This window comes from Asterias rubens, chromosome 18 (genome assembly GCF_902459465.1).
Source record: "Asterias rubens chromosome 18, eAstRub1.3, whole genome shotgun sequence".
Classification (NCBI taxonomy): domain Eukaryota; kingdom Metazoa; phylum Echinodermata; class Asteroidea; order Forcipulatida; family Asteriidae; genus Asterias; species Asterias rubens.
In genome coordinates, this window is record NC_047079.1 from 5,787,105 (window position 1) to 5,850,519 (window position 63,415).

The 63,415-nt window shown below is 39.2% G+C and overlaps 3 protein-coding genes across 5 annotated transcripts; 2 read left to right on the forward strand and 1 right to left on the reverse strand.

The window, feature by feature from the left end:
* Positions 1-588: 588 nt before the first annotated feature.
* Positions 589-30,741, forward strand: LOC117302264 (metabotropic glutamate receptor 2-like). The gene is made up of 6 exons (XM_033786121.1): positions 589-1,454; positions 16,942-17,248; positions 24,850-25,038; positions 26,152-26,351; positions 27,292-27,442; positions 28,393-30,741. Exons 1-6 carry the CDS (start codon positions 786-788, stop codon positions 29,685-29,687), a joined length of 2,811 nt encoding a protein of 936 aa, XP_033642012.1. The 5' UTR covers positions 589-785; the 3' UTR covers positions 29,688-30,741.
* A 1,700-nt stretch (positions 30,742-32,441) lies between these two features.
* On the reverse strand, positions 32,442-38,374 carry LOC117302265 (integrin-linked kinase-associated serine/threonine phosphatase 2C-like). Its single transcript, XM_033786122.1, has 8 exons — positions 38,343-38,374; positions 37,357-37,495; positions 36,989-37,106; positions 36,126-36,326; positions 35,575-35,662; positions 34,509-34,630; positions 33,628-33,829; positions 32,442-33,109 (listed from the first exon to the last, which is right to left on the reverse strand). Exons 2-8 carry the CDS (start codon positions 37,445-37,447, stop codon positions 32,966-32,968), a joined length of 966 nt encoding a protein of 321 aa, XP_033642013.1. The 5' UTR covers positions 37,448-37,495; positions 38,343-38,374; the 3' UTR covers positions 32,442-32,965.
* Positions 38,375-40,007: 1,633 nt separating this feature from the next.
* Positions 40,008-58,233, forward strand: LOC117302228 (vesicle-associated membrane protein 2-like). 3 transcript variants are annotated; one of them, XM_033786065.1, is made up of 7 exons: positions 40,020-40,088; positions 47,252-47,284; positions 48,721-48,781; positions 49,575-49,653; positions 51,185-51,316; positions 53,097-53,114; positions 56,931-58,233. In XM_033786065.1, coding segments are annotated over exons 1-6 (324 nt in total). In that variant the 5' UTR covers positions 40,020-40,086; the 3' UTR covers position 53,114; positions 56,931-58,233. The 3 variants fall into 3 exon arrangements, with proteins under 3 accessions (XP_033641957.1, XP_033641955.1, XP_033641956.1); XM_033786064.1 differs by lacking the exon at positions 53,097-53,114 and having other exon boundaries at positions 40,019-40,088; XM_033786066.1 differs by lacking the exons at positions 47,252-47,284; positions 53,097-53,114 and having other exon boundaries at positions 40,008-40,088.
* The last annotated feature ends 5,182 nt before the right edge of the window (positions 58,234-63,415 follow it).

The window sequence follows — 63,415 nt, forward strand, 5'->3', positions numbered from 1 at the left end:
ACTGCAACAGTCATATAATTTGTTTTTCACCGATGTATTCTCAGTATTTTTCCCAAGCTCTGTGACATGTGGGGAAAAAAGGCAAAATTATTTTGTAATGAGTGTCACTTTAAACTAGATAAAGCTCGAGAACTTTAAGTGTTTTGGGTAATGTTACAACACATTACCACCTTTTAACATCAATACAAAATGACTTATTAAATGCTCTTCCCAAAAAGCAAGCATGTCTGTCAATTCAATTACGTCACACGCGCGCGCGCAACATTGTTTTGTTTGTGTCTCCTTCTGGCACCCAAATTGGATTCAGCTAAAAACCGATTGTAAATCAATCATCGGGTTTAGTCTACATACAGTGAACATTCCACTTGAATGTGCTTGAGAGACTCGTGCTCGTTGTTTTTCAATCTATTCCTTGCTTTGGTAGTGTTTTTTCTAGTACATTCAACTGGTTCATCAGAGGCTGGTCACGCAGCATGCCGAGTCTTCCGATTTTAACCCCAGGCAGCTAGCACGTGATGGGAAAACACCATTCATAAAGATGTCGCGGAGACTGGTAGCTCGTAGAAAACGAGTCAATGACCAGACTGCTTTATCGCTAAGGGACGAGTACGTCGCGTAATTCATTGCTGGCGCACACGGAGTGAGTACGGCACATCGTTTGATGCGACGTTGTGGACGTCCAGCTTGGGCTGCCACATGTGTGCATGCAGATAGAGTTCGCGTTTTGACGTACTTTTAACTAGACACACGGATATACGACTTGTGTTGTGTCTCCTGATGACTGGATGTTCGCCGCATCTTCCAAACCACGACAGTGCCTGGTCATGAGCGTTGTTGCAGCAACTTGGGGATTACAAACATTGCATGTACATGTAGTAGCAATGCCTTCGCTATTGAATGTTGAAAGTTTGTGGCGTTCGTCGACCGGTGTGTTTAGTTACTTCATCATGGGTGCGGTCGTGACGTCAGTCATGATGACCACGCCCTTGTTGGCAGGTGCTCAGACCAGCTGGTCGTCACAATCGCCCTACCCAAGCCCGTCGGAGTTTGACGAGGGGCCAGTTGAAGTTTTGACAGCATTCGAACCGGGGGACGTACTTCTCGGTGGGTTGTTCATGGTACACCAAGCGGCCAACGGGGATACCTGCGGGGCCCTGGCGAGCCAGATGGGTATCCAAGCCCTGGAGACGATGCTTTACACGGTCGACCTCATTAATAACTCTACCTTCTTGCCTGGATTTAAGCTCGGTGTCCGGGCTCTGGACGACTGCAACCAGGAGTCATTGTCCCTGGAGCAGTCTCTGCAGTTCGTACAACGCCCTGTTTGTGAGAATGATTCCGAGCAGGGCCCAAGGGAAGGGGAGGAGGGAAGTGTTGTGGGCGTGGTCGGCTCCGCCTCTAGCCCTAATTCCATCACGGTGGCTAACTTATTGAAACTCTTCAAGATTCCGCAGGTAAGTTTACAGCTCAGATTCGGAATACCAAGGAACCAAATTCATTATTCTAAAATTGAAAGGTTAAATCGGTAACCCATTTTCAAAAGGCCAAGCCTTGTAGAACTCTGAGACTTCTGTGTATTTCATGTTTCGTGGTTTCCTAAAAACGTCTTTTAGCCTTCAATGTTCTTAAAATAACAATCACCAAAGGGAGAGAAAGAAATAATCCATATTGTGTCAAAAATTAATACCTCAGGGTGTTTAATAAACCACAACTTTATTTAATTTTTTTGTGGCACAAATTTTCTTATTTTAACACCCTTTGGTGTGAATTTTCATTCATTTTTCTTTCTTCATCTATGTGACACTATGGTGTCAATTTGACCACCCTAGTCTTTGCAATGTAGAAGTTCCCCGTGCTCCGCGCTAATTGTTTGTGCCTTGTGAAATTGGGTAATTTCGCTGTGAGCCATTTTGTTCTAAACGGGGGTCTGTTATACCATTTGGTGCTGCGATTTGGGGGGAAAACAATTATCCCAACGAATTTGAATCTGAGAAATGTTACTGACATTAACGTTTCTAAAGACTGTGTAATCCAATTGCAGATTATTCTTCCTGCTTTGACTTTAACCACACCAGGTTTTCGGCAATGATTATCTCAAAATTATAGTTGTATTTAGCTACAACTGTATTAGGATAGAAACATGGGCAAAGTGAGTAGACAATAGGTATGTGTGCTGTAACGGGGAACTTGAGTGTGACGCCTTTGGAAAATGTGCTGTTGCACATTTTCTTGTTCTTTTGCACATTTTATAGTTCTATTGCGCGTTTTCAAGTTCTTCTGCGCTTTTTCTGCAGTTGTTTAACATTATTGGTGTTGTTGCACATTTTTCTGGTTCTATCGCACATTTTCGAGTTCTTCTGCGCATTTTCTGGTGTTGTTGCGCATTTTTCTGGTGCTTTTGCACAAGCTCTGCACTCATTGATATCTAAAGGCGTAGCCCAGTTTCATACCAATTACCGCCCTCCCCCAACAATAGTTATAAAAGGCATACGTCTGACAAGCCGCGTTCTGTTTATCTTTAATTAAACCATCTGAGATGGGAAAACTGCCAATCTCTAAAAACATTAAGATGACAGAATCAATTTAGTCTTCCTGTCATCATTAAACCTACTACTCAAGATTATACGTTTTTAATTTGATGTCTTAAGCAAACATGGCGACCGCTGATGTACATGACTAAAACCTGTGTCTAATTTCATAGAGCTGCTTAGCGGCCGATTTTATGCTTACTTTGGGAATTTTAATATTATAGCGCTGCGAACCGTACAATATACCAGAGATCAATGCTTGCACCTTAGCAAGTTCTGCTACAGTAAGCACGAAAGTTTGTTTACCATTAAGCAGCGCTTTGAAATTGGGCCTAATGTATATTATTTTTATTTTTTTACCCGCTCTGGTGCGTAATTGGACATCGCGATGAAAATGCTTCGCTAATAATTCACCACGCTCTGATCATGCCGTTATTGATTCCAACGTGGGTCATTTCCCGCGCTTTTCCGCTGACGGATCAAAAAATTGTGTTCGCTTTTGACCGTGTCTCGGCGGACAGACATCTCCTTTTTATCGAGGTCACGTGCCCCCCCCCCCTCTCCTCCTCCCCGTTTTAGGAACCGAGCGAATTTAGTTTTAAAGGCACCAGACACGATTGGTAATTACTGAAAATGTTTTTTATATGGTAACGAGCAATGGGGAGCTGTTGGTAGTATAACACATTTTGAGAAACGGCTCCCTCTGAAGTGACGTAGTTAAAATAACGTAGTTAACTCAGCTAGATAATACAAACTTCTGACCGGTAGCTCCTTAGGGCAATTTTGCCAATAAGCCTGGGTTTTTCTTCATTATTCTCTTGCAACTTCGGTGACCAATTGAGCCCAAAATTATCAGGTTTGTTATTTGCATATTGTTATAGGATAAGTTAAGAGAGAATACTGGTCCATGACAATTACCAAAGATGTCCAGTACCTTTAAAGAGAGCCAGTCACGGTTGAAATAATTTTTTATCAAATAGTTCCGGTAGATATCAGAAAAGGCCAATCCACGACTCCGAATTATAATAACACAAACTTACCCTGCATTCACAGACAGGCGTGGCTTAGACGAAAGAAGCAACACTCCCAAAAGGTGAGCACACACCTTAAAGAGGCTCTCTGGCCTTGTGTATCTGGCGACTAGCATAAACAAATAAAACCTTCACCTCAATTAAAACAGCAATTTGTATCTTGTTTGTCAGTATTTTCTTATGTTATGTTATAGCTGACGTCATAGTGACGCATGAGAGGATGCGTTCACATTAAACTACTCTTGTGGATTGTATTTAACTCTCCACAACAACCTTCGGTTGAACGCTCTGAGATTATTCCCCAGGTTCCCTCATTTCACCAGGTCTTGTATTTACACAAACAAAAAAATATAGTTCTCTGCCCTGTTTTCGAGGTGTTATGGACGCTCCGTATCATTGACGTAGTTTGATCATGTTTTCCAACGGAAATCTGGTTGTTTGTCAGTGAGGATGGCGTAAGAAAAACCCCGGAAAGCAAACAACACTTGATAACTCCCGCCATTTTGCACCCGGGACACATTTTGAATAAAGTAAATAACGAGCACGTTTTGAAGTGTACCTGATGCCCTTGCTGCGTTTCAATACAATTGTAGGCAAAACCATAGGCCCTTTTCGAATCCACGGCTTTGGCTTTGGGATTCGGATTCAGGTTCCGTTCTCTCGTCTGAAGCCCTGAGCACGTACGTAAAGCACGCGCAATTTTCAAAACAACCGCGGGGCCAAGCTACCCCAAGCTATTGTTTCGAAAATGACTAATAATAGAGCATTATAGAATAGAGCGGGGCGCAACTTACAGAAGGAGGGAGTTTGCAGAATAGAATGTCCTTATTTAGTACACGATCACACTGCAAAAGCTGAGGTGCTAAAATAGACACACCAATGGTGTTGGTCACCATTGGTCATTATGTAGATTAGGGTTTTCAATAAGCACTAATTTCTGCAAAAACAATTACATTGGTGTTATTTTAACACCCTGTAAGATGTTAATTTTGATTCTTCGGTATCTATTCGAAACGACGGCTTCGGCTTTTAATTCGGCTCAGACTAGCTTGGCCCCGCCGGTTGATTTGACAATTTGCGCGTGCATTGCGTATACGCACTCAGGGATTCAGACGAGAGAACGGAGCCTCAAGCCGAATGCAAAGCAGAAGCCGTGGTTTTGAAAAGGGTCTATATAAGTGACAACATATCTGGTGTCAATTATTGTCACCCAAGTTTTTGCAGGACGGGGCCTTATTGATATTATTGATTTATTAAATTTAAATACATTATAGTTGTTGAAACGCACAGCTGCAGCTAGCTGGTGACGGTGTAAACAAGTATTACGCAACTTAAACAAAATCTTCTTAAAATCACCAATCATGGATTGTTTACATAATTAAGACAATTGCAAGTTGTCTTAGCTTGGCTTGGCAAACCACCCCGGTCGGTATTTTAATGTTGCAAATTGCGAAATTACTTTTTGCAATACACTATGCCTTTGGGATTTGAGGCATTGCATGGTGATGTATCAATTATTTGGTTTTGCTGTAACACCATAATGATGTGTGTCTTTACATATAGATTTTGTTCTTTAGAGGACTGTCTTGCTTTATAATCTACTACCGCGGAGTACACTTTAGGAATTCGGTGGACTTTATAGGCGTAACGCAAAGGTAACTTTTAGGCTACATAACGGGTTCCAAATGGGACTACATTAAAGACCAAGCTCCATGATGTACGCCTAAGGGAGCTTGTTTGTTAATTTCGATTGCCAGTTCCATTTTCAGTTATTTGGAGATAACAGCGAATGCCATCATGTAAGCGAAGATTCCGATCTAGTTCAAACTTTGTTTTCATTGATAACCGCAGCTGGGCCGAGGAAGAGAAAAAAGCGCGGGAGAAAAAAAAAACGCGGGAGAACCCGTGGCGTTCTGGATCAGTTGCAGCGGATGCCCTCTGTGGCTTGCTGTGATAAGCTTGGTTTAACTTGGAGTATTTTAGTGAATGGGCACCAGGCCCTTTGAGTACAGATTGACTATGGTATGGAGGCTGGTTAATTTTGATTTTGTCGGTGACCTCTCTTGCCCCAGAAAACGGAATGTCGACTGTTATATTTCGTCCAAGATTAAAGTTATGTCGTGTCAATTCATGACCAGTTCTATTGATTGGTGAGTTTAAAGGCACTGGACACCTTTGGTAATTGTCAAAGACCAGTCTGCTCACTTGGTGTATCTCAACATATGCATAAAATAGCAAACCTGTGAAAATCTGGACTCAATTGGTCATCGAATTTGCCAGAGAATAATGAAAAGAAAAAACACCCTTTTGTATTACTTGGTGTGCTTTGAGATGCATAATACAAGGCTCCAGCTGAGGTATTTTAATATTTGAGGGAGAAATTATACCTCTTTCTCAAAACTAAGTTACTTTAGAGAGGGAGCCGTTTCTCACAATGTGTATTAATATCAACAGCTCTTCGTTGGTCGTTGCCAAGTAATTATGCTAACAACTATTTTGAGCACTCCAAACGTAGTGCCTTTTAATAATTGAATTAATGTAGGCTATTCTTTCGTCAAGACTTAGCTGTAAGAATACAGCTTTATCTAAAATATTTATGGGAACTTTAAACCCGATTAAGGTTAAGTTCAGCTAAATGATATTTTTTAGGATAATGGCAGCGCGTCTTTAAATCCATTGGACCCTTTCGGTACAGACAACAAAAGTTCACAGATTTACAAATAACTTACAGGGTTTACAGAAGGTAGTGGTGAAAGACTTCTCTTGAAACATTATTTCATCAAATGCTTTACTTTTTGATAAAACAGTAAAACAATATCAATTCTCGACATCGACAATTACGGATTTATTTTAAACACCATGTCATGACACGGCGAAACGTGCGGATACAAGGGTGGGTTTCCCGTTATTTTCTACCGACTCCGATGACCGATTGAGCCTAAATTTTCACAGGTTTGTTATTTTATATATAAGTTGTGATACACGAAGTGTGGGCCATGGACAATACTGTTTACCGAAAGGGTCCAATGGCTTTAACTCAGGAATGTTATACGCGGCAAGGCTTATGTCGTGGCAGAGCGGTTAACAGCACCGGACTCGACTTTTCATTTTGTTTCTGATCAGCAGAATGTGGGTTCGAGTCCCGGCCTTGACAATTGTGTCTTTAAGGACGACACTTAAACATTATTGCTTCGTCCTTCTTCACAGGTAAATCCGTGCTTATTGTGTCTTTAAGGACGACACTTCAACATTATTGCTTCGTCCTTCTTCGAAGGTAAATCCCGTGCTTAAAAAGCAGGTAGACTTATCGCTGAGAGAAGGGTTTGGCACCGTTCTTCTCTGGCATGATGCAAAGGAAAACTGTGCTACAACACCTTGGAAACCCATACATAAATTGGTCTCATTCTTTAACCCCCAAAAAAGAAAATGTTTCTGTTTGTTCAAGCGCCTTCAGTACCTAACGGGCACGCGCTATTAATAAGACTATGAAAACAAGGACATCTCTGTTGCTCTGTCTTTCTTGAAATTCAACAAGGTACACCCTTGAGACTTAAAAATGACCGTACAGAAGTCTTATAACGGAAGCTATCAAGAGGGAAGTGGGTGTATTTATGCCTTAGAAATTTATCTCAAGGGATTTTTGGTGAATAATGTGCCTATAGATGATTCACAAAAAGCCCCGACTCGGTTGAAGTACTGACAGCTGAGCAGATGGATAGTTCAAAAGACATCGTTCATTTGTGAACAATTCATAAATTAAACATTTTTTCTTGCGTGCAACTTTATTTATTTATGCATCGATAATGCAACCTTTTCATTTCTAGGGCAGTGTCTTGCCAACTAGACCACCGAGATTGCCCGGTAGCTATATATAAAGGCAGTTCGCATTCCATTTAATTTGCATCGAGGTTTAAGTGCGTTGTCTTTCCATGCACATTAACGACAAATTACCCGAAGCATCTATTGCAGTAATAACGTCCCAACCATGCATGGTGCATTCACGAACTTCTATTACGCTAGTTCTCAATCTAACATGAAAGAAGAACAAGGAAACAAATAGGGGAGCTGTAAATCCATGGGAATCTATAACCATGACAACGAGCTTTCATTAGAAGATGAGCTTGCATCCTCGCCTTTATTTATACTCTAGCAGTTCTTACTGATGGAGTCGTATGTTGCGAAAAGGGTGTCATTTCGACAGGCTTTCTGGGAGGGATTACGGCTGTGTGCCCCCGCAATCTACCCAGAAGAAGCGGCTTAAAGACACTGGACACTAAATCTCTTTAAAGACTGGACACTATTGGTAATTGTCAAAGACCAGTCTTCTCACTTGCTGTATCTCAACATATGCATAAAATAACAAACCTGTGAAAATTTGAGCTCAATTGATCCTCGAAGTTGCGAGATATTAGTGAAAGAAAAAAACACCCTTGTCGCACGAAGTTGTGTGCTTTCAGATGCTTGATTTCGAGACCTCAAAATAATTTTAAATCTGAGGTCTCGAAATCAAATTCGTGGAAAATTACTTCTTTCTCGAAAAGTATTCCACTTCAGAGAGAGCCGTTTCTCGCAATGTTTTATACTATCAACCTCTCCCCATTATTCGTTACCAAGTAAGGTTTTACGCTAATAATTATTTTGAGTAATTACAATAGTGTCCACTAATTAACATAAAGTGTCCTGATGAATTTAAGCAATCAGTACATATTCGCACTATGGTCCTCTACTCCTGATCCCCACCCTCACCGATCACTAGATGTCACCCTCTTTTCATCAGTGATCAATTCCTCTTTCAATCGATGGGAAGAAACGGTGCGGCAGAACCAAAGAAATGAGGTTAGATTTATGCGAGTCACGTTTTTAGTGTTCTGTGAAGTCGGTCGCTGGGAATACTTGGCTTCTGACGACTTGCTGCGTAGTGTCCGTAAGGCTCCCTCAATCATCAAGGGCGATTTGCTCGCGACAATATTCAACATCGTCTCGGTTTGTTTTTTGGTCTTTGGTTGGTGTTACATAATTTTATAGTAGCATCATTATTGTGTACACTTGAGGGAGTGTGTATTTGATAGTTATCCTCCTGAAAACTTCCGCGCTGGGGAACTTGACAAGGAGGTCAGGAGAGCGTCGTCTATTTCGGTTTTTTTTTCTAGGCCTAAGTACTGTGAACGTAATTGCTTTGGAAGACTTGGTGGGATTTGGAATGGTAACTGGTACATCATGCAACTATCAAACCAGCTATTGGTCAAATGACAAATGTCTGATATTTAGAACGGATAGTAGAACGGGAAAGAATTAAACCAAAAAAAAGGGACAGTGGAAGGTACATGAGAAACATACAAAAACAGTTTTAAGAGCCCAAGGTAAACAAAAGTGTCCATGACTCATTAGCCTGTCATTATACAAACTCACGGGAATAATGTTATGTTAACTCAGTTGTGTTTGGACATAAAAACTGCAACGACGACTTAAGCCTGCTGCCTCTAGCTGCACTACCCAGCTGCGCTGCGTTCCTTAATGAAGCAAACGTTCGTGACCTTTGCCCTAAGGTCATGACCTAAGAGTTGGCCTCTTCCCGGGATGGCTCGATGAATTAAAGGCGCTGGGCACTATTGGTAATTACTCAAAATAATTGTTAGCATAAAAACTGACTTGGTAACGAGCAATGGAGAGCTGTTGATAGTAATTTCTCACGACAATATTTGAATTGAATACGAGACCTCTGCATCTGAAAGCACACAACTTGTGCGATTAGGGTGTTTTTCTTCCTCGCTCGCAGCTTCGACGACCAAAAAGCTTTTAAAGGTTTTTGTTTTTTTGTTTTTTTGAGAGAGAGGTTCAAAATGGCCGCCACATGATTGTGTGTGTGGATGACTCTTGCGCAATGTGAACATAGAACAAGCTTTAGGAATGAATGAAAAACGTGTTAGTGAATTAAAATATCTTCTTCAGTTCACAAAATAATTATTATCACACTCACTGTGTATTAACTAATATTTATAACAGGATTTTTTTCTTCGAATTTTCAAAATGGCCGCCGTGTGTTTGATGACGTCACATTGTTTTGCACACTGCTCATAGGTCCAACCCGCTACCCAGTAAAATCGATCAGTGATCAGGACGTCCGGTTTTCTACTCATCGGATGTAATCAGTCAAAGAGGGTTTGAGCTTCTGTTGGGAGGTGGGAACTGGAAAGCTTTTACCGCTCACTGCAGAAAGCCATACAGAAATAAATAATTGGTTTGGGTTCTTGTCTGAACAACAAAACCAACTAGCTGTTCCTTTTTTATTTTAAAGAAAATAAAGATAGCTGTTGCAACCTGCTTACATCAACCAAAGGTAGTTCTTGAGAAAGAGGTAATTTCTCGCTCAAATAATTTAGATATCAGCTGATGCATTTGTATGCATCTGAAAGCACACAGTACCGCAACAAGGGTGTTTTTCATATTTTCTTGCAAATTCGATGACCAATGATACCAAATGCTCACAGACTTGTTATTTTGTGCATATATTATGTTGGGATACACCAAGTGAGAATACTGGTGTCCAGTGCCTTTAAGGCACATACAGCTATAATCAAAGTAGTGGTACACACGAAGATGAAATAGGTATTGCATTGCAAAACCCACACAGGACCAATTATTGCTATGTTCAAAGAAATCCCATTGAAATAGGCTGGGGGACTGAAGATGATAAATCCCAAGTGACATAACAATTAGATCCAGTCGATTGGAAAAGACGGCCGGAATAAATTGTGTCATCCTGACTTGAAGATGAATTGGGTTTTCGCTCTTTATTTGGTTGTGGCTCTTTTCGTTTCTCTCTCGGAAGGAGTTAGAAGTTGACAATTATAATCATTTCTATATCCAAAGAAAAACAAAAACCATTATTGGAATGATATACTATGAGAGGTTTTTAATCATAGCCTGCGCGGTTTTTTTTTTGTGGCAATTTACTGCAAGATTTATGAATCTACGAATTGGGTTTGGGTCTTTATTTGGTTGTGGATCTGTTCCCTTCTCTGTGGTTTTATGGAGTTGGAAGTTGACAATTAAAACAGTTTTTAACTGATGAAGTAATATTTTCATTCTTAGAATTATATTTTTGTTTATGTGAGTTTAAGATAATATAATAGCCTGCGTGTGTTTTTGACAAATTACTGTAAGATTCATGATGAGGACATTCTTGCGGTTTTGAAGCCCGGTTTTAAGCTTCCACATTTCTCGTTCTGATGTAGACGAATTGGGTCAGGTTTTTTACTTGTGGCTCTGTTCCCTTCTCTGTGGTTTAATGGAGTTGGAAGTTGACAATTATAAAAGATTTTAACTGAAAAAATGTTTTCATTCTAAAAATTAATTTTTTTTAATGTGAGTTTTAAATCATAACCTGCGCGTGTTTTTGACAAACTACTAAAAGATTTATGACTCTCCAATTACATGTATTGTGGTTTAGGAAGCCCAGTTTCAAGCCTCCACGTTTTTCTTGCTCTGCTGTAGGAAGGATATGAATGTCACAGACGAATTTGGTTTTTATTCTTTATTTGCTTTTGGCTCTTTTCTTTTTTTCTGTGGTTTTTATTGAGTTGGAATTTGACAATCATAAACATTTTAATCTGAGAAGTTTGTTTTCCTTCTTGGAATGATTTTATGTGGGGTTTCAATGGGAGACTTTCAGGACGCTTGGTGGCAGCAGACTTACCAGGTAAAATCCATTGTTCTCGGTAATATGCGCAAGCTCAGAACTACGTAAACAATGAAAATTTACCTGGTAAGTCTGCTGCCACGTAGCGCCTCAAAGTCTCCCATTCGACTATGAGCATTCCTTTTCAAACGAAATTTAATGAAGCAGGTGTTAAATTTGATGTTTTTTGTTGTCGAAATTAGCCGGAAAACCATATAGCTTGTCCTTTCTCTGTGGTTTATCTGAGTTTCAAAAGAGCAATAATGTCCCCTCTATCTAAACCGTCCAAATTGAATTCCGAACGAGCCCTATGTTCCGATCAATCAACCCGGAACGAACGAACGATACCCGGAGCACACTTGACGGTTTACCCATCTCTCTTGTAGTTGTGTTTTGTGTTACGCGTTTGGTAGTCCCCAATTTATACCCGGTTGAAATCAATAAATAATGGTCGTTAAAACACTCCAGTGCTATAGCGAGTTCCAAACTAATAATACTAAGGAAATTACATGGGGTTGCAGAACGGAAATAATTTGTCATGAAAAGGCAGGCACCAGACTTCGTGGTTTTGTCATTTTGTTTGTTTCCATACAGAACGATGACGAGGGCCCTATACACAGTTTAAGATAATAATAAAAAAATGCCGGAAAAAATGTTCACGGACTCGCTAAAGGAATTTACTCGAAGCCTCCAGACTCTGGAAACGGAAAAATCAGTTTCCTATTTTTTATATCTGGCTATATACTATCGAGATTATTTTCCTGCCAAAAATTGCCCGAGTTAAATACGGCAGAGCGTTTTCCTGAAGGAAATAGCACGAGACTCACGATAGTATATAAGTCCTCCAGATTTTGGAAATGGACAAATAAGTTTTCTATATTTATGTCTGGCTGTAACTTGTCGTGATAATTTTCGCGCCAGAAAACTTGTTAGAGTTTACGACAAAGTGTTCTGATCACGGAGATCAAAAATAATCCCCAAGCAGTGACGAGAAACAGTCTGTAATTCTAGATGAAGCACGTATACCAATTATCGCGACCTCGATTGAAACTGGATCTGTTTCAAAGACTTCTGCTTTGAAGTTAACAACACTGGGGTGCCGCAGGGATCACTTCTTGGTCCTCTGTCAAGCAGTTGTTTTATGTCACATTTATAAGCACGTCAATGGTTACATTTAAAAGTCAAAGTTCTACGACTCGGAATGTGTTTTACATGTGTGCGATTCTTTTTCTGGAAAGTAAAATTAAGCCAGCTGTAATATTATGCGAAAATGTAACAAGAATGAACAACAAAAAATCCGCGAATATGGCTCGATCTCCGCTTCCGGTTGCTTCATGAAAACAATTAACTATTTAGTGCCCAATTGACGTTCATGTTCAACAAATTGCAATGGTCAAACACATTCCGGAGTGATATAGCAAATGGGATTTCTGAAAATAATAATACTCGTCAAAACTGTGAACTTTTGATTGAATGTAAATCTACCAAATTACTTATTATAAGACACATATTATTGTATTTTTGACAACATTAACTAGCCTAGCCAGAACATGATACGAGTACTACAGTCTTCCCAAAACGGCAATTTGAAGAGAAACCAATATATTCATTAATCATCCTTTCTTGGACATAGATTCTTATCCGTAAAACAAACTACAGTACAAACACGAAAGGCTTGCAACTGAGTTGTTTAGCCGCATCGGACGATCAATCACCAATTTGCATATTACTCGAGCATCAGAGTGCGTCATCATGTATTCCCAGAAGATGCTGAAAAGAGCTGCAAAACAAAACACAGATAGAGAAGTACTTAAAGATGATAACACAATAACAACATATTTACTTAGCTCCTCCTTGCCCGTGTGGCTGCTGTCTGGGGGGTGGAATAGTACCGGTGTCTTTGGAGGAAAGCCACCACAAGCCTGAGGCAAATTAAAGATACAGTCGTCTTGTTTGTGAGTGATGTTTAAAGCTTTACACTAGGTGTGAATGCTACAAATTAACTACAGGTCATGTATTACATCTCTTGTAATACAGAAGAGCCAACACTCCCACAAAACAAGCTTTAATACATAGTTGAATCTGTATGTTTACTTTCCCAGCCGTGACACTTGTGCCTTGAGCAAAACACTCATAACCATTGATTCGTCCTACGGATGGGACGTAAAAAAGTTGGTCCCATGTGTTGCGTAACGAATTCAAAAGAACCTATAGTGCACTTATCAAAAAGAAAAATGGTTCGCCCCGGTGTTCCTGTCTGTGGTTGCATAATGTGCCGTAGCACCTTGTAAACCCTTATAAGGTGCTACATAATTGGGTCTCAGAATTCACAACTTTCAATAACCTCTCGTTCTGTATAAATGTATATACCAAGAGCCTTGAGTACCTTGTTGGTAGATACGTATGCTATAAGACTTCGATTGTCTTGTATGTTGTAGAGGTTTGTCACAAAACGTATTGTCCACATTTAACAAATATTTTCTGCTTTTGGTTTTTCTGTAAAAAAATTCTCTGTTTTGGGGGTTTTCTTCATTCTAAATACGAAATATCATCACTAACCTCAGAAACCAAATATATCCACAGGGAAAATTGTGTTATGGAATAAATTGTTATCAAATTAGGCAGGTGTTTTGCAGAGTTTATGTTATCATTTTGCAAAGAAGTGAAAGTACAAAGCGCTTTTACGTGCGCACAAACGCTTATTAATTAATTACATTTTGAAGGCTAATAATATCAATTGAAGCCGGAAATTCCTACCTCCAGTAATTCCCAAAAGAAGAACAGATTCGACTTACTTTAATTTTAAGAGATGAACAAAACAACCCAAATTAGCTTCACTAATGTCTCTTGCGTCCCGTGATCGGCTTAAGAGCCACAAAAAACATAAAACACTCATGGCAAGGTGAGATCCTTGCTCCATCGCAATAACAAGTTTTTGCATAACTAGGGGGGGGGGCACATGGACACCTTCCCCTTCCCCCAAACAGGCGTCCTGCCCCAGGGTGCCCTATTTATTGAGATTTAAAATTACAAGACATAAATTTGTTTATACGTAAGAGGTCTTGCACTTTGTTAAGACTTGGGTTTTATTCATTGCTTTCCTAAACCTAGATAATTTGTTTAGTTAGAGGCATTTCCTCAGCGTGTAATTTGTGTATTTTGTTTAATGTTTAGTTAAATGGTATATTTTAATGTTTAGTCAGGACTGAAGCCCTTTTAAAGGCATCTGAAAGCCAGATATGTGTGCAGCAAGGGTGTTTTTTTTTTCTCATTATTCTCGTACAACTTCGATGACCAATTGAGTTCACAGTTTTTGTTCATATTGTTTTCATATTTTGTTGATGTTGGGATACACCAAGTGAGAGTTACTGGTCTTTGACAATTACCAAAGGTGCCGTCGATTTTACAAAAACTCTTCCTAAACTTAGGATTAGTCTTAGAACTTAGGATGAGTTCAGTTTCGCATCCAAAGACGTTTAGGACGCATTGAACCCATCCTAATGTTTTCCTATAGGATTACTCATAGCGTTTCGTGCAGTGCCTTTAAAGCCTAATGTTTTCGATCCGTTCAGACCTCATGTTTATTGACGCGGTCTCTCCCGTAATATCCATTCTACGCGATGTAAGGAATAAAGGCGTTCAAGATATCCACAAAATCGTGTTGTGAATTCCTGAGTTGTCAACCTGTGTGTGTGTCACCGCTGAACAAGCACAGCGTTCACAGGTGATACAACAACGCATAGTGAATCTTGTGGTGTTTTCATCCTGAGCGGATTTAGGGGAATGAGGCGATCGGAATATGGATGAGACGAAAACATAAAACGAAAAGCATCTGCGTCACTGGGACTCCCAAAGCACCGACCAAAAGGGACTTCAAGGCTGGCAGTGCTCGTCACGTTTCCTGTGTCCAGTATTAACTAAAGAAGCGGTGAAGCGTATAAAAGGAACCAGACTACTTCGCCCTCGCCCTCAATTTCGGTTCCTTAGTTTCGGCCCTTTTTGAAACCGTACGGTCTTTAACTTTGTGTTGCATACACTCTGTGGACATCCTCCAACACTGTTAAAATTACTGCGGACGTTAAGTCCACATAGTGTTTCAATTGCCCATTGTGTGTGAGACCTCTCGACTCATTTGTTTTCAGGTCTACACACTGCAAAACCTGTGCAGTAAAAACTTACACCATTGGGAACACCAATATGTAATTGTTCCAGAAAAAAATGTTTTTATTAACACCCGTGTTGTATTTTTATTTTTTTATTTTTTGAGCGGGGGGGGGGGAGGGGGGGAGTTATTTACATGTTACATGTGACAATATCCTTGGTGTCAACTTTAATACCCGTAATAAGTAACTCAAGTCTGTATCCCTAATACAAACTTATTATAGGTTGTTCATCAGACAAAATTTGACCCGAGTCCACAGGTTAAAATTAGCGGGAAAGGTGTGCGGGTATCCAACCTGCATCGATAGCCTCTGTTTCAGTCGCTCCCCGGGAATTATTGACCTCCCTTAAGGCTTGATTAGAAAAATCCTATTTTAATAAACGCAGGTTTCTGAAGGCCTATATAAACTGACAAGTGATTGATTCAGTCAGTGGAGGTCAATGTCCTTAGAAGTAGAAACCTCATCCATTCCAGATCGAGCCCACACAATTTTGCTTCCCCCCCCCCCCCTTACCCTGAAGATTATACAAATATACCTCTGTCCATATTGGACGTCGTCTATAGAGTCATCTTGATTCTAAAGTGTCTATAGATTCCCAATATAAATCTTTGAAGATCACTCAGAGTTCAGAGCTCTTCTCGCGCTATCTCTCTCTCTCTCTCTTTCTGACTTGTACCTATCCCTGGATGAATTTAGACCGTCTTCGTTGGAATGGATATCAAGTTTACTATTACAACAACAAAATCTTCCACGCAGGTTTTAGCCTTAATGACATGCGATTATTGAACACCAGACCTTGTGATAATTACATCATTATGTCAGTCCGTTACAAAACAGTGCGAATTTCCTCCATTTTGCCACCCAGTATTGCGATTTGCACTGTACAGTGTTTCGTAGGAAAGGTGAAGGTATTTTTATTATAAAATTGTCACCCCCCCCCCCCCCAAAAAAAAAAAAAAAAAAAAATATGTTTTCACTACAAAATAATGACTTGACGTTTTGAAGCGTTTTACTGTTTTCGTAATAGCATTTTGTCCAAATACCATAACAATGTATATTTACAATCACAACACACGCTGCCGGGGGTTGTCTGGTTCCGACGAACAGTCAAAACAAGAATGTTTGTTCTTAAAATACATCCCACTACGCAGAAACAAGCCAAGCTTCACGTGTGTAATTTGAAACGACACAAATTGCGCCACAGATGTACATACCTCACGACGGGCAAACTTAAAGGTATAACACTGTTCACTGGACAAATTCGGTACTTGTCGAAGAGCAGCATTCTCGCTTGGTATCTCAACATTGAGTAGCAAATCTGTGAAAATGTTGGCCTAATTGGAAATAATATAAGAATAAACACCCTTAGTTAACTCCCAAAATGATGGAAATGGTAGACGTGCATTCAGACCTTCTTAGAATCTGAGGAGGTGCGTTCCGCGTTGTGCAAGGGTCTTGATCAATCCAAGAACAAGAACATAGTTCAGTATAGGCCTAAAGCTGTTACTATTAATGCTCACTGTTTTACTTTTTTATACCAGATAAGTTACTGGTCAACCAGCCCAGACCTGAGCAACACCGACCGCTTCCCGTACTTTTACCGGGCCGTACCGTCCGACCAGTATCAGGCTCAAGCCATGATAGACATCGTGCTGCATTTCAACTGGAGTTACGTCTCGATCGTCTATGAGAACTCCAACTATGGGGTTCAGGGGATCGAGGAAGTGAAGAAGCTGGCTATGGCGAATGACGTGTGTGTGGCGGTGAAAGAGATGATACCACGCGATGGGAACGAGTCAGTCTATGATCGGATTATCATGAACTTGCAGAAGGCAACAGATGCAAAGGGTAATGATTTTTGGATAACTGAAACGGCTCTTAATATAAATGCTTTATTGTACCTAAGTTGCATTTTTGTAACTGTATTGTGTGGTGTTCATGCACCTTTTTGTTGTTAGTAAGGCTTGAATGATTTCTATTTTGCTTATTTTTACTTTCAATGTGTACTTTTTCTTAATTTTTGTCTGTAATTTTCTTGAATGTGGCATTTTTACTGTTATGCGCCTTCGAAAAGGCTGGTCCTAGCGATAGCGCAATATTAACCCAATAAACTATTAAGTTATTATTAAGTTTTCTCGAAACCATGGATCAAGTTATACGGGTTCTTTGACTGTCCGTTTGCACACAGTAATTGACGTGTTCAGTGAGACCCGAGTCTGAAACCTCCCACTGTGGCTGTTTAGGTTAATGTACTTATAAGTTGCCAGCTTTTCGTAAATGCTTGCCTTCGTTGACAGTCTTATTCGGCAAATGATCAGGGGTTTTGTAGCGGCCTTGTGAATGATGTCATGCCGCCGCCATCTTGGATGTAAAACCACAATGCAACAATTGAAAACGCGTATACGCGTGGCGCACAACATGGACCAATGAGCAACAACCATTTTTTTTGGTAACATTCAGGGTCCGTGAGGGTCCAGCAGTTATATTATGACAGTACGTATTAGTACGGTGATATAACGCAATAATACGGTGATATTAAAACCAATAGCATCAATCAATCAATGAATCATCAGGGACATATTTTCTGGAGCGCCATAGTTATAGCTGCCTATTCGGAGGCACTTAGCGAAGTGAAGACAAATTTGAAACAAACGAGTTCACAGAATATCTTGTGGAGTCCAACGAGTGCAAATGACTATTATGTAGAGCGCTATAGACGGCGATATCGCAATAACTGTGACATCGTAAGGGATTTGAGGCATTGCATGGTGAGGTATTAATATATATTTGGCTTGCGGTAACAAAATGTGTATCTTGCTATAGGTAGATTGTGTTCTTTTGATACAACTTTATATTGTATACTTACTGCGGGAACATTTGTCTCTTAAATTCCGAAAACTTTGACATCGCAATCTCAGGGACGAAACGCGATCAGAACCACGATGTCCCTGTGTGTAAATTTAACCATTGGTGACTTATGAATGTTTTAATATTAATGTGTGTTAGGCCAATAAGTACGTGGTTCATTTTCAGACAACATTTTTCCATACCATATATATCATGGAAGAAACATCTTGTCGATTCCTGAATGTTTAATGGTTCATCAATGGTTATTTATTTACAGCAGCAGACCTATGAATAAACAAAGTTCAATGTGGAAAAGTGTGTAAATAGTTGATGATGACATTAACTTCGCAAGCGATACATTAGGACTAAAAGTGTTCTGCATATTTTATAACCGATCGGTATTAAACGTATATGTTTTTTAAATGGCCCCGATCTCATAAAAGACTGTCAAGATCTGAGTACACAGTGCTAACACACAGTCATCGTCGTAAGGGTAAAACACAATTTAATATTCTTTATCCTTGATGCAAATTGAATATCTACTAAGACTGTCATGATGAATAGACCCTTATATTGACCGCATTCGTTGATGACACGTGCATGCTTCGACGGCTATCATTGGCTGAGAGTGCCCACGGTGCGTACATGCGTGCAGCTTTCCATAACTTATCATCAAAGATGGCGTTCACTGACGTCATGAGCAATCCATCTTAAACGTTTGACCGCCATAATACGGCCCTAGTGGATGGCTATTTTAGGCGCTAGCCTGACCTCCAGAGCTATCATCACTGGCGGTGGTCATCGAACCCCCTCTGATTAAATCAAATGATCTAAATCTCTACTTAGCATTTTGGCGGTCATTTTTTGCGCGGGAGAGTCCGGACCAATTTGCTCTCTTGTTGTTGATGAAATTTACATGACCGCTCCATCGGGAACACTCTTGAACATCTGCGTAACGGGCGGAATGTATCTTTTTCTGTCAGGCGTAGATACGCCTACGTCGGTAGACTTGACTCAAGTCGTAATCCCGTGAGAGTCCTTTTATTTCAGTGCCATCGCCTAACATTACGACGGCGGATATAGGGAACTCTCGCACTATCAAGAACGGGACTTGAAGCAAGTCTTACGTCGGCCTCTGCCTGAACTCACGCACAAAGCTAGACAGCAAGAAGAACATAACTAAAGAATGCATGGATGCAAATAACTATTCCTCTCACCAACATGTCATTCACTGCGGGTGATGAATGGTACACCTACCTACGCCGCCTGCTGCCCGGCTGGGAAACAATTCCTTTCTTTCCGGTACAGATTTATTTCCGACTCCTGAACACGCTCTGGAAATTACTAAAATTGATTTTCAATGAGGTTTTTTTTCCTCATCGGCATGTTCTACTATCCGTTGTTTGGAGAAAAAAAAACTGTTCAATGTCTGGATTCGAGTTGAAAGAATCGTACAGTTCTAAGAAAAAATGCTGGGCGGGAGGGAGTATCTCAATTTTGTCTCCACAAGGTCAATAAAAATGTAAAAGGAGGGAGAAATTGGACCTTCTGCTATAATAAAAGTCAAATACATATTATATTGAGTGAATGTCTACAAGGCAGGTGTTGATCCGGGTGGATCCAGGGTATCCAGGGGGTGGATCCTGGGGATCCTGATCTCTCCCTGATGTTCCCCTCTTATTTTGTAGACTTTCAATTTGTGCCGTCACAAAGCCCTAGATCTCGCCACAGACCTAGAATCCCGTTGGCCCACTTGCGTCGTGTCCATAATCATGTCGACAATTCAGTTTTTCCTGTGTTCTGTTTTGGGTTTCTTTTTACCTCACGTAAACCTGCCGTCGACTTCACCAAACTTTTCCTAACTTAGGATTGATCTTAGGTAGGACGAGTTAAATTCTGTATCCGAAGACGTTAGGACGCATTTAACCCATCCTAAATTATAGAACGAGTTCCTTGTCCTAACTGGAGATAGTGTTAATCGAAGCGATTCGTGAAATCGGCTGCTTTCTCTGCGTCTTAATTCCGAGATACCAACAAAGTGGAAAGAGTCAAGCATCCAAGGACTTTAATGGTATCTTGGTGGTTTTGCAAACTGAGCACGTACTTGTTTTCTACTTTGTATGCGATAAGAAAAGTGGCGCAAGTCCTATACTTCCTAGAATCGTGGAGTTCTTGTTGACCTATTTTTGTTTAAATGAAAAACACAGGAACCTTCTGGAAAATTAACGATTGTTTACGAGATGTCACGTTTACGTGCGAGGAATTCATAAACTCTTAATTAACTACTGTTTGGAGCGTCCTTTTGTTTAGTATTTTAATAATGATCTGGTGTGTCATTTTTTTCTCAGTAACTTACCTTCTAGGTTGGGTCGATACCAATCGATGGTTATGAAAACTAAGAAGAGATAATGAATTTTGGGGTAGAAGTTTTCAAAGCCATGTCAGTTGGCCGTGAGTAACCAAGGTTAACTTGAGTATAGGTGCACACCATCGCAAATATCAAAGACCCTGGATACCTTTGGTAATTGTCAAAGACCTGTTTTCTCACTCGGCGTATCTCAACATACGCACACAATAACAAACCTGTGAAAATTTGAACTTAATTGGTCGTTGAAGTTGCGAGATACTAATGGAAGAAAATAAATACCCTTGTCACACTAAGTTGTGTGCTTTCAGATGCTAGGTTTCGTGACCTCAAAATCTAATTCTGAAGTCTCGAAATCAGATATTTTAGTGGAAAATTACTTCTGTGTCGACAACTACGTTACTTCAGAGGGAGCCGTTGCTCACAATGTTTTATAATATCAACAGCTCTCCATTGCTCGTTACCAAGTATGTTTTTATGCTAATAATTATTTTGAGTAATTACAAAAGTGTCCAGTGCCTTTAAACGGCGGGAAGTGTTTTTATATACGGAATGGACTAGCCAATTTTTAAGAATGTCATTTTAGGGTGAATGGCCGTCCTCAAAATACCAGCCACCGAAACGATTTACCTTTTGAGTTACAGCTCCACAATGACGCCACAGAGATTGCACCTGGCCTTCTATAAAACAGAGTTTAGTGTGTCTGAATTTCGAGCTATCTTTAGTGCATTTTTCTTGTTGACAGCAAACAGCACTACTCTAATGCACGTGTAACATAATACAACCCAATTTTTTTTTACGATTTAATGGCGCGTCACGTCCAAATCTGGGGCACGATTATATAATTATCTGTCGATGTTCCGGCCACGCTCCGGTGGTATCTTAAAACTCAACTGTATGGATTTCAGATATTACAAACCCGCCCGAAGCGTCACAGGGGGCTATCAACGTGCACCTTTATGGCATTAACACGACAGCATTAAAGTTTTATTATTCTCTCCATGCATGAGATTTGTCTGTATTCCTTTGTGAAAATGACTAATTTTCTGACGATCAATCGATATTACGTATGGGCTCGAATGAATTCGTTTAACCAACCGAAAAGATAGCTTTATGCGAAGAGGTGTGTGCACCGGTACGTTAATCAGAGATCGCAGCTTCAATTCCCGCTCTAGACAATATTCTTTGGTTCAACTCAAACAAAGTAAGGATAATAATGTTATTCGCATTGTATAAAGGCACTGAAATTTAGTTTCATTGGTGCATTAAGAATGATAAACTACTATCGTAGACTGAGTCCAAGGCTCGATTTCACAAAGCAGTAATATAATAAGACTAATGGTTTGTATTATAACATCACACTATGCTTCTAAACTATTTGATTGATATCCAGTACGATCAATCTGAGCTCTATCATGCCACGAGCCTACATCCCCCCCCAAAAAAAAAAATAAATAAATAAATAAATAAATAAATAAATAATAATAATAACATTGAAGTTAAAAGGCACAAGAGTCCGTCCCACCGATGTTTACTATAGAACTGATAATGGCTTTAAGGTATCACAACATTGATAGCCTAGAAAGATACCACGTACGAACACATCTGCCTTTTGAATGATTTGTTCTCAACAATCCTCTTACAATGTCGATCAATGTGTCTAGACAAGTTGAGGAGTTGTTTGTGTGATGTTATGTAGACTTGACTCAACCCAATCATGTGCCATCACCAGAAAACTTGTTTTGTGATACTCTGGACCACATTTTGACGGCGAGCGAGCACTGCTATCTACGGCTTGTTTGCTGTGGTTGGCGCGATATGCTTACAATAGGGACCTCTCTCACACACGAGAACGGGACTTGAATCAAGTCTAGATGTTATGAGGAGCATCAACCAATCAACACGGTACCAATCTTGGGTTAGAATATTAATTTCAGGCATGTGACTTAAAGCAGAAGAATTGCTGATTCCCTCTTTGTTTTTCTCTTTCCTTTTCAGTGCCAAACAATTACTTTGGTGTTAAAGTTTAACACCGTATGATGTTACATTTTGATTATCTCATGGTTAATATTTATACGTGAGAACACCCATGTGTCATTTCAACACCCCTGTGTTTGCAGTGTGTATAGTGTGCTATAGCTTGTACTTTTGGGGGCTGTATGTAATGAAAGCGGGAAAGACACGCATATCTCACCAAACAAAATAATGAGCTATTATGTCACCACGTCTGATTTGGGTTTGGTGACTAAAGTGACATCAGTCTATAATCTTTGAAGATCTGGTTGACATCAAGTGTTCCGCTTCAATCACAAAGAGCGAATAGATACCGGGGTTCGACCCGCAAAAATGGCAACTTGTCACAACAAAATGAGCTATTTTGCTCACTGCAGCACCCGGAAATCGCGCTCTTCCGAAAAGCTTTTAGGCTTGTTGTTTTCGTAATGTCCCGGCCCCTCTTTTTCGTTTATAGGTCATTCAAGAACAAATCATTTAATTTAACACCTGGCTCATTCAATTTCGGTAAATGAATGCGTCGTCGCATCAGCATTCCACAGTCAAAAGGAATAATTCAATTTCAACATGTTATAGCATTCATAATAAGATAATTCAACTTCAATGCTGGGACCAATTTCATAGCGCTGCTAAGCACAAAGATTTGATTAGCATGAAATTTCTTCCTTGATAAAATCAGGATTACCAACCATATTTCCATTTGTTGCATGTTGCTTGTTACTTGTATTCATCTGTTGTTCGTGTATCCTCAAAACCACGTGGAAATTTGGTTGGTAATTCTGTTTTTATCGAGGACAAACATTTCATGCTATGAAATTGGCCCAGGTCACAAACTTTCGTAAAAGCCAGCAGCGCAAGAGACAGACAACAGATTCTCCAAATTGTAAAAAGGTTGTTATAGTAGAAACTCATCGGAAGAATGCTGAAAATGTGATATTAAATTTTCATTATAAAAAGGACTCAAACAAACATCATGACTCACGAAATAATCTGTGCACGACATAGCCTTGCTCAAGGCAGTCGCATTTATTCGCTCCGAAAAGACGCCGCTGTAAACCCACCCGTATACCCTGTGCGTGGTGCGTGCGATCACACCGCATGACCCACCCGTATACACACTGTCACATCGTACGACTACTGTGCACACAAGCCATCCGCACTCGTACTACTAACCGCATGCGGAGGCCGTCCGGCCGACAGCCTTGTCGGGTCTGTAATATCCGGGTTTAATGTGTTGTATTGAAAAAAATGGGGGGGGGGGCTCTCGGATATGCTAGTATGCAGTTCATGAATATGTATATCTTTCGTCTGACCAATCAGACAACACAGGATGTGAGGCAAATGAATTATTCATTTTGACGTCCAATCACGCACTTCCCTTATCACGACCTTTGAACCCAATGGTGGTGTGTGATGTAAACATGTCTCGTCTTTCGCGGGTATTATGGTAATGAGCTGACCGTGGGAACTCTTTGCTTATTATAGTAATAAGGTCAGTGGCTTCAACACAGACCCTACAAGGCTGTCGGCCTGACGGCCTCCGCATACGGATAGTGTACGCACAGTGAATATTACGCACAGTGAATATGGGTTTTTTTATACAGCGGCGGTCTTTTTTCGGAGTGAATAATTCGACTGCCTTGAGCAAGGCTATGCACGAAAATGAAATCGAATGCATTTAGGCCTAGCCAAAAGCCATAAACTTTTTGACCGAATTGGGGAACAATGCATGAATATAAAATTGACATTAATATTTGCCGACATTGACCAGGAAATCCTCTGTTACTAAACAACTTTATTAGTTTGTCAAAACAAAATTTATTTCCAGAGATTGCCTGACCAGCTGCAACCGAATTTGCCTTAGCCACGCCCCTTTGACTCTTCGTAATTTGAAGGGGAGGCCTAAAATGCTTCAAAATTTACTGACTTGGATATAAAACCAACATGAACACTCATCCCCGATGCAAATTTTCCATCTATTGGAATCGTTACCCGCTGCTAAAATACAGGATTGTAACTGCCTCTAGCTACCGGGCAATCTTGGTAGTCTAGTTGGTAAAAGACATCTGCTCTAGAATTGCACAGGTCGTGGGTTCGAATCCTACCCGAGTGCCTGTGATTTTGTTCACAGAGAGTTCGGGTCTTGAGAATACAAAGCCAACACACATCGGTGTACATGGGTGAAACCAAAATGAATGTGTTATTCATTCTTGACTTTCCACAGCGGTCATCCTATGGGTCTTAGACGTGACAGCAGCCCAGTTATTCCGAGCAGCAAAACGAGCCAACATGGTCAACTCGTTCATCTGGATTGGTAGCGATTCGTGGAGCGGGAGACAACTGTCTACGAATGGCAACGAAGATGTGATTGAGGGCGCTATAACCATACAGCCAATGTCTACTCAAATCCCAGGTAAGAAAACACAGACAAATTAATCTTAGTTATAGCAAAGCTCTTCTTATTGTGAAAGAAAAATATCCTCCACGATGCAACTTGTATAACTTGGGGAGTGCTCTTAGTCTTATTATTTTAAGAAGTGTTTTAAGAAGTAGGGCTGGGATGTACTTGTTCTACAGAGAAAGAAACACTGAGCCATCCTGACAGTTCTTCTCTATATATACTTCTAGAGCCTTGGTTTTGAAGTATTCTATCTATTAATATACCTATCTTCCAACATGTGGCGCAATTTTGACTGTTCCAGTCTTGGCTCACTGTTTTGAGCCAGACTGGCTCATTTTGAGCCAATCTTTTGAGCCAATCTTTTAAGCCAATCTTTTGAGCCATTTTTGTGAACATAGAGGAGTCGGCATTGTTTTGAGCCGTTTTTCCCCCCAGTGATTTCAGCTCTGGGACGGTGGACTCGCCCGGTTCGAACTCCACCTCAGACTGCTCAGACAGTAGCCTAGTTTTTGCATGGGGATTGGGTTGGTTTTTCAGTCCCTACTTGATTTGGTGTTTTTCTCCCACATCTAAAACAGAACATTGCTTCTCAATTCATCCTGGTATTGGCACTAATTGTGCTGTTGAAGAGTTTTAATCACTTTCACCTGTTCACATGGTTTAAAATCTTAATCTTAAAGGTACTGGACACTTTATTGGTAATTACTCAAAATAATTGTTAGCATAACAACTTACTTGGTAACAAGCAATGGAGAGCTGTTATTAGTATAAAACATTGTGAGACACGGCTCCCTCTGAAGACTAAAAACTAATTTTCCATGATTTTGATTTTGAGACCTCAAAATCTAATTCCAAACCAAGCATCTGAAAAGCACACAACTTCGTGTGAGAAGGGTGTTTTCTCTTCCATTATTATCTCGCAACTTCGACGACCAATTGCGCTCAAATTTTCCCAGCCTTGTTATTTTATGCATATGTTGAGATACACCAAGTGAGAAGACTGGTCTTTGACAATTAGTGTCCAGTCTCTTCAAAGAATTTCAGATCAAATCCTGACCAAAAACCCTTTGAAGATCTTTAAGTCTTAATATTCTTCAAAATATTCCTCCCACTCTTTTGCAATAGCTTTTGATGACTACTTCACAAGCCTGAATCCCCAGACAAACACCCGCAACCCCTGGTTCAAGGAGTTCTGGGAGAAACACTTCAAGTGCATGCTGCCGAGTAACATCAGCTCAGGGAGGCACAGCGACTCTGTTCTGCCTTCAAGATGTGCAGAAGACCTGAAACTTGGAAGAGACAACAACTACAAGCAAGAAGGGCAGGTAGGATTAGATTTCAGCCTCCTTGAAGACACTGAACACTATTGGTAATTGTCAAAGACCAGTCTTCTCACTTGGTGTATCTCAACATATGCATAAAATAACAAACCAGTGAAAATTTGAGCTCAATTGATCGTCAAAGTTTTGAGATAATAATGAATGAAAAAACACCCTTATCACACAAAGTTGTGTGCCTTCGGATGCTTGATTTCGAGACCTCAAAATCTAATTCTGAGGTCTAAAAATCAAATTCGTGGAAAATTACTTCTTTCTCGAAAACTACTCCACTTCAGAGGGAGCCGTTCCTAACGGTGTTTTATACTATCAACAGCTCTCCATTACTCGTTACCAAGAAAGGTTTTATGCTAATAAATATTTTGAGTAATTACCAATAGTGTCCAGTACCTTTAAAGACACCCTAGTACCCTGATCGCACTGCCTTTAACCCCTACTGCAAAGAGAATCCCCAAGCCACAGGTGGCAGCCAAAAGCAGCTCAAAGCAACTGGACCATATTTCACAGAGCATGCCAAAAGTCCCCCAAAATAGTTACGCACAAACAATTGTTTTACTTTCCAGAAAAAGTTTGCCAGCCAAAAAAGTTTGCCTGTCTGTGACTGGTTTCCTGCTCATTTATTCCTCAGCAGAAATCGTTCAGGAGACATTTTTTTGTTTAAGCAGCTCAATTTGGGGACACAGGTCAGGGTTCAAGTATTGTTTGGTCAGCTTAATCATCATCACCATCATAGCCACCCTCCCGAGGCAGCCCAGAGACGACTTTCCAACCACTCTTAGTCTCCATAAGTCTCTGCTGCTTGCTGGATGTCCTGCTGCTGCCACATGTCAGCCTCTTTGCAGAAGTGCTTGATATCTTCGAGCCACCTTTTTGCAGTCTACCTCTGGGTCTGCTATTCATTAACTGTTGTTCATACTTTGCTCTGCAGATCCAGTTTGTAGCGGATTCCGTCTTGGCGTTTGCACACGCTCTAAGAGACATGCATCGAGCTTACTGTCGGACGGACGGTCTCTGCGACAGGATGCGTCCAATCAAAGGGCAGGAGCTTAAGGAATTCCTCCAGAATGTTTCTTTTGAAGGTGAGACAAGCATAGGGCAGGGTGGCGCTGGGCACTTTTAGGGAACACCTAAGGCATAGCAATTGCTGTGGGTGCCATGGGCTATACTATATTCATGTTGTTGTAACTTCTTTTTGTTTTTTTCCAGTTGTATTATTATTACCAGGTAATAAACCACGAGGGAAACTGACCTGGTACATTGGAGGGGGATTTGAACCAAGAACCTCTGGCACGTTTCTGAAGGTTGTTGGTTCAAATCCCTATTAGTCAATTTTCTTTAGTTCAAACTGAAAGTATTATTACTACCTTAAATGTATTTCTGTTAATGTATGTATATTTTGTACGCTCATTGTATTCCTCTTTTATGAGTTAACTTGATATTTGTTTATTTGTTGTTTTTAATTTTGCTGTTAATTTATTTTATTTTTTTATTTGTCAGTGGGCAATTCTTTACAAGCCTCCTTTTGGCTTCAAAAAATGCCTCCACATTTATTTTCTCCTCATCCATTTCATAATGTAAATCAAATTCAATATCTTTGTATTCTGAATTTATACTGATTGTCTTTGTTTGATTGTTCTAATTTGTTTTCTCCTTTCTTTTTCACCTTTTGAAAATAATGTCCACTTAAATTGAGTTGAATTGTGTTTATAAGTTTCTTAAATGCTGTGGTTACATTCCTATGTATTTAATAATGGTATTATCATTCCATTGAAACTTGTTTGTGACCATAGCTTATAGTTGTTTTTAAAAGCAGTATTGCACATTTGTTGTTTTCAAAGGGTTTTAAGATGTTGGTATATATTTTTTGTAAAGAAAGTTAAGCATCAATGCTTAGTAAGAAAATTATTATCATTATTAAGATTATCAATGGCCATATACCACTAGTTATTAACAACTGTTAGCCACATCGACTTGCAACTTGCAACTAACAACTTATAGTACTTTTTTTATTACTATTTTCTAATTTTAGATCATTCAGGCAACAGCTTTCAGTTCACGGCAAACGGTGACGGACCAATCCACTACAAGATCTTACACTATCAACAAGTATCTCCCAAAGAGTACAGGTACCAGACCATTGGCTACTACAAGAACGGTCTGCAGTTAGACAGTGACCTGTCCTATCGCCTCGACAATCCACAGTTTCCAAAGTCATCTTGTTGGAGGCCTTGCCGCAAAAACGAAATGAAATTCAAACGGGACGGGGAGTGCTGTTTCAGCTGTCTCCTGTGCCAGCAGTACGAGTATCTACACGACGAATTCACGTGCACCGAATGTCCCAACGGAACCCAGCCGACGGCGAACCTCACAAAGTGTACAGATATCGAGGTACAGTACCTGCAACCGAACACGTCCAGTGCGATATCAGCACTCGCGTTTGCGACCATCGGTGCGTTTTTCACCATCTTCACGGCGTGTATTTATATTCGCCATCGGGACACGCCTGTTGTGAAGGCGTCGGGGCGTGAGCTCAGTGGGCTTCTCCTAGTGGGCGTCTTCTTATGCTACTCACTGACTTATCTCTTTTTGACTCCGCCCTCCATGGTGACGTGCGGACTGCAGCAGTTTTTAATGGGCGTCGCTTTCACGTTATGCTACGCTTCACTCCTGGTTAAGACAAACAGAGTATACAGAATTTTCACCAGTGGGCGGTCGACGACCAAACGACCAACATTCATCAGCCCCTTGTCCCAAATAGTGATCACCCTGATTCTGGTCAGTGTTCAGGGTTTCTTGTCGCTAGCGTGGCTGTTTGCCGTACCTCCCACTGCCGTGAAGCACTACCCACAGAGAGGGGAAGTCCAGATCGTCTGCAACGCCTTCTTGACGTCATCTTCACTACTCGGTTTATCCTTTCCTCTTGTTCTGCTCATTCTATGCACAGCATTCGCCTTCATGACGCGCAAGATTCCGGGTCATTTCAACGAGACCAAATGCATCGGATTCACGATGTACTCTTCGTGTATAGTCTGGTTGGCTATGATTCCGATTTACATCCTAACCATGGCTAACATAGAGCTAAGGATTGTCTCCCTGTACGTTGCCATTAGTCTTTGTGCCACCGTGTGCCTCGTGTGCCTCTTCGTCCCACGGATCTACTTGATTTTAATGCGTCCAGAGCGCAACGTCCGGATAACGGTCAGTTTGGGTCCGAGGCGAATGAAGATGGCCGGATCGGTCTATCCCAACTCGTCTGACAACCCAAGCAACAACAATAGTCCATATCTAGGTGTTGCAGATCATGGGAGGAATAACACTTTGTGATAGGAAAAAGAGAAGGGAAAACAAAAAAACACCGTTTAGAAAAATAAATTGGCACCAGGGCCCAATTGAACTGATGAGGGTCATCGTTCGAATGCTGTCATCATAGCCCTGATTTATTGGCAAAACTATCACGAAAGGTACAAATTAAGTCACCTGTTGAAGTTTCAGCTGAATTAAGTGACTACATGTTGAGCATACAGCGAGAACCTGTTAACGATATTCACACTTGATTGTAAAGTCCAAAACTGTAAGGGTATTTACACATTATCGTAAACTCCATGCAAGTTTAAGTGAGGTGACAGCTGGTACTAGCAAATAAGCGGCAAATATATTCTGTCAATTGAAAATGAGCAGGATATCGGTCACAGATGATACATGTGGAACAGTATCTAGTCTGGTAACCTTATTCTGGTAAGCATAATTTTAAAGTGCTTAGCTACTTTTTGTGCCTAAGCAGCTCTGCGAAATTGGGCCCAGGAGTAATAGTTCTCTAGGAGGTGTAAACATTTTTAAAACACCAAACTTAATTTATGAACTGTGCTCACCCCTGCTCTTGATGATGTGACAGAGGATTTAACTAAATGTTTCTAAAACACTTAATTTAATTTATTAATTGTTTGTGATGTGCTTGAGATTTTCATTATGTGAGAAACAGATCAAACATTACAGAAAAAAAAAAATTTTGTGCAGAATAATCACATCACCGCACGGAGAAAGATTTATTTCACCCGATCATGCTGTAAACTTGTGAGTTAACTTGTGAGTAATATCAAATTACACATTTATTTATGTATATATTAAAAAGTGCCTCTGACCAATAGACCACGTCACCTGGTTTTTCAAATGAGTGACCTCGCATAATCAGGTTTTTTTTTAGATATTGCTGAAAATCTGCAGCAGTTATGTCCATGCAGGAAGATTAATCAGTCATTGGAACACACAATCTGAGAAACGTTAATTGTCAGTTACACTTTCAAAGTTTTGGGGATAAAAAGAGATATCTTTTTCCATAACCGCAGTACTTCAAAGTGAAATGATTCTCAAAATGCATTATACTATCCAAAGCTAATATTCTTCTCTTATCAAGTAAGTTTTTATTGTTATTAATTTTCAGAGTCATTACCAAACATATACAGACCCTTTAGAGAAGATAACAGCTTGTTTTTCTCACATAAACCTGTCTGAATTCAGATTAAAATTATCATACTTGAAGTGTCATCTTTTTTGTCCATAATTTGTTGGAGAAAGGGCAATGATGACACCTTCTTAGAAATTGTTTTCAAACATTTTTATTTTCCTCACAATATATTATAAGCTCCACTTCATCTGGAATGTACATTAGACATTAGCAGCAATTAATTGGATGAGATTGACAGTTAGAAAGTAGGATGGTTGAATGTGTACTGTGTACATGTAAGTGCATTTACCACATGATATATTGCAAGCTGACATATCTATCTCTCTAAACCATAGTGGATGATATTGAATGGTCACACAGTATGAGGGTTAACTGTGTACTTGCTTTCACCACATGATATCATATTGCAAGCTGACATCTATCTCTCTAAACCATAGTGGATGATATTGAATGGTCACACAGTAGGAGGGTTAACTGTGTACTTGCTTTCACCACATGATATCATATTGCAAGCTGACATATCTATCTCTCCAAACCATAGTGGATGGTATTGAATGGTCACACAGTAGGAGGGTTAACTGTGTACTTGCTTTCACCACATGATATCATATTGCAAGCTGACATATATCTATCTCTCTTAACCATAGTGGATGATATTTATTGGCCAGCCTCGTACAGTATGAGGCCTAAGCCTCTTCTTCCTTTGATGCCTACTACACGGTTCATCCCGCATTATCCTTTAAAGGGACATGGCACGGCACGCCACTTTGTGGAGTCAAGTTTTTGACTCCATAAAATGGCCGACCATGTTAGTTTGCAAAGTAAAAGGAAAACCAAGCAATTTCAAGTTATAATTGTGTGGATCATTATATTCTACTTTAAAAACAAGATTCTAACCATGCGCATTTCATAACGAATGGTTTCATCCGCTTTTCATAGACCAACTCGCCCGATCCAAGGCAACGTGTCCCTTTAATCTCAAGACCCTGACATTTTCATTTCAGAAACGGTGATTCATTACAAGCATATAAATTAAAAACTTTGTAAATACAAACTCCTGTTTTACTTGATTCACTTCTGTATAATGTTTTGAAAAACCAACATATTATGCACTTATTGATGTTTGTGTATATATCATAGATAAAGAGGCTTCTAAATTGATTATTTTTGACAAATAAATACAGTGGTGATTGTGGAACCATTTTTTTTTGGCGGTTTTGAGTTGATGTTTCATGTATTGATGCCTTAAAGACACTGGACACTTTTGGTAATTGTCAAAGACCAGTCTTCTCACTTGGTGTATCTCAACATATGCATAAAATAACAAAACTTAGAAAATTTCAGCTCAATTGGTCATCAAAGTTGCGAGATAACTATGAAAGAAAAAACCGCAATTCAGCAGTATGCTGCGATGGCATTTTCAAATAAATAAACCAATATTATTACACCCTTGTCACACGAAGTTGTGTGTTTTCAGATGCTTGATTTTGAGACCTCAAGTTCTAAATCTGAGGTCGCGAAATCAAATTCGTGGAAAATTACTTCTTTCTCGAAAACTACTCCACTTCAGAGGGAGCCGTTTCTAACAGTGTTTTATACTATCAACCTCTCCCCATTACTCGTTACCAAGAACGGTTTTATGCAAATAATTATTTTGAGTAATTACCAATAGTGTCCACTGCCTTTAACTTGAAAACTTTTACAAAACTATATTATACAGTGCTTCATCATAGGTAGGTCTTGATTACAAGACTGAGATTGTGTTCTGTCTGTGCAAGAACTTCAACAGAAGAGGGCCTAATGCATCCAATAGAAAAACTAAATGAATCTACAAAATGCTTCATCAAAGTTAGTCTTGATTGCAAGACTGAGATTGTGTTCGGTCTGTGCCTGAGCTCTAACAAGGGACGGCACATATTTCTGAATTGTTAAAGTGTTTCATCGCAGATAGTCTCGATTACAAGGCTGAGATTATGTTTGGTCTGTGCATGAACTTCCAACAGAAGAGGGCTTGATGCATTCAATAGAAAAAATATATGATTCTACACAGTGCTTCATCAAAGTTAGTCTTGATTACAAGAAGCTTTTTGAGATAATACTCTTTTCAGAAACAAAGTGTCGTGCGCCTTGTTTCTAGATGCTACGTCTTTGAAATACTTATTAATGCTACCGTGACATTGTCAGAGCTACCTCGTCGGATGGCCTCAGACGCAAGCTTGTTGCAGGCCGTGTCGAATTGAGTCTCTTCCAACGTTTTACCTGGAGATGTCTTGATGGTTTTGTCCTGATTAAAATAACAAAGAGAAGTTGAAAGAATTTTAGGTTGAACATAGAAAAATTGATCAGAGCAGGATTTAAACTAACGACCTTTCTGATTCTACATTCCGAGGTCCCAGGGAACATCCTATCTCAACTCTATTTAAAACTTTGGTAATTGTCAAAGACCAGTATTCTCACTTGGTGTATCCCAATATAACATGCATAAAATAACAAACCTGTGAAGATTTTGACGCAATTGGTTATCAAAGTTTCAAGAGAATAATGAAAGAAAAAACACCCTTGTTGCACAAATTTAGGTGCTTTCAAATGCATGCAAGTGTCTTTTATTATTTGAGTGTGGAATTTCCTCTTTCTCAAAAACAACGTTTACTTCAGAAGGAAGCCGTTTCTCCCACTTTTTCATACTATCAACAGCTCTTCATTGCTTGTTACCAAGTAAAGTCTTAATGCTCACAATTATTTTGAGTAATTACCAATTGTGTCTACTGCCTTTTATTAGAGATCAACAAGCTCAAAGTTTACCTCAACAATTTTCTGAACAAATTCGAGCGTTGCCTCAGGGTTGAACCCTTTCCAGAGTCCATCACAAGCCAGAAGGAGGTAACGATCGTTATCGGTCAGCTGACATTTCTTGATGTCTGGGAGGCAGGAGACGCCGCAGTGCTTGAACCGTCCGTCCCCGATGGATCGAGACACCTCCAAGATGCCTTGAACTCTTCCATCTCTACACAAAAAAATAAAAAATAATAATTGGTTTTATACCTTAGATTTTGCAAAACCTCAAGACTCATCTGTTAAATCTGTAAGAACTTGCTAGCAGATATGGTGCAACTTTTTATGTTACTATAATTATTACTATTACCCAGAGGGCTTCTTAAAGCGCGCCAACATATCATTACCCCTGGTCACAAAGGCCATTTAATTAATTCCTTAAACCACCAGCCCCCTGGGGAGTAAACAGCCTGTGCAACAAATGTGCTACTAGGCTAAATCAATCTGAGTCCAGAGAGTCCGGAGATTCCAAAACTTAAAAACTTGTTCTCCCTCTTCCCAACTTTACCACAACAGCTCTTTTCAGAGCCAACACTCCCACAAAAGAGGGGGTTTTCCAATGGACACTCCAGTTTTCAGCTCTCTTCCGCAAGACTCAAAGAGTAGCCATGTTCTGTGGTCATAATGGGTTTAAGTTGCTTGCTGCCGAGAGGTGCCTTCAACCATGTTGTAGCTGTGTCCTTTGCACTAGACCCTAACAAAACTTTAAAAAAAAAAAAAAATTAAACCCCCTCCCTCCCCCATACGGGGGACGATCAACAATTTTTTTTTTATGTGGCCTAAGGATGATTAGCCTTCCCAATTATCGCTGTAGATGCAAGCCGCTGGTTGGATGTGAACCCGAAACTCACCTCACAGTGCCGCCAGCTTTCTGTATCCTCATTCTCTCTTCGTACATGGTGGGATTGTGCTCTCGGCTCAGCGGGATCAGGGAAAGCTTCTGTCTCTCTTCGTTAAAACGGCACAGCATCGCCTGAAAAGAGAAGCATTATTCAAATAATGATCTAAAATAAATACACAAGAACAAAGAAAATATGAGAACGGCAGGCTTGTAATTCCTAGAGGCAGCGAAGGCGATAGCCTCTATGCCTCCTGGTCATCGCCTTGGTGCCCTTGAAATGCTCCAGTAAAAATGTACAGTTTCCCCATAGGATGCACTTTTACGGGGAGAAAAAGCCCAGGTGCCCTTGCCATTTTAAAGCGAAGCATACAGGCCTTGGACGGATTCCAATGCAGCGCCCCCAACTATACCCCTGGTTACAACAATGTTGGCCCCCCTGTTAAAGCCTGCAATTTTGTTTAGATTTTGGGTTGAACAAAGGAAATTTTACTACTGTATTGCATGTAAAAGAACCCAGTGCACTTATCGAAAAGAGAAATGGGTCGCCCCGGTCTTCCTGGCTGCTGGATGCGCCGTAGCACCTTGTAAACCCTTATAATGTGCTACATGATTGGGTCTCAGAATCCATAACTTCAACAACCTATCTTTCTGTTTAGATGTAACTACTAAGCGCCTTGAGTACCTTGTTGGTAGATACGTGCACTATATAAGACTTCCGATATTATTATTATTATTATAAATACAATGCTGCATCCCAACAAAGATTTATTCGAAACGTTCAGGGAAAGTCCAACGAGAAAGTGTGACAGAAATTACTTCAAAGGTACAATCTACTTGATGGAAAACACAGCCCACAAGAATTTTGAAACTTAAAAAAAAAAAAAAAAATCAGAAACCCTCTTGTTTCTGAAATTTGCTTTAAAAGCAATGTGAAAGAATCAAAACAAGATCTTTCAAAACACAAAAGTGTACCATTTATAAAAATTTCATGTGTCTTCAAAAATTCTCATGGATTGTATTTTTTTACCAAGTTTCTTCAGATTATACCTTGAAGTGAAAACAGATGGGTAGAGGACCTTACTGTCGCCAAGGTTGGCAATGTACAAGACGTTATTGACGGCAATGACACAGACAGCCGTGGACCCATCTTTCCACACTGGTTTCCTGAAATCAAAAAAGAAGATTGTTTTCATTAAGCTTTAATAAATTTAAGTAGGATTTGAAACTTTGCATGGTGGAAATACGATATGGAAAGGTTGCTTACTCCAGAAGACGATCAGAGCATACTGATCGAAACGTCGAGTTGAAACCAATGGTTCTTTTCAGAACCACCCAAACTCATTTAGAGATAATCATTACATGGTGTTACCGCAAACCTTTCCATACTATAATATTTTTTTAAATAATAATGGAAATGTATTCATGCAGCAAATTCTGAAGCTCATGGGGCACAATTATTTACCCTGGTCAATGGGAAATTTAATCTTGGCTCCAAAACATTTCGGACCAACAAGTCCCATAAATGGTGGAAAATAGTAGTACAGGACAAATGAAAATGTTAAAACTGTTAAGACTTTTGACACTCGTCAGGCCGTCAGTACTCTACCCTACAGTACTTTGTCCTTACTTGGCAGATGCCTGCTTCAGAAACTCCTCATCCGTCTGTTTGAAAGTGTTGATCAGACATCTTTTGATCTCCTTGTCGTTATGTCCAGTATCCGTCTTGGGAAATCTCTTGAAGAGGTTCTTATGAAGCGTCTCGGAGGCGTAGTGGGATGCTCGTGCTCCGCCGTGTCCGTCAAAAACCCCAAAGTAGGCCACTCTAGACCTGCAGGATGAATAGAAGTAAATTGAGACTAACTCCAAGTACATATTTTAGTTCTTAATATTTGTGGATGTTAAAAGATCGAGTTCTTCTTATAGACCTATGGGGTTGATGCCTTTGTAGGGACACACAGGATTTAGACTACTTTATGGAGAAGCCCCGCTGAATCAACTCTGTAAAACAGCGCCCTCTGTTGGCGGGTATAAACACAGATAGTGTTACATATCCTGCCCTTTTTAAGCTTTGAGTGGGAAGTGGTAAAGTTGGGCGTTACAAAACAAAGTTGTTTCTTGGGCTCGGTTTTACAAAGACCTAAGATTGACTTTAACTGCCGATCAATCTGAATTGCTGAGTGTGTTGCCAAATTACAATTGACTTTGGTGATACTGACAACTCGTCTTAAGGAGAATCCAAGTTCTTTGTGAGGCTGCCGTCAATTTCATCAAACTCTTCCTAACTTAGGATTAATCTTAGAACTTAGGACGAATTAAGTTCCTTTGAACCCATCCTTAGTTAGGAGGACCTACTTGTCCTAACTCGAGATAGGATTAATCCTAGCGTTTCGAGAAATCGGCTGCTGGTAAATTTGTTTTGAATGCATGTCAGCCATCAACTACCCCTGGGGATAAATGATCAAACATTTAACTTTAACGTTTTTATTTTACACTGTGGATGGAAGCGCAGAGAAGCTTTCCGTGACATCATCAAGTAGCGTGCATGCATCTTGCATGTCATCTCTTTCACCCTTCCTCTCTGCTCGGAAACTTTTGAAGCAGTACAAACCTGGACGTGTATCAAAATAAAGAAACAGGTGAAGTAAAATGGCTAAATGAGTAAACGGTTTAGTGGCATCTTGCACTGCCTTCCCCCTCAGTGGTCCCCAGTTCAAATCCTACCATGGATGGAGCCTTACATGTGGCCATTGTGTTCGACAATAGCTTAACAACTGTATTCAACTCAGTTTAAGACTAGTCAAGTATTCAATTTCACTAGTCACCCGGGCTTAGTTACGATGATCCCAACTACCACTTACCTGACTTAGATATTTGCCTTTTAAGAGGTGGTTGTTCTGCTTCTGCATCTGTCATCTTCCTTTTGTCTCCAGTCAAGATGTTTCCCTCCATTTCTTTGACTTTGTTGACACAGCATTTAAACAGATGGATCCTTTGAAACTAGAAATTAAGGGACGTTTTAAAAGGAAAAAATCATTATGAAAGTCGCTCCTTCAGATGTTTGGTAGATCAAAGTAACTGGGGCGCTGTAAGTGTACTCCTTAAAAATAAATTGACATAATAGAAGCAGTTCGTGCTATAGTACAAACCGCAGATATCAACACACAAAAAATGTTTAAAGTGAGTACAGCAACCCTGCAGTGGGTCTTATTAATAATCTGCTTATTTGTACTTCTTGTATCTTTCACTCATTGTCTATTTATTTTTCTCTTTATGCGCTTAGTTAGAGGCTTTTGCATTGCGATAACGTAACCCTCCTCCTGACGGCTGTCTAGCACTTAAATTAAAATTACAATTACAAAACATGTCTCTAATATTTATCATTATTAATATTATTATTATTATTTTTCTATTGAGAGGGTAAAGTTTCTGTATCCGTCGACTGCCACTCTTTCATTCAGTTTGAGTTTATGAAATGGATAGCAACTAAATTGTGAATTGACAACTGTGTGGCAGTCGTTGGGTCGAGTACAGACAAGTTTTCCACATCAGTTCAGTGACAGCATAGAGTAAGGACCTTACTCTATGGTGACAGCTACGCTAGCTCTGAGCTCTGAGCTGTACTAAGTCAGGAGCATTGACCGTGTACTGTTGTTTGTTGTGGGAATGATTAAAGCAACAGTGCTATGCTGTATTCAGCTATTTGCTACCTCCATGGTTATTGGTTACGGTACAATCATCAATCACACGACAAAAACTAACTGGGAAAACTGAGCAACACTGTAGAGCCATGTCTTCCTTCAGAATTTCAAAATTTAAACTAGATAAACAACGTACTTTTACTTACATTTTTACCTTCCCATCGCTGATCGAACTCTATGATCGAATGAAGTAGTTTTTTTATGTCAATACTATATTGCGCCCTCTATCGGTCGGTCGATCCGTCGCGACGTCGGTCCCGCCGTCAAAATATAGACTTGATTCAAGTCCCGTTCTCGTACGAGAGGTCCCTTATAAAGCATACCCGCCGTCAAAATGTAGCTATTGTGCTCCCGCGGCACATATTGGGCTTTGGGGGAGTTTTCTGATGCTAGGACTAAAAATAAAAGGACTCTCACGGGATTGGGACTTGAGTCAAGTCTATCGGTCGGTCGACCACGCCCCCCCCCCCAATTATCGATTGGCAAACAACTTTGCAAAGTTTTACAGCGGTTTTATTTTTTGATTTTTACAAAATACGGAAAGTATGGGAAAATACCTCCTTCGGCAATTTGTTTTAAATTTACGTCATCGTGTAGCACTTGAAATAAACATTGCAGCAAGTGTCACAGGGCTCAATTTCATAGAGCCTGTTTAGGTAGGCCTAGGCCTAAGCACCGTAACTTGCTAAGCGCAGAAGAGTACTACGGGCTTAACAGAAATGGGTTACCAGCCAAAAATTACATTAAGTTCACATTCGTTGCGACTGGTGTCCCCAGATCGGTCAAAAACTTTGGAGAGGGTGTGTATTGTTGTGTCCCCATCCCCCCACCCGCACCACCCCACCCAACCATAGTCGGTCTTACAACATTTTACGGTAAGGCAGCACCCGCCATGTTTATAAAACAGTTTTACAGACCAATAAATTCTTTAGGCCTAGCCTAGGCCACCCCTACATTATCTCGTCACATCCGTATGTAGCAGTTAAATAATGCACTTGTTTGCTTGGGCTACGGCCAGGCTAGGCTTAGGCTCCGCCAGACTGTGCCTGTGTTACAATAAACACGAACCAAAAATACACGCTTTCTACCGAAATAGGCGGCTGGAGCTTACACACAGAATGGGGCAGGGAGCAAGCCCACTTGAGCCATGAACTCATCATAACGCCCATCTCGTACGGGCCCTTCTGAATTTGTGATGTTATTCATGTTCGATGCTGAAAGCTGCATGAGTGTATTATTACTTGAAACATGAATTATTATAGACAAGTTTAATTGTGTACCAAGCTCCAAAAGTTTTCACATTATTTAACAAAAAGTCATAAAACTCAACAGATTAAGTTCTTTTTCCCCGTGCTCAATTTTCCCCATTGATTCAGATTGAGATTATTTTCGGCTTTTAATAATGTCGAAATATCTTTCTCGTAGGCAATTGTTTTTTGGGGGTATTCTGTCTCGCCTACAAAACTCGACAAAATACCACGTTTGGAAGTTCGCAAAGCGTCGGTGAGTAAGGGCAACTATCCTTTGGCGAATTGAAAGAAAACGAGTCTCGTGACATTGAATCAGTGAATGGTGATTGTATACAAACCATTGGTCTAGGCCTACACTTATTTCTGAGAAATAATATAATTGGCGAAATAGTTGACTAATGACAAAACTTCTTAAAATAACATAATTTGACGATGGTTCCCGACATATTATGTTTATCATAACAAATAAAATCTTGGGACCAACGGAACTCGGAGAGAAACGGTTGATCGAACGGCGACCTCAAAAACTGAGAAAAAAAGACGAGGTACCCGGATTACGATGACGTCATAGCTCAGCTCGCCATCTTTGTTCAATACCGCTGTGTTTTTTTCGTCGAGCTACCAGTAAATCTTCACAAAAATGTAAGTATTTATCACTTTTCAAAATATTTTGACGATTTACATTACACGTAGGGAAAGATAACTTCAATGGTTAATTATGGTGTGTCGCTGTTTGTGTTCAGTATTTGGAAAAGGGAGAAATTCTTAAAAATATTATGACGATCCCAGTGCCCTGTGTCAGATTTTTATGCATTGGAATTGCAATGCCATGCTAAAGTCATGTTAAGTGCACTTGTCAATTGCCATACAACACAGTGCAGTGTGGTTAGCCGACCATGGAATTTGGACTAAATTATAAATTTTTTATACGATTGGTTGTTTATTTGTTGTTTAATTTTAACAGGTTTATTTCTAGGTTGTGAATATTTAACTAATCTTACTTAATCCTTTAATAAAAATTAAATGTCCTGATGAACGAAACAAATAAAACACTGGTTCAGAAATCATGGAAATGCCTGCCAAAAAAAAGTAAAAATATTAATTACAATACAACATTTGTTGTGGTGAATTCACTTTGATTTGGCATGGTTGGATATGTTTGTTGTTTTAAGAGATACGTTTCTGTATCACACCACCACTTTTTCATTCGATCAAACAATATTAAAGCCATTGGCATTGTACACTTTCGTTACAGAAAAATAAATAAAAGTTAACAGATTTACAAATAATTTACAGGGTTTTACAGAAGGTAATGGTGAAAGACTTCTCTTGAAATATTATTCCATGAAATGCTTTACTTTTTGAGAAAACATTAAAACAATATCAATTCTCGATAGCGCGAATTACGGATTTATTTTAAACACATGTCATGACACGGCTAAATGTGCGGAAACCAAGGGTGGGGTTTCCCCGTTATTTTCTCCCGACTCCGATCCGATGACCGATTGAGCCTATATTTTCACAGGTTTGTTATTTTATATATAAGTTCTGATACACGAAGTGTGGGACTTGGACAATACTGTTTACCGAAAGTGTCCAATGGCTTTAATATAGGCTACTTAGTATCTAATTTACCTCAATAATAAGATATCCCTTTTTGTAAAAATGATTCAAAAAGTTGTGGCGTGATACAGAAAATTATCTGTTTTAATAAAGTACCGTTAAAAAAATTATTATTTTATGATTGTAATAAGCTTAATAGTAATAAAATGAGGAAATGTCCGTATGGCGCCACCACTTTTTCATTCCATATGAAATAATATAGTATCTAATGTACCTCCATGAGATATCTTCTTTTGTAAAAATTAGTGAAAAAGTGGTGGCGCCACACGGAAAGTTATCCAACCCTGCAGCAGAGGGCTTTACGTCCTGTCTTATGGACCCTACCAAGTATCCAAGTAGAAGTAGAAGTAGAACCAAGACATCATTCTATTCCATAGCCCGCCTTGTTGGTCTGTGTTGTGGCGCTCTTTTATCCGTCTTATCAATAATCATAGTCGCAATCCTCCTTTCTCTAGCTCGGTTTTGTACAAGAGAAGACTGAAACAAGAAAAGACACACAAACAAATACAATGACCAGAGGTTATGGAGGTAATAGACCGATCCAGTAGGCTCCGCCCACGACGCACGTGTGAGCAAGAACACGTGGGGCTCTCCAATGCCTTTCTGCACAACTCTGCCGCGCGCGCCAAGCATACGCGCACGCATGTCGGACCTTAGTGTCGGACCTTCGTTGCATTGTGATTGGTCAATACGCAATGGGGCGGAGCTTAATGGATCGGTCTATTGCCTTTGTTGCCACATTGAAGTATATATCAGACCTGAAAGTCTTAGTTTATCTATCATTCAAGCCACATACGCCTCAGTCTTAATATTTATGCATGAGTACGTCACAATTCTAACCCAAAACAATGCCATAAGGAGCAGCCACTGCAAGTGGTGGCGAACGTGCGCCTATAGCCTCATTTTGGGTAAGAATAGACTAGTAGGCTCCGCCCACGGCGCGCGTGTGAGCAAGAACACCTGAGCCTCTCCAACGCCATTCTGCACAACTCTGCCGTGCTTGCCAAGCATACACGCACGCATGTCAGACCTTATAGTGTATAACTTCTGGTTGCGCATTGGGTTGTGATTGGTCAATATGCAATGGGGCGGAGCTTAATGGATCGATCTATTATGACGTATATATATTAAGAGAGTTGATTGGATGATAAATGGTCAGACAGTAGGAGAAAAGCTCAAAACAACTGGACTGCATACATTACCCAAGGCCAGTGAATTTAGTTTCGTGCTAGTAAACTCATAATCGGACAAGTCTGCATTCTTGTGTTTTTCAATTTGCTATTTCTAAAACTTAAATATATATATTTTTTTTACCAATACACGGATGTGTGTACACTCACAACTGTCCCAAACCCTGTTAAAAAAGTCCACAGGCCTATTGCTTGGGTGGGATTCGAACCCATGACCTTTACCAATTCTAAGGCGAAAGACATTAACTAAAAAATAAACATAGTTCAAATGTTGATTTTGAGTATCAGAAGTATCTTTCAATTCTGATGAGTATCGAAGTATACTTGCCCATAAGACAAACGGGATAGACCATATTTGATAGTGAGTGTTAAAATAAAATAAGGTTTTTGAGAAGCTTTTGTGTTTTGTGGATTTCTTTTTCTAAACAAGTAAAAATATTGTTGGTCCAGTAAAGTGTTTGAGCTACAAGCCTTGCATTCTTGAGCCCAAAGAATGGTTAAGCTTGCCAGTATTTTCACCCGTGCCTGCTAGATCTTTTCACAAGTTTTTAACGATCACTTCATTAAAGGCAGTGGACACTAGTGGTAATTACTCAAAATAATTATTGGCAATAAAACCTTTCTTGCTAACGAGTAATGGGGAGAGGTTGATAATATAAAACATTGTGAGAAACGGCTACCTCTGAAGTAATAGTTTTCGAGAAAGAAGTAGTTTTTCACGAATTTGATTTTGAAACCTCAGATTTTGAATTTGAGCTCTTGAAATCAACCATCTGAAATGAAAGCACACTACTTTGTGTGACAAGGTGTTTTTTTCTTTCATTATTATCACGCAACTTGGACGACCGATTGAGTTTAAATTTTCACAGGTCTGTTATTTTATGCATATGTTGAGATACACCAACTGTGAAGACTTGAAGACTAGTCTTTGACAATTACCAATAGTGTCCAGTGTCTTTAATACGCAGGTATCTCTCATCATTGTGGACACACCAAGCACAAGCGCACTTGACCATCCATATTTGTTTGTTTGGCTGATAAAAAAAAGTCTTGGGAACATTTTCTACATTTGTGTTTTTCTTGGTTTTCTGTGCAGTCTGGAGAAATCTACAAGGTTTTTGTTTTGATGATTTAAAAAAATAGCTATTATTACCATTTTGTTAGCGTATCAGCCAAGATTTTCATGTATCGGCCAAAATACTCGCATATGGGCAGGCGATTTGCTGGTATCTACATACTGGTAGGATTTGCAATTACATGTAAATGAATGACAAATGTAGGCGTACACATATTTTTGTTTCATACTCTCCTGTGTCCACATGTGTACATGTTCATGCACAAACAAGAGTAATATATTCACAGACAATGTACACAATGTTATTAATTTGACATGATGCTGGAGATACAGATAGGCTTTGCCTTGTTCTTAGCGTGGCTAAGGCCTATTGATTTTCCTCCGTGTATTGATTCATGGGGACGGAGGGTGCATAGTTTGAGAGAATGCTCAGTCAGTGTGATGTAAAGCTAGCTGTATACATCTCCACTCTGTTTTTGAGTGTTTCCTGTATCACCTTCTATTATTACGATACCCACCGTCTTCCAATTGCTTAAAGTTAAAGATGCTAGGTCCGATTTGTGGCCGATTCAACTTGGAAGATTTAGATTTAGATTGCGAAATGTCGTTTTTTTTTATAGATTTGAGAAAGTTAATACTGTAGCTTCCGTGTAAGGTGCTACAGGAAAATGAGAACGAAAACGAGAATGTTAAAAATGCACGCCCTCGATTGGTTGCATAAGCGTGTGCGTATTCTGCGTGGAGCAATTCCACCAATAGAATGCGTTCTCTTTGTGTCGTTATCGTTATCGTTTACGTTATCGCTGCAGTGTGACTTGGCCTTTAGTGGTTCAGTTGAAGCCTACAGTCAGCTTTCTTTGATAGTATAAAGCATTTTTAGAAACATTTCTTTTTAAAGTAATGTGGTATTTAAAAAGATATCAGTTGTAATGCCCACAAATCTGAATCTGAGAAGCGTTACTGTCAGTAACACTTCTGAGATTGTGCATTCATCCTGGGTTGATGTCCACTGGTGGACATATTCCGCAAGACCGCCGGACTATTGGTTGTTGGCTTACTGGCCCGATGCTAAAATCACTGGCCTAGAGCATGCAGTCCAAAGGTGAAACTTTCTGGCCCTAAGTTGCCTCCCCCCCCAAAAAAAAAAAAAAATAATAGTAATAATATTAATAGTAATATTAATAATAATTAATAATAAATAACTACTTTGCATGATGAGTAATAATGTATTGCACTGCATTGTATCTCCTGTGCATACATAATGTACTACAGATCAGCATATTAGATGTCATGAATATTAATTGACTGTAACTCAGTTGTGTGGGCATGCACTGTGCATACATGATGTACTACAGATCAGCATATTAGATGTCATGAATATTAATTGACTGTAACTCAGTTGTGTGGGCATGCACTGTGCATACATGATGTACTACAGATCAGCATATTAGATGTCATCATGATGTCATGCATATTAATTGACTGTAACTCAGTTATGTGGGCATGCACTGGGCATATGAATAAGCAGTACAGTGCAGTGTACAATGGCAAGTGCATACATGTACACTGTCATGGCAAAATGTGTACGTATGTACAAAGGGACATTACTGCGTTTTGTTGTACATGTATACAATTGGCTCTCGGTATAAAGAGCACTGTTGGTTAAAGGAACACATTGGCTTGGATCGGACGAGTTGGTCTTTGAAAAGCGTTTGTTATAAAATGCATGGATGGAAAGGTGTTTTAAGTAAGTAGAATACATTGATCCACACAAATATGCCTCGAAATTGCGTGGTGTTTCTTTTTTATCTCGTCGACTAACCCGGTCAGGCATGTATGGGAGTCAAATAAATGGCCGACAGTGGCCATTTATGGATGTCAAATAAATGGCCGACCGTGTTAGTTCGCAAAGCAAAAGGAAAACCACGCAGAGGCATATTTTTGTGGATCAATGTATTCTACGTTTAAAACATCTTTCCAACCACTATGCATTTCATATCAAACGGTCACAAACGCTTTTTATATACGAACTCGTCCGATCCAAGGCAGCGTGTTCCTTTAAAAAGAGGTTCTGCTTAGGCCAAGTAAAAAAAAAACATGTTTCACTTCCCCGCCCGCCCTTATTTTTTTATGCACATTTCTTTTCTTTTTTTTCTTTTTTTTTTTAAATAGGGTTATTTTAAATGATCTCAGCAAAAACAATCTGAATGTCTTGTCTGAATGCCTCGACTAAATTGTTTCATTTATGTTTTGTGTATTTCAGCAATAGAAAAAACAATGGATGTTTGACATTTTAACAAAGAATGGCGGCCATCTTGAAATAAAATATAAAAAATAAAAAGCCCCTCTTCCTCCTTTTTTTGAAAAACCCGGACGTGAAACATCTTTTTTTTTTTACTCGGCCTTACACTCTGAGTATGACCCTTAAAAGACACTGGACGCTATTGGTAACTGTCAAAAATAAGTCTTCTCACTTGGTGTTTCTCAACATATGCATAAAATAACAAACGTGTGAAAATTTTAGCTTGATTGGTCGTCGGAGTTGCGAGATAATAATGAAAGAAAAAAAAACCTTGTCACACGAAGTTGTGTGCTTTCAGATGCTTGATTTGGAGACCTCAAATTCTAAATCTGAGGTCTCGAAATCAAATTCATGGAAAATTACTTCTTTCACGCAAACTGTGTTACTTCAGAGGGAGCCATTTCTCACAATGTTTTATACCATCACCAGCTCCCCATTACTCGTTACCAAGTAAGGTTTTATGCCAATAATTATTTTGAGTAATTACCAATGGTGTCCACTGCCTTTAACATTAAATGTATTTCTTTGTTTATTTTGTTATTTTATTTTTTTTATTATTTATATATATATATATATTTTTGGTTTATATAATCATAAAAAAAGCCTTAAACCAAATAGAGTTTCCAAGAGACATCACATGTAATACACACCCTTCCTTGGTCTGTCACCATATAAAATGTGAACTGGTGTCGTTTACTCGTCAACACGGAACACACACACTGAACTGTGCATAAACCATGTAACAGTAATTGCAGATGGTTGACCCAACTGTACATGTCGACGTATGCACAGCTAATTTATTAAAGGATTTGGACTAATGAGTTTGACCTGGTACTTCAAGCTGGGTGTAGATTTATAAATAATATTATCAATCAAATTGATCATGAATGTAATTGTTGTATGGTACATTTAGTACACTGACACCCATGTACTGTACTGTGTGGGGTATAGCTTGAAACTATGTATGTGGTGGGTTTAAAACAAAATGAAATTAAGACTATAAATACCCCAGACAGTTTCTCTTTTCCTACATGTATTAGTGGAGACCTTGCATGGCCACGATCCTGCCAGTTTTAAACGGCTGTTTAAGAACTCGTCGCCACCCTTTTATTCCCCCAGTAAAGGTTTGCGGTAACACCATGTAATGATAATCACTAAATGAGTTGGGGTGGTTCTAAAAAGAAGTGCTGGTTTCAACTCGACATTTCGATCAGATCATTTTGTATTTAATTTTTTTCCTCCAGTAGACCATGCAAAGTCTTGAATCACACTTAATCAAAACTAGGTTGTGTTTTAAAGCATGATGTGGTAAAGAATATATTTTTGCATGACTGTGCATGTTGTAGTGGTTAAGAAGAGCCTACATTTTGTACCCAAGGTTTAGGCCAGTATTTTCCGGGGCTGGTGGCCTTTGAATCGCTCCAGTAGAAATTCAGATTGGCTGTATAATGAAGTGTCCTTTACCAAGGGTCAAACCCTCCGTGTCTTTTCCGGAATGAACTACATGTACATGTAGCTTAGCAGGCCTGGATTTTACAGTTTGGGGTATTGACCTTTTCTTTAGTGTTAATTAATTAAGTAATTTATTAATATTGTATAATTTATCGCTTCAAAGGGATGCTCCAGCTAATCCCAATCAGCCTCCAAGGTAAATTTAATAGTCTTCTGTTTTGTTTGTGTAAATGTTTGATTTGTTGACTTTACAAAGATGGCCATCAGTGTACAATAGGCAAGAACAGCCTCCCTGCTCATTAAAATTATATTATCTTTAAATTCAGAACTTTGTTTGATGCTAAATTGTGAATGTGATGTGTATGTGACTCTGTTGTTTCATTTTTTTGTTGAAAGAGGAAATGTTTCATAAATTTAAGACAAAGAGTACAGGTGGCCATTTTTGATAAAATAAGTTACACCTACAATCTCATGTAGCTAACACATCTCCTTCTGGTTTGTGCCATACATGTATTTCCTATTCTAAACTGAAAACTGGACTGACAAATAAAAAAATAAAAACATTCCTACCCTGACCCCCCCCCCCCTACTGCATCCACTTCCTCAATCTGGAACCCCTCTAGATCCAATCCCCATTACATATGTATGTAAGACACTTATGAATTGTATCAAGCTGTGTATACCATACTGTGTGTATAACTACTTGTAAGTGTTACATGTAAGTCTACTAAATCTTGTGAAGTTACCCTAGAAAAAAACCATCTACACAACTCCGCCCCAGCCCAGCCCCAACCCTGCCAAGATAAGTTCCCTTCCCCTACAAGCCCCCCCCCCCCAACCTCCATATCTTTACTATACAAAACTAAATGTCTGTGAGCATTGAAATGTAAACAGTGTACAATGTATGCCATGAATATCGCTCAGTTTTAGAAGCTGTTCAAATTAGCGCATGGGAAAGTTAAAGATTCACTTAATTGTCTAATATGTGAGTGCTTTACATGTACATGTAGCATGCCATGAGCCAGTGTAACCTTTGTTTACATAAAGAGTGACTGTTTACATGCCCTGGCATTTTCTTGCAGGTGACATGCCACTGGTCATTTGGGAAATTTACACTAGTATTTTACGTGTGAACATTCAAGAGTTTTAAAGAACAGCTAAATAAGTTTTGAGCAAAGGAATTTAACATGTTAATCAATGACTTTGTTCCTGTTCTAACCCCCGTTTTTGTGTCCGCAGATTTTTAACTCCGTGTCGTTGTACATAGGTCGTGTGATAGTGTCAGTGATTGAACTTTGCCCATCTGTACATTGTTCATGTACCCTGAAGTCCGATGGCTGATTTTTAAATATTTTTTACTAACTGGCGTCAATGATAAAAATAAATATTGTGCCCACTTTGAAGCGGGCGTGAAATATCAAGGATGCCTCTGTTGCCCTGGTCTTGGCCTTGATGGTACTTCAGAGGTTTCCCCTTATAACATGTTATACTTTAAATAATGTTCTAATGCAAGTGCAATTTGCGAAATGAAAAGAACTTGACCTCTCAAAGATGAAATTCAAGGCATGTTGAATTATAGCAAAGTAGTCATCACTCTCGCTAATCATGTTTTTCTTATCTTTCTAATCGCAGGGCTTCTCAGCCAGCACCGAGTAATAAGAGGTTACAGCAAACCCAGGCTCAAGTGGATGAGGTAAGTGAGCCTCGTTTGTAATGCTTAGTAAGAAATAGTCCTTCACAATTTTCTGCTTAGCAGGTATGAGCACGAAACCAGTCACACATTGTACATATGTGATACAGTGTTTTGGCTGATAACCCTGTGCCAGTAAGCATAATTTTACTGTGCTTACATGTAGGTGCTTTTTGTGCTTTTAAAAGCTGCTTGATGAATTTGGGCCCTGGTGTTGTCAGAGTATGGGTTCGGGTCTCAGTTGTGGCACTTGACCATAATTTTGTTTCCTTTGGGTGGGATGTTAGGTTATGTACATGGTTCGATTTTTTTAATACCTGTAAAATCAGGTATAACCTGTTGGCTCAGTGGTTTCTTTCCCTGCCTTTCTCCTCTGTGGACCCTGGTTCAAATCCCACTTTGGACCAAATCCCACTTTGGACCAAATCCCACTTTGGACCAGAACCTTGCATGTGGATTTGGTGTCCAATTTGATCTCTCAGCAATACTGTAAATAAAGAATCAGTGTTTCTAGAAGCAATGAATTCTGCGCTTAGAAGTGCGTCAAGCCTGTTTCACAGGTTAGCCTGGGAATTTTTTGCTTGTGTGCATGCGCACTCTATGTTCCTAGGGATCCTTCACTATACACAGCTAGTGCCGAAATTCGGCACTTGCCCTAAACACAAAGAATGGTGATCGTAAGCGCAGAATTAGGCGTTAAGCAGAGCAATGAAATTGGGTCCTAATTGTATTGGTTTCCCCCTCCCGAACATTTCTTTATTGTAATTTATACTGTGTTATTGTTTTGTTTTAACAGGTGGTTGATATTATGCGAGTGAATGTAGACAAAGTACTGGAAAGGGATCAGAAGCTATCGGAGTTGGACGATCGCGCAGGTCGGTTCTCTTTTTTGTCTTGAATTTTCTTTGAAACTAGAATGAGCTCTTGGCTGTTATCAAAACCGTGATAGTGTAAACATGTAACCGGATGATCAGTCGGTTCACAATGGAACCGTCACAAGCTTGATTGATTGATTATTTGATTGATTGTTTGAATGATTTATTTATTTATTGATTGACTGACTGACTGACTGACTGATTGACTTTTTTTTACTTTCAAAAGGATCACTAATCATTTACATAATGTACAGAATTTACAAAAACTGATTGATTGATTGATTGATTGATTGATTAACTGATTGATTGTTTGTTTGATTGATTTATTGATTCATTGATTGAATATTTTGTTGAAAAGCTGTCTATGTTACCATTATTCTATCTTCCAATTCATTATTTGTTATCCTTTTCAATTATCTTAGCCCAAGAAACGGAGGTCGACCTTGAAGCCTCCAAATTCACTTTTACTTTGCGACTTGCTCCTTCCTTGGATTTTCATTTTCTAATTTTCAAATTTATGTAGTAAGAGGTCCAAAACCCGATTTGATTCTAATTTTGCAAATGTTCAACTAGCAGGGCAGTCTAGTGCCCCTGGCGTACACTCTTGTATTGAAAGAGTCTAAGGCCGTATTCAAGTTGGTAGCTATGGCTACGGCTTCAACTGGATCGCTGCGTCTTCATGCATTGAAGTACATGTACATGACATCCTTAGCAACAGTCATATTGTAGCTGTAGCCGCTTATTCGGATACGGCTTGAGTTTGGGTCCCCTTTGTGGTACTTCTGTCCTTCCATAAGTAAAATATTTAACCCTAATATCTTTGTCTTTTAGATGGGATGTAAAGCCATACATGTATCTTCTCTTTATTATTGTGTGTTGACTTTAACGATTTCTATACTGTATGTATTTTGTATTTAAGTATTTTTATGGTAATGTCGCACTTTCTATCCATTGTGTATTATTTTTTGAACTGTTAAATGAGACTGGTATTCAATCGTACTGTATGTAGTTTTGGGATCGCATGTCTTTGACAATTGTGTTTTCAGTTCTTTGTTTTGTTTGTAAAACAAAAGTGTCTTTTGCACATTGAGATAATTTACCAATGAACAAAGTACACTGTGTTTTAGTAGGTCACCCAGTATAAAAGCTGCCTGGCATATAAGCCACGGGAAAATTTGTGAGGGTCCCAAATCATTTTATATCTGCTAAAGACATGAAAGATTATGATATTTTCACAAGGCACTTATTTAAATTTGGTCTCATCATTCAAATTAACTCTTACCGCTTTTTGGTAGTTTTGAGTAATTTTTTTTTATAGTTGTACATAGCCCATAGTATTGTTTTTAATGTTTTTAATACTTCAATGTTTTGACTGTATGCAAGTACTTTAATTAAATTGTATACGTAGGCCTACCTGTCATAAACTAACAAGCTATTTAAGATTGTAGATAAAGTGTAAATACAATACATAAAACATTTATACTATTAGTAGAATTTTTATCTCTTAATGGTTATTTTTTCGTCCTTTCAGATGCTCTGCAGCAGGGAGCCTCACAATTTGAGACAAATGCCGGCAAGCTGAAGAGGAAATATTGGTGGAAAAACTGCAAGATGATGATAATTCTCGCAATCATTATCATTATTATTCTCATCATTATAATTGGTAAGCTCCCTCCCCCCATTGACCCCCCTCCCCCATTGACCCCCCTCCCCCATTGACCCCCCTCCCCCATTGACCACCCCTCTCCCCTCAAACTTTTCCTGCCACACCCACTCTAAGAAAAGACACGATTACTCAGTCAAATCTAGTTTTGTGATTTTCACATTGTTTGGCGAAGTTTCTTAGTTGACTCAACCCAAACAAGATTGTTGTGTTGAACCAAAGTCGTATCTGAGTTTATTGGTCAACAACGGTCAAACTCCTTGAAAATATTTTAAAATCTCATTTACCTCGCATTAAAAGAAAAGCTGACCAGTGTTTCAAACTGTTTCACAATGTGCATCGTTAAATATTTTACACCACCCCCTCTTAAGCTCGGTTCATGCTTCCTGTGAATTCAATTGCGATACGAATATTGACATCACTAACTCACAACAAATTTGGAAGAGTTGAGCTGTGCTCAACTCCTGCCAAACAATCGCAGCAAAAACAGGGTTGTGACGTCTAAATTCGTATCGCATTTGCATTTGCAGGAAGTAATGTATGAACCAGGCTTTATAAAATACTTGCTAGATGGCACCCTGTCGTCATTGAGATCAACTCTTTTTTATTATTTTTAAGACAGGCAAAGTGTTGACAAAGTGTTCTTGTGGCACTGGTATTTGCTCGTATCATCGCTCGGTCTGTGTTCATGTTTTGTTTGTGTCTGTGTAATACACCACCACCGCTGCTGCAGCATCTTTCTATTTTGTACTGGTCGATGACTTTATGTTCAAAGACAATTTTGTCAGTGATCACAACATTTAGGTTGAGAATTGGCAATGAAGACGCGTTCACCCCATAGTTTCACACTGCAGGCCAGAATAAACATGTAGTACATCTATCATTCCAAACCACAGTGGACATTAAGATTGAATGGTCAGACAGTAGGAGGGTTAACTGTGTGCTGTGTACATGTAGATGCATTCACCACCACATCCAACATTCCAAACCACAGTAGATGATACTGATAGTGAATGGGCAGACAGTAGGAGGGTTAACTGTGGTTTGGAATGTAGATGCATTCACCACGGCATCTGACATTCCAAACCACAGTAGATGATACTGATAGTGAATGGTCAGACAGTAGGAGGGTTAACTGTGTGCTGTGATGTAGATGCATTCATCACCAATCCAAACAATAGTAGATGATATTGAATGGTCAGACAGTAGAAGGGTTTTAACTGTGTGCTGTGTACATGTAGCTGCGTTCACTACCTCATCCAACATTCCAAACCACACTGGATTATATTAAATGGTCAGACAGTAGGAGGGTTAACTGTGTTGTGTGATGTGAACATGAATTTACTAGCATATATCATTTCAAACCACAGTGGATGATATTAAATGGTCAGACAGTAGGAGGGTTAACAAGTTTCTATCTCCAGACTAAGCAAACATGCATTACATTGTCTTGTGTGTGTACCATTCTCGTCGGAATGAACATTGCATTTGATCTCCAATAATTTTCCTTTTGCATCTTCATCAATTCCTTGAGTAACACCTCATTACAGGCTGCTTCATTTTCCATGCTTCTTGCCTCTTCAGGAGAACAGTTTAATACATAATATAGTGAACAGGAGAAATTTTTCTCTTAAAGGCACTGGACACGTTTGGGAGTTACTCATTTGCTTTTTTTTCTCTTCCTTTTTCCACTTTCCCATCTCCCCTTCTCCTTCTCTCTCTCTCTACTTTTTCAATGAACGCATTTTTTTATCACTTGCCTCACTGCTTGTATTTACAGTATGGGCCACACAGTAAGGTATGGTTAAAACTTTGATACTTGGCATTGTACATGTTAGCAGCCGTGGCTCCGTTCTTGTGCATTAAAAATATAAATATTTTAAAAACAAACACTGCAAGCAGACACTCTGCATATTGGTCTTGTCACTATCTTTTCTCTCTCAACAAGTCTTTGTAGTCTGCGGCATGGCTGTTTTGGTTGAAGTACGTTGAAATTTAACGGAGGGAATCAACTTGCCTGATATGAACCTGTACCTAGCAAAGAACTGTTGAAACAGTGCCCCAAATAGTCGGTCATTCAGGCCCCAGTTGGGAATTTTGATTTATATTTAAATATTTTTTTTTTTTTTTTTTTGGGGGGGGGGGCAAATTTCCATCAAAGTTTCCCAGGAGCATGTCACTGTTGGCTGTTCAGAATTACCAATAATTTTTTAATTTAAAAAAAAAATCTTTCCCATCCAAAAAGTTGTTTGACCCACGCACCCCAATTTTCAATTTCGAAAACCTTTTTTAAAACATGATTTGTTTTAAAAATGTTTTATAGAAATTCAAAATTTTGAGTTTTAATTAATTTCTTATACACATCCACCCTTATTTGTTCAAGTTTTTAAGAAATTGATAGTTCTGAACGGCACTTAAGGAGACTGCTCTTTCTGAATCAGCATTTGCACTTTATTTACACCAATGAAATTTTGCAAAGCTGCCTGATTTGTGTGAACAGTGAATAATACAGCACCAACCCCCGGGGGTGTCCCAAGTAAACGACAAATCCCATTTCTTGGTCAGACCAAATCTTTATCCGTCATGTCCTGCAAACATTTGAAGGCTGTTGAGGGAAATCAGATGATCCTAATTAGTTAATCAATTAATTAATAGTTAATCACCGTGCATGAATTGTTAATCGCCCATCTGCATGTGTGTACGTGTTTGCCATATATATTGCACTGATTGTCTTTGAAACGTTCAGTAGTTTTTTTTATTTTATTGAACGTTGTATGATTCGTGCAGCAAGTGTTTAGAACGTAACAGAAGACTTGCGATTTGAATTTACATATTTTAAATATTATTGCATGTCGAATAATTTTACTTGATGTATCACTGATTGAAATCTCTCTGTTATGATGTAAGAATTGCTTTGTTAAAGGAACGTTACAGAATTGGTAAGAAACAAAAGTCGTGAAGATCACAGATTTACATAAAACTTACACGGTGTAATGGTGATGATAGTAGAAAACATCCCTTGAAATATTTCTGTCTGAAATGTCATATTTGATGAGAAATAAATAATCTAACAACGCGTTAAAAGTTTATCGCTCAGTGAGCGTTTTATTCATTTTTATTTTGGCATCGATGCAATGCAAAATTTGTAATAAGTTTTCCACTATTCTCTCGTGACCCAGATGGCCGATCGATCTCAAACTTCTACAGGTTTGTCAGTTTATGTATGTGGTGGATTACATAAGGTGCTTACACTGCCAGCAACTGTTTGGTTAGCAAAAACCAATTCTGTTATGTTCCTTTAAATTCCATTGACGCATCAGCAGGGTTTCTGCCAACAGTGGTCGGTGCCGGAAAACCCCCCCTGGCACTCGGGATTCCCCAACCACCACTGGAGGAATTTCCTCTGTTTCCGACCACCACAAATTTTCCAAACTTTTGAAATTACACTTGCAATTTCCTTTCAAAGGTTTTCCAGGAAATGTAAAATTGGGTATTTACCAGTAAAAAATGGTATCCGAAGCCATTACTGTTGAGCACTTCTTTGATTTGAGTCTTTTCATATGATCTAAGATGTAACTAATCCATCTCAAAATGGTTTCCAGGGAAACATTTTTCCATCACTAAAAAAAATTCAAGGCAGAACCTTGAATCAGTGGTGCTCGTTTGTAATAATGCACAGGTTTTGTAACACAGGCGGTTGTGGCATCGGGGTTTCGGTTTGTAAAAGGAGGTTACACTCTTTCAGCGGAATCAACATTTTGGGATGATGGGCACTGGGCAATGGCGACACAACAGGGCAATGGGGCCACAATGTTGGGGGGGGGGGTAACACAGGCGGTTGTGGCACCGAGGTTCAGGGTTTTATAAGGAGGTAACACTCTTTCAGCGGAATCAACATTATGGGATGTTGGGCACTGGGCAATGGGGGCATAACAGGGCAATGGGGGCATAACAGGGCAATTGGGGCACAGTAGGCCAATGGGGGCACAATGGCCCAACGGGTAGCCTCAGGGAAATTGTGCTATCACTGCATATATGCACGGTGGTACAGAGCGAAAAGAGTATGTGGTAGTAATCATCTATTCAAAAAACACATCATCCATCCAGGAAAAAGAGAGAAAAAAAATGTTTTTGAAGGCCATTGTCCAATTTCATGAAGCAGTTCAGCAAAGCATAATAATGCTCAAAACACATGTTACATGGAAAATTGTTTGTACATGCCTTATGGATGTGAGTTGATGTCAGCTTCCGGCAAAAAAAAAAAATCTTTTTAGCTTTTAATTAACTACCACACTAACCATTGGCTGGATTAATGAAAACAAAAACTATTGTATCTATGAATAAATAAAAAAGCTATTTAAAATGTAAGATTTTCAGGTCAAGTCGGCCAAAAATCGAAGTTTATACTTTTAAGTGTGATTTTGGCTTATTGCTCAGAAAGTTAGTGGTAAAGCAAAATGTTTTATTTTAAAACGACTCTGCAAAGTTTCATTAGAGGAAAAACATTTTTTTGCCCTCTACTACTGAAATAAAATACTGGCTGACTAAATGTCTGATGAAGTAGTTTGTCGTTTAGTTTACATGTAGTTAATTTTTTACCTATTATGTGATCCCTTGTAACTCATGGTGAATTTTTTTTGTATAGAGTAAACAAAAACTAACAACTAACCAAGTTACTTTTGGTAGTCTTAGAGTTTGTGCAATAGACCCTTCCCATGAAACATGTCAATTGCACGTAGCGCGTGCGCACTAACGTTTTGTTTGGCAAAATGAGGGAACATCGCGCTGTTTTGTACACGGCTAATGGGTGCGTGACGCAGACGCGATTGTGCGTCTGCTTAGTGCACAACTCTATGGCGTTTGCCAACCAACAGGGTTTGTACGCATGCGTGAATGTAATTAGCATATTTCATGGGAAGGGTCCATTGTTTCTCCAGTGGTAGACTTACAATGTAAACCCAAATGTATCAGCCCAACCTGTCGCTGTCACTCCCAGTGTTATTTCTTAAATAAACCGTACGGTAAAACTTGTGTTAAAGTTCACAGATTTACAAATAACTTACAGGGTTTACAGAAGGTAGTGGTGAAAGACTTCTCTTGAAATATTATTTCATAAAACGCTTTACTGTTTGAGAAAACAGTTAAAAAATATAAAACACATGTCATGACACGCCGAAACGTGCGGATACAAGGGTGGGTTTTCCCGTTATTTTCTCCCGACTCCGACATCCAATTGAGTCAAATTTTTACAGGTCTGTTGTTTTATATAGAACTTGTGATATACGAAGTGTGGGCCTTGGACAATACTCTCTACCGAAAGGGTCCAATGGCTTTAAGCTATCTTGGGCTAAAAACATTATTTGAATTCCAGCTTTTTGAAAGTCTGGTTAACAAACAGAAACAAGATTTCTCCAAATAAAATAAGTCACGCTCTTTGACCTATTTCTCTTGCTCTGAGGGTCCTGTTCCCAAAAGTTTCCCTGGGAAGCACAACTCAGTTGTGCTTTACTTATCTCTATGAGATTGGGTCGAGTAACTCTAATAAGTAGTCTCCAGTGCACCTTTGTAGTTTGGCGAGATACGTCTAACTTGACCTCTGCTTTTGACTTTTCAGTTGTGATTGTGAACAACACAAAAAGTGGATAACGTGGAGACGAGATGAGATGACGGAATTTAGAGAAGGAAAGGAGTTGATGGAAAAGAAGACGACTCGACGAGGAGGAGAATAAGATGTGCTTGCCAATAGACATCAACTCTTTTTTTTATTGTCTTTCTTAGCCCTGTACCCAGTTTTTCACACCATTAACCCCATCACTCTCTTAAACCATTTTATCCTAACCCTGCTCCTACTCTCTCCTAAACTGTACCCATTTCATCCTAACCCTGCTCCTACTCTCTCCTAAACTGTACCCATTTCATCCTAACCCAACTCTTACTCCCTCCTTCCCTGTACCCATTTCATCCTAACCCTGCTCCAACCCTCTCCTACCCCTGTACCCATTTTATCCTAACCCAACTCCTACCCTCTCCTACCCTGTACTCATTTTACCCTAACCCAAACCCTTCCCTCTCCTGACCCATACCCAATCTCTCACAGCTTAACTTTTTCTGCTCTTTCAACATGTGTTCAGTACAAACAAGACATCACTCTATGAACATTGCTTTCGCTGGTTCAAACTTCTGTCGTGACAAAACCTACTTTTAATACTGCAGAAAAAAATGTTTGAATAATTTTCACTTTTTGTTCCCGAAAGCACCTTTTGGTCTAACGCCATTTTTAAGAAAGAAATTGTATGGAGATTTGTAAATTACTTCTATTTATCGTGTCGTTGTTGATATTTCTATCTATATAAAAACTGTACCATAGTGCAAACATTCAGTTGGACACTGAAATCACATTTGGCAAGAAAACAAAACGAAGTGGACCACTTTTCAACCGTCACATTACCAGTTTTTTTCCAATCGTTGCAACTTTTTTTGAAAAGTGGTCCCCTTTATTGTGTTTCCTGTCATGGACACTTTAGGACTGTTAACAGCGTTTAATATTTAGTGCAGCATTCAAAAAATCTCCGCTGCCATGTACATAAGCAAAGCTTGTAGATTCAAACACTAGTTAATGATCATATGGAACTTTGTTTTTTCAGACTAAACACCAGCCAATGAAGCTGATCGAAACCCAACCCAAAAGATTTTCTCATAACAATTGGATTACCTATTCATCCCATGGGATTTCTGAGGATTTTTCCAGATTTCAAGAAATTCTCATGAACTCTTTGAGCGTTTAAATTTACCTGAAAGAAGCCCACCACTCACCAAAGGGAGGAAGGAATATAGTCCACATTGTGTCCGAACCTGGAGTTTTGTATTTTTGATGATGTGAACCGATCAGAACCTTCAGAAATTTATACTGGCACCCCTGAACAAAGATATTGACAAGTTAGGGACACCACCAACAGAGGGCTAGATAGCTCAGTTGGTAGAGCACCGCAAGTTAATCCGGAGGTCGTTGGTTCGAATCCCACTCTAGTCAATTCTTTTTTCAACCCCAAAAATACAGTTGTGGGGAGTCAACCCTCCTGAGTTGTAACATCTGGGAAGTTCGGGGTCTAGAATAAGGGGGAACCCAGGGCTTTTGGAATTTACACATTTGGTAAAATCTCAACCCTGATATTAATAATATAAAAAAAAAAAATAAGTCTCATAACTTCCAATTGGCTTCAAACATCCAATTGACTTCACCAAATCGTACTCCACTGTACCTTTCAAGACTTTCCAAATCCCCCTCATCTGTTCTTCTTACCCCCCCCCCCCCTCACCCCCTCACCCCCCTTTCAACCCTTCTCCTTGTCTTGACCCCCCCCCCCCATCTATTGGCAGTTTTTGGGGGAAAGAGTGTAGATCTCTCTCTCTATATTGTGTATGCATGTAAATGTATGGCATATCAACTTCAGTCTTTTTTATAGATCAACTTTTTTTTTGTGAACCCGTATTTCAGAAACACTTCATTTTAGGGATCAAACTCGATTGTAAAATGTGTAAGCAAAATTTAAAGACTGTACGACTTGTGCTGATGTGACAACTGATTATTATTTTTATTTTATTTTTTATTTTATTTTTTTTATAGAGTAGAAACTTGGTATAACTTGGGGCAGATTTAATTCATGCAATATGACATGGGCAAATGGTGAGGAATTTGAAATGTTCAGTGGAAGTGTCGTTATGGTTGGAATGAAAGATGTACATTGGAGGGAGCAACCCAAGCAACATCTTTCATTCTAAGCATCTTAACGATTTCGAAAGAGCTATGTGCAGACCTGCTAAGCACAGACAAATTTTGCTTAGCAGAAACAGAGGACCAGCCATGTACATGTCATTTTTTCAGCTGGTTCCTTTCCATGCTTTTGCAGACAAATCTGCCAAGCAGGGTCTCTGGCTAAGCAGGGCCTGATTTCATAAAGCTGTTCAGCAGAAAAACAAGCTTGCTTAGAAGAAGTAGGTTAACGGCCAAAACATTTGAATGTTGAAAAAAAAAAAACTTTCCAGTTCTTCTTTATCAGTGTCGGTTGGTGTGGAGATGCTAACGCAATCACCCTTTTACTTGATCTTTTATTAAAGTACTGGGGAACAGGTACCCTTTTTTTCCAGATGTACAAACATAAGCACTTCTTTATTCAATTCATGAGTTTATGATCGTCAGTGATTATTGACTTGAGATGATGAATTCGCAATCTCTACTGGCCACCTGCATCATTTCGGCCATCTTTGTCTTGCACCCTGTGCGCAAGTATGGGAATAGTGCTGATTCATGGTCCATTCCAAAGGACCAGTCTATAAGTCCTGCAAGCCTCAGATTGGCGAAGCCTTATGGTTGCAGACGAATATCGAATTGATTTAAAAAAATTAAATGATTGGGCCCGATAAAATTACCTAACGCTGGTTATATATCTCCAGATATTTGATGAGTTATTCAGTAAAAGTTTTCCAAATCTTAAGTGATTACCATTTTTGTACCATTACGTTAGATTATTTTCATGTAAGCGTCTATAAGTAGTCTGCCGTCAAGCTTGGTTGAATTATTCGATTTACTTCTCTTATTATTATTATTATAAAAGTACATGTATATTTAAATTATGATGTAGGTATTAAATTTATTAATAAAAATAATTGATAAACGTTATTGGTGTAATGATATGTAAAGAAAACAAAGGCCATAATGTGTCGAATATAGAACAGTTATGACTTTGTGTATATTGGTGACAGTCGTATCAAACTATGATTGGCCAATCAGGACCCACCTTACCTTAGTCATACAGTGCTTTGTCCAATCGCCTTGTAGAAGTTTCATTTGAATAATTTATGGTCGAGCTAAAAAGTTTTAAGGGAAGAAACAGCAGGATTTTGCATAGAAGCCTGTGAAAAGTCTAGCACCCATGTATTCATAGTTCATATCCTATGTGCTTAGCACTTGGGTATCAGACTCTCACAATTTAAAGTGTTCCTTGGAAAAGCTTGCCAGCATTAATACAACCGTTACATTCAATCGGAGCATTTTCACCTTTGGAACATTTTCACCTTTTTATTCTCAATCGGGTTAGTATTATCCTCAATCGGGATAGTGTGGATGAAGTGACCTACATGTATACATATCCTCATTGAGAGAAAAATATTCCATTCCGGGTAATAAACCCGAGTTGGGATAGTTAGTGACCTTGATTGGGGATACTGCTGAGTGTGCATTCCTTATCAAATCATTCACTTTTCACATTTATGTAAGTCAGGGTACCAAACATTTTTCAAATGAAACTCACATCAGGGGCCTTTTCCAAACCTCAGCACTGGCATTGACAATGGCTCAGGCTTAGTCAGCCATATGGCCGACTAAACATAAGCCATTGCCAATGCCGAGGCTAGGGGTTTATGAGAAGTTTTACTGGTAAATTGATAATTAGGAAGACAGTGGAAGTCCTGTGCATTTTTTGTAGTTGTGGTATAAGAAAACAAACTGTAGGCAGTCTTCTAGATCAGCTAGAAATATTGAGATATGCGTGTCTGTATTTCAGCGGCTTTACTTTAACCATCCATTCCAAAACTGTTGTAGTGTACATAAAGATGATACTATATTGTAAACTTGTATTTGTGTTAAGTTTCCGGAGATAATTTTTTTTTTTTTTTTCCCCGATTGTTGAAAAGCAATTGGTTTAATGTTGCGGTTCTCTTGGTGGTTCTACTCAAGGTTTCACTCGGTTTCGTCAATGCCAACCATGAAAATTATGCAATTTAAAAACAAAAAAAGACTGTTGTCAGTTCCATGGAGTGATGGATGGAAATATTACGCTGAGATAATGTCAGCATTTTAGTTTGCATTATGACCTGGGCCCAATTTCACAGAGCTGCTAAGCACAAAAATTTGCTTAGCATGAAATTTCTTCCTCGGTAAAAACAGGTTTACCAACCAAATTCCCATTTGTTGTATATTGCTTGTTGCTGGTATTCAGCTGTTGTTTGCTTATCCTGAAAATCACATGGAAATTTGGTTGGTAGTCTTGTTTTTATCAAGGAAGAAATTTCATGCTGAGCAAATTTTTGTGCTTAGCAGCTCTATGAAATTGGGCCTTGCACAGGCTGATCGTAGATAGCGTTATGAAGTCGATAGAGCTTTACAATAATACAAATCTTTGGAGTAAAACAATATCTCAGAATTATTAACTTTTTGTAAATCTCACATTCCATGGTACCCGATAAATACCAGCTTAATGTCTTTCCGTATATAGCTGTTATCATCTGCCCAGCCTCGTCTGGTTTTGCTGTAGTTATCGGACCATTTCTTTGTTTTTTTGAAATTATCGCTAGAATGTCAACTTGGAAACTGTGAGAAGCTGTAAGTCTTTTACTTTGACCTTCCTGGTTGAATAGAGTTGGGATAACATTGCGGTCACTATACGATTAAGCATGCTTTGAAACTTTGACGGAGCATCAAGGCCAAAACATGGGGCAACAGAAGCCATGGCCTCCAGGGGCCCAATTTCATAGAGATTGAAAATGATCTGCTAACCGAAACTAAGCAGGATACCAGTCGAATATGCTATATGCGACATGGTACTTTGACCGGTAACGTTACTCTGGTAAGCATAATTTTGTTGTGCTTAGCTGTGGTTGTAGTTTTAAAAAGGGCCTGTGGTCTCCAGATTTTTTAAGGAGCAAGCTGTAAAATTTGTTTCGATTGTGATGTGTCTTATGCAAAACTTTGCAAATTATTTGTTACGTTGGTGTCACTTTGAAAATTCATGTCCAACAGCAAAGGGTGAAATAATTTTAGGGGTGGTGACGACCTGGCAATGAGTTGACTCTGGTAGTAGTTCCGCCAAGGAGAAAATGGATTTGATGCAATTCGATGTCAATAAAGTATATGTATAACATGGAAACAGAACAACTGATATGTGACATGAGCCTTCTTTTGAAAAAAAAACATGTGTCCGTTATGTGTTGTGCGCGATGCGTAGTGCGCAATCCTTAAAAATAGAAATACTTGCCAAGCATTGTACAACAGTCTTATGGCGATTGTTGTCGAAACAGGTCTGAAGTCCTTTTTTTGTGGACTCCGACGATGAATAGAGACTCGGACTTAAAATCTGGCCCTGTTTGGATGAAGCAATAAAAAGACAGGAGGCAAAGTGACTCGTGAAAATAACCACATTTATTTAAATTTTATTGAATACAAAACGTTGGGTACAAACAGCAAATGTTGGGGGTATCAAATAGAAATAAAAAATACTTTCTTCCGAGTATTCATTACCATCTCATCATGCAAGGCAACTTTGCAATAATACAGCAGTTTGTCTTGTAATGTAATAATCTAACTCCTTGAGTACAAATGCTGCAAATTCTAATCAATTACCATGGTAACAATTACATACTTTTTTGTTTTTTTCAGGCATGGTATTCTTTCCCTACTTTAAATCTGATTTTCTGATTTGTTTGCCCTCAGAAAAATCAGCGAAAATGTTTCTACATGTAAGTAGCCTGAATTTAAGTATAAAGCTTAACCATGTACTGTATGTAGGCCTACAAGTAAGTCAGCCCTTGAACTCCACACAGAATTTTCCTATAGTGTTTTCAAATGGCCAATCATGCCTGAAGTAAGTTTGATAAGTTTTTTAATTTACTCCCTGGTATATAACTTAATGAACACGCTCGCTTAGATAAGCTAGTACCTTAAAGTTAAAAAGAGTTGTTAAATTTACTCCCAAAATAAGTAACTCGGTAAATAAGTATTGACGAATATGCTCGCTTGATAAAATAAGCTTGGCTAGTACCCGCTGCTAAAAACATAGGATTCGAACTTCCCTGTAGCTACCGGGCAATCTCGGTGGTCGAGTTGGTATGACACTGCTCTAGAATTGCAATGGTCGTGGGTTCGAATCCCACCCGAGTAAAATGCCTGTGATTTTGTTCGTACCTTCAGGTTAAAAAAACATTTATCAGTTTACCCCAAAGTAATCTGGAGATTGAATGTTCAAATCCTGCTCTAGATGTTTTCTTTGTTCAACCCCAAGTTATGTTATTTGGGTAAATTCCCAGTCAGTTCCCCTTGTGGTAAAA

What these genes read in the sequence shown, in the direction of transcription:
- LOC117302265 (XM_033786122.1), bottom strand. Translation starts at nt 37,447, where the DNA reads ATGGAGGGAAACATCTTGACTGGAGACAAAAGGAAGATGACAGATGCA. An exon ending in AAGGCAAATATCTAAGTCAG is followed by an intron (nt 37,107 to 37,356) that starts GTAAGTGGTAGT and finishes ATACACGTCCAG; the next exon opens with GTTTGTACTGCTTCAAAAGT. An exon ending in AAAGCTGGCGGCACTGTGAG is followed by an intron (nt 33,830 to 34,508) that starts GTGAGTTTCGGG and finishes TTTTTTGTGTAG; the next exon opens with AGATGGAAGAGTTCAAGGCA.
- LOC117302264 (XM_033786121.1), top strand. Translation starts at nt 786, where the DNA reads ATGTTCGCCGCATCTTCCAAACCACGACAGTGCCTGGTCATGAGCGTT. An exon ending in GAAGGCAACAGATGCAAAGG is followed by an intron (nt 17,249 to 24,849) that starts GTAATGATTTTT and finishes GACTTTCCACAG; the next exon opens with CGGTCATCCTATGGGTCTTA. An exon ending in CCAGAATGTTTCTTTTGAAG is followed by an intron (nt 27,443 to 28,392) that starts GTGAGACAAGCA and finishes TTCTAATTTTAG; the next exon opens with ATCATTCAGGCAACAGCTTT.
- LOC117302228 (XM_033786064.1), top strand. An exon ending in AATCCCAATCAGCCTCCAAG is followed by an intron (nt 47,285 to 48,720) that starts GTAAATTTAATA and finishes TTCTAATCGCAG; the next exon opens with GGCTTCTCAGCCAGCACCGA. An exon ending in GGAGTTGGACGATCGCGCAG is followed by an intron (nt 49,654 to 51,184) that starts GTCGGTTCTCTT and finishes TCGTCCTTTCAG; the next exon opens with ATGCTCTGCAGCAGGGAGCC.